The sequence below is a fragment of the Arachis hypogaea genome, chromosome 5 (genome assembly GCF_003086295.3).
Source record: "Arachis hypogaea cultivar Tifrunner chromosome 5, arahy.Tifrunner.gnm2.J5K5, whole genome shotgun sequence".
NCBI lineage: Eukaryota > Viridiplantae > Streptophyta > Magnoliopsida > Fabales > Fabaceae > Arachis > Arachis hypogaea.
The window spans coordinates 47,768,289-47,840,377 of NC_092040.1; the positions used below are offsets into that span (position 1 = coordinate 47,768,289).

General features: G+C 35.9%; 2 protein-coding genes and 2 long non-coding RNA genes across 4 annotated transcripts; 3 read left to right on the top strand and 1 right to left on the bottom strand.

The window, feature by feature from the left end:
- Positions 1–23,999: 23,999 nt before the first annotated feature.
- LOC112801561 (UDP-glycosyltransferase 708G1) lies at positions 24,000–25,654 on the top strand. The gene has a single exon (XM_025844372.3). The coding sequence runs from the start codon at positions 24,127–24,129 to the stop codon at positions 25,510–25,512; it is 1,386 nt and encodes a 461-aa protein (XP_025700157.1). The 5' UTR covers positions 24,000–24,126; the 3' UTR covers positions 25,513–25,654.
- Positions 25,655–25,808: 154 nt separating this feature from the next.
- LOC112801562 (protein MAIN-LIKE 2-like) lies at positions 25,809–28,246 on the top strand. Its single transcript, XM_025844373.3, has 4 exons — positions 25,809–26,266; positions 26,506–27,239; positions 27,356–27,444; positions 27,545–28,246. Exons 2-3 carry the CDS (start codon positions 26,800–26,802, stop codon positions 27,363–27,365), a joined length of 450 nt encoding a protein of 149 aa, XP_025700158.1. The 5' UTR covers positions 25,809–26,266; positions 26,506–26,799; the 3' UTR covers positions 27,366–27,444; positions 27,545–28,246.
- A 132-nt stretch (positions 28,247–28,378) lies between these two features.
- Positions 28,379–29,437, top strand: LOC140184699 (uncharacterized). Its single transcript, XR_011882110.1, has 2 exons — positions 28,379–28,666; positions 28,778–29,437. It is a non-coding gene; the product is annotated as an uncharacterized lncRNA (long non-coding RNA).
- A 3,984-nt stretch (positions 29,438–33,421) lies between these two features.
- On the bottom strand, positions 33,422–37,360 carry LOC112801563 (uncharacterized). Its single transcript, XR_003201941.3, has 2 exons — positions 36,402–37,360; positions 33,422–33,633 (listed from the first exon to the last, which is right to left on the bottom strand). It is a non-coding gene; the product is annotated as an uncharacterized lncRNA (long non-coding RNA).
- Between the last annotated feature and the right edge of the window lie 34,729 nt (positions 37,361–72,089).

The following is a 72,089-nucleotide window of genomic DNA, read 5'->3' on the forward strand; positions in this document are numbered from 1 at the left end:
ACACCTATTCTGAAAATATTTCGGATGGGCATTTCCTTAGCATCTCTCTGTACCTCTCCCAGGAGTTGTAAAGGGATTCATTATCCTCTTGTTTAAAGCCTTGGATGTCCAGCCTTAGCTGTGTCATCCTCTTAAGAGGGAAATATTGATTCAAGAATTTGTCTGACAACTGTTTTCATGTTCTTATGCTAGCTTTAGGTTGGTTATTTAACCACCTCTTAGCTTGGTCTTTTACAGCAAATGGAAATAGTAATAATTTGTAGACATCCTAATCTACTTTCTTATCATGTACTATGTCAGCAATTTTTAAGAACTGTGCCAGAAACTCAGTAGGTTCTTTCTGTGGAAGACCGGAATACTGGCAATTTTGCTGCACCATGATAATGAGCTGAGGATTCAACTCAAAACTACTGACTCCGATGGAGTGTATACAGATACTACTCCCATATGAAGCAGTAGTGGGGTTAGCATATGACCCCAGAGTCCTTCTGGATTGTTCATTTCCACTTAGGTCCATGATGGAGAAAGGGAGATGATGTAGATTTATTTTATTTAATTTATTATATTTATTTATTAATTTTTTTCCGAAATAATAAGATAAAATAAAAAAATTTGAAAACATTTTATGAGGATTTTTGAAAAAGAATGAGGAGAGAGAAAGTGGTTAGGAGTTTTTGAAAAAGATATGATTTTTAAAAATTTTGACCAAATCAAACTAATGAATTCGAAAATTATGAGCAATTAAAGGAAAATATATTTTTTATTTTTGAATTTTATTATGAAAGAGAAAAACATACAAAAGACACAAGATTTAAAATTTTTAGATCCAATGCTCCTTGTTTTCGAAAAATTTAGAGGGAAAACACCAAGGCACACCAAACTTAAAAATTTTAAGATCAAAACACAAAGAAGACTCAAGAACACTTTGAAGACTCACACGAACAACAAGAACAAAAAGAAAGAACACCAAACTTAAAATTTTTAGAAAACTAAAAATAAATTTTGAAAATTAAAGAAAAATAACAAGAGAACACCAAACTTCAAAGTTTGACACAAGATTTAATCAAAGAAAAATTAATTTTGAAAAAGTTTTAAAAGGAAGATACCCAATTACCAAGAACATAAGCACAACGCTCTAGCCAACTGAGCTATAAATTTAACGTGTTTTAAAAAGGTATTTAATATACATAATTTTTTTGAATACTGATAATTTGAAAATGCACAAGAAAAATAAGAAAAGACAAAAAACAAGAAAAACTAAAGATCAAACAAGAAAAATAGCAAGAACGACTTGAAGATCAAGCAAGAACATGAACACAAACTCGAAAATTTAAAGGAAAATAAAAACATGCAATTGACACCAAACTTAAATTATGAAACTAAACTCAAACAAAAGACTCAAAGAAAAATTAAAAACTAATGAAGAAAAATAATATTTTTGGAAGATTTTTAAAAGGAATAATAAAAGATGCAATCCTAGTGACTCTAAACCAAAAAGATAAATTTTTCCTAATCTAAGTAACAAGATAGACCGTCAGTTGTTCAAACTTGAACAATCCCTGGCAACAGCGCCAAAAACTTGGTGCACAAAAATTACACTCACACTATGTAATTCCGCACACTAACCAGCAAGTGCACTGGGTCGTCCAAGTAATACCTTACGTGAGTAAGGGTCGATCCCACGGAGATTGCCGGCTTGAAGCAAGCTATGGTTATCTTATTATTCTTAGTCAGGATATCAATAGTGGTTCTTAGTTTTAATTGTAAAAAGTGAAAGAGCAGGAAATGAATACTTGTTACGCAGTAATGGAGAATGGGTTGGAGTTTTGGAGATGCTATGTCCTTTGAATTTCTTCTTTCCAACTTTCTTCTTCTTCCGCACGTAGGTCTCCTTCCATGGCAAGCTGTATGTTGGTGGATCACCGTTGTCAATGGCTACCAGCCGTCCTCTTAGTGAAAAGGGTCCATGTACATGGCTAATCATCTGTTAGTTCTCACTAATGTTGGAATAGGATCCATTGATCCTTTTGCGTCTGTCACCACGCGTAGCATTCATGAGTTTGAAGCTCGTCACAGTCATCCCTTCCCGGATCCTACTCAAAATACCACAGACAAGGTTTAGGCTTTCCGGATCTCAGGAATGCTGCCAATTGATCGATTCTAGCTTATACCACGAAGACTCTGATCTCACGGATTTGAATGCTCTGTTGTTAGGAGAGGCAGTCAAACTCGTGAACCAGGAACCCAAGAGACATACATTCAATCTAAGGTAGAACAGGAGTGGTTGTCAGGTACGCGTTCATAAGTTGAGAAATGTGATGAGTGCGAATGAATATCTTAGAATAGAAACAAGCGTGATTGAATAGAAAACAGAAATAATTGCATTAATTCATCGAGACACAGCAGAGCTCCTCACCCCCAACCATGGGGTTTAGAGACTCATGCCGTCAAAGATACAAATTCATATGTAAAATGTCATGAGGTACAAAATAAATCTCTAAAAGTAGTTTTTATACTCAACTAGTAACCTAGGTTTACAAAAAACGAGTAAACTAAGATAGATCGATAGTGCAGAAATCCACTTCCGGGGCCCACTTTGTGTGTGTTGGGGCTGAGCATTAAAGCTTTCATGTGTAGAGGCCTTCCTTGAAGTTGAACGCTAGTTTGTAACTTGTTTCTGGCGTTTGACTCTAGCTTACAACTTGTTTCTGGCGTTAAAAAGCTGGCATTGAACGCCAGTTTGCGTCATCTAAACTCGAGTAAAGTATGGACTATTATATATTTCTGGAAAGCCCTAGATGTCTAATTTCCAACGCAATTAAGATTGTGCCATTTGAGTTTCTGTAGCTCCAAAAATTCTATTTCGAGTGCAGGGAGGTCAAAATCCAACAGCATCAGCAGTCCTTTATCAGCCTCTGAATCAGATTTTTGCTCAAGTCCCTCAATTTCAGCCAGAAAATACCTGAAATCACAGAAAAATACACAAACTCATAGCAAAGTCCAGAAATGTGACTTTTGCATAAAAACTAATAAAAATATACTAAAAAGTAGCTAGATCCTACTAAAAACTATATGAAAATACCCCCAAAAAGCGTATAAAATATCTGCTCATCATTGAGCAATGCATGCTGTATTATCTTCAAACAGGACAGTTGGAGCTATCTTATGGTCAATCAGTCCACATGATGATAGAATATATTAGATCAAACTCCTGAGCCAAAAACACTCGTGACTTGCTTTATGAATCATTGGTATTTCGGCATGATTAGAAGATGTTGCAGCAATCGTCTGTTTTGTGGACCTCCAAGATATAGCCGTTCCACCATATATGAACAGGTATCCTGTTTGAGATCTCCCTTTATGTGGATCAGACAAGTATCCAGCATCTACATAGCCAACTAGTTGTGACTTGGATCCATAGGGATAAAACAATCCCATATCAACCGTCCCATGAAGATATCGAAAAATTTGTTTGATTCCACTCCAATGTCTTCTGGTTGGAGAGGAACTATACCTTGCTAATAAATTCACAGCAAATGATATATCGAGTTGTGTATTATTAGTAAGATACATTAGCGCTCCAATGGCACTAAGATATGGTACTTCAGGACCAAGGATATATTCATTCTCTTCTTTAGGACAAAATTGATCCTTTTCCACATCTAAAGATCTTACAATCATTGGAGTACTTAATGGATGCGACTTATCCATATAAAATCTCTTTAAGATCTTTTCTGTGTATGTTGTTTGATTAATAAAGATCCCATTTTTTGTATGCTCGATCTGCAGGCCGAGATAAAATTTAGTCTTTCCGAAATCTTTCATCTCAAACTCTTTTTTTAGAGTTTTTATAATTGTTGGAATCTCTTCAGGAGTTCCAATGATATTTAAATCATCAACGTACACAGTAATTATAATGAATCCGGATGCAGGTTTTTTTATGAAAACACACGGACAGATATCATCATTCTTGAATCCATTTTTGGCTAGCTACTCAGTAAGATGATTATACCACATTCGTCCAGATTGTTTTAGACCATATAAAGATCTTTGCAATTTGACTGAGTATAACCCTTGTGAATATTCATTGAATGGTTTGGATATCTTTAGTCCTTCAGGGACTTTCATATAGATATCCCGATCTAATGAGCCGTATAAATAGGTTGTTACCACATCCATTAAACACATATGCAGTTTATGATATGCGGATAAACTGACCAAATAACGCAATGTTATCGCATCCACTACAGGGGAATACGTTTCTTCATAATCTATACCAGGCCTTTGTGAAGAACCTTCTGCCACAAGTCGGGCTTTGTAGCGCACAACTTCATTTTTCTCATTTCATTTTCTCACAAATACCCATCTGTATCCAACAGGTTTTACATCTTCTGGTGTACGGACTACAGGTCCGAAGACTTCACGTTTTGCAAGTGAGTCTAATTTAGCCTTCATGGCTTCTTTCCATTTTGGCCAATCATTTCTTTGTCAACATTCTTCGACTGCTCTTGGCTTAAGATCCTTACTTTAATGCATGATATTTAATGCCACATTATATGCAAATATTTCATTGACAATTGTTTTATTTCGGTCCCATTTCTCTCCTGTAAAGACATAATTTATCGAGATCTTGTCATTTTCACAATTTTCAGGTACCTGAACGTCTTCTATGTCTTTACTATGTCAGAATTTTGGACAACTGTAGGTGACTTTACTATGTCTTTTCAACCAGGATAGTATTTACCTCTTTTCTCTTTTGAGGATTTTTGTCTTTGGAACCGACACGCTTGCCACGCTTTTTGCGTGTATTTGCTTTGGTGGCAATTTGTCCAACTGGGACATCAATTTGAATTGGGGCATTTTCCACTGGTATATACGACTTGGTTATCCTCTTTGTATCGGAAAATGTATCAGACAATTCATTTGCTATTCTTTGCAAATGTATAATCTTTTGAACTTCTAGTTCACATTGTCTTGATCAAGGATCTAAATGCATCAACGATAATGCATTCCAATTTAGTTCCTTTTCAGGAATCTTATTCTCTCTCCCTAATGTTGGAAATTTTGATTCATCAAAATGACAATTCGCAAACCAGGCTTTAAATACATCTCTAGTTTGTATCTTGGTGCACGAAATTGTGATCTCAATGGTGCCAACAACTTGGTACGCACAATTGTAATTTCAATTCTTTTTCACAACTTCTCACAACTAACCAGCAAGTGCACTAGGTCGTCCAAGTAATAAACCTTACGTGAGTAAGGGTTGATCCCACGGAGATTGTCGGCTTGAAGCAAGCTATGGTCATCTTGTAAATCCTAGTCAGGCGGATTCAAATGGTTATAGAGTTTTGAAAATCAAAAGATAAATAACCATAAAATAAAGATAGAGATAATTATGTAATTCATTGGTGGGAATTTCTGATAAGCGTATGGAGATGTGTTATTCCTTCTGAATCTCTGCTTTCCTACTGTCTTCATTCAATCATTCATACTCCTTTCCATGGCAAGCTGTATGTATGGGGATCACCGTTGTCAATGGCTACCGTCCATCCTCTCAGTGAAAATGGTCCAGCTACGGGTTACGTAGGGCTAATCATCTGTTGGTTCTCACTTGTGTTGGAATAGGATCCAGTGATCCTTTTGCATTTGTCACTACGTCCAACAGTCATGAGTTTGAAGCTCGTCACAGTCATCCCATCCCAGATCCTACTTGGAATACCACAGACAATGTTTAGACTTTCCGGATCTCAAGAATGCTGCCAATTGATTCTAGCTTATACCACAAAGACTCTGATCTCACAGAATGGAAGGCTCTGTTGTCAGGAGAGGCAACCATGCGTCATGAATCAGGAATCCAAGAGATATACATTCAAGCTTGTTTTCAGGGAGAACGGAAGTGGTTGTCAGGCACGCATTCATAAGTTGAGAATGGTGATGAGTGTCACATAATCATCACATTCATCATGTTCTTGTGTGCGAATGAATATCTTAGAACAAGAATAAGCTTGAATTGAATAGAACAATAGTACGTTGCATTAATACTCGAGGAACAGCAGAGCTCCACACCTTAATCTATGAGGTATAAAAACTCCACCGTTGAAAATACATAAGTGATGAAGGTCCAGGCATGGCCGAATGGCCAGCCCCCCAAAAGTGATCAAAAGATCAAAAGATAATCCAAAGATTTTCCAAAAAGATCCCCTAGTACAACAGTAAAAAGTTCTATTTATACTAAACTAGTTACTAGGGTTACAGAAATAAGTAAATGATGCAGAAATCCACTTCCGGGCCCACTTCGTGTGTTCTTGGGCTGAGCATTGAAGCTTTCATGTGTAGAGACTTTTCTTGGAGTTAAACGCTAGTTTGCAGCATGTTTTTGGTGCTTAACTCTAGCTTGTAACCTGTTTCTTGCGTTTAACGCCAGAATATGGCAGGAGGCTGGCGTTTGAACGCCAGTTTTCATTGTCAAAACTCGAGAAAAGTATGGACTATTATATATTTTTGGAAAGCCCGGGATGTCTACTTTCCAACGCAATTGAGAGCGCACCATTTAGATTTCTGTAGCTCCAAAAAATTTATTTCGAGTGCAGGGAGGTCAGAATCCAACAGCATCAGCAGTCCTTTTTCAGCCTCTAAATCAGATTTTTGCTCAGGTCCCTCAATTTCAGCCAGAAAATACCTGAAATCACAGAAAAACACACAAACTCATAGTAAAGTCTAGAAATGTGAATTTTTCTTAAAAACTAATAAAAATATACTAAAAAGTAGCTAGATCCTACTAAAAACTACCTAAAAACAATGCCAAAAAGCGTATAAATTATCCGCTCATCATATCTCAAGATACCTCACTATAGAGGGAGAATCATATCCAACATATATCCCCAATTTTCTTTGGAGTCCCATTTTAGTGCGATTAGGTGGTGTGATAAAACCATTATTTTATGATTTATTTTTGTGCTAAATTGAGTGGAATTTATCAGATTATTCCTACACTTATTCATAAAATTCACATGTTCTACGTTACCTTCCTAATTTCATGTTATGATTGAAAACTCGCTTCCAGAGCTTTTAGATTGTCAAATTTTAACTCCTCTATATACCATTCGATGCCATGATCTGTGTGTTGAAGTGTTTCAGGCTTTATAGGGCAAGAATGGCTTGGAGAATGGAAAGGAAGCTTGTAAAAATGGAAGGAACACAAAGGAATAATGAAGCTAACCAGCGGGACGTGACGCGTACACGTAGATGACACGTACGCGTGACCAGCGCAAAAGAGAAGCGACGCGTACGCGTGACTGACGCATACGCGTGATAAGGGATTTCACCAAACGACGCGCACGTGTGACCCACGCGCAGTAGCGGAGCCACGTTATGAGCAAGGGGGGCAATGCCCCCCTCCCAAACTAATAAAATGTATGTATTAAGTTTTTTAATTTTTTAGTTTAACCCTTTTTTAATTTTTAATTTTTCTTTCTTCTTAACTTATATTTTTCATGTTAGCCCCTCCCAAAATAATTTCTAGCTCCGCCCCTGCCCACGCGTACGCGTGATGTGCGCCACGTGCAGAAGTTGCAGAATCTGGGCACTTTTTGGCCCAGTTCCAGGTCCAGAAAACACATATTAGAGGCTGGGAGTGAGGTAGAATGGGGAGAGACATTCATTCATCACATTCACACAATTTTAGGTTTAGATATAGTTTTGGAGAGAGAGGTTCTCTCCTCTCTCTTAGGTTTTAGGATTTAGGATTTCTTTAGGATTTACGATTATCTCTTCTCAATCCCAAGTTTAATGTTCCTCGACTTAATTCTCTCCTAATCTTATTGACTTTAATACTTTGATCTATACATCCCTTTTGTGATTGGATTCTCTGTTTAATATAATTTGAGGTATTTCATATTCAAGATTGCTCTCTTTTGATCTATGTTGCTGATATTTGAGATTGGTTATTTGGATGTTATTATCTCCTGTTGCTTCTATACTATTTTGTATTATGCCTTCCAAGTGTTTGATGAAATACTTGGGAGGATTTTAATTTAGATTTTCATCCTTTTGGCCTTGGTTGAGTAATTGGTGATGCTTAAGTTATCAAACTCCTTTGATTGATTACTTATTGAAAGTTGCTAATTAACTTGAATCCCACTAACTCTAGTCTTTCTTTGGGAGTTGACTAGGACTTGAGGATTCATATTGATTTATCCACTTGACTTACCTTCATAGTTAGAGGTTAACCAAGTGGGAGCAACGGACAATTCTCATCACAATTGATAAGGATAACTAAGATAGGATTTCCAATTCTCATACCTTGTCAAGAGTTTTTATTGTTATTTTTCTATTCTCTCTATAATTTACTCTTCTCATTTCTCATCTCCACAACCCCAATTTACACAACTCATAACCAATAATAAGAACACTTTCCTGCAATTCCTTGAGAGAAGACCCGAGGTTTAAATACTTCGGTTATTATTTATTAGGTGTTTGTTACTTGTGACAACCAAACGTTTGCATGAAAGGATTCCTTGTTTGTTTAGAAGCTATACTTTCAACGACAACACATTTGTGAATTTCTAGACCATGCGAGGAATCCGTTCGTCATGGTGCAATGGGAACATATATTGCACACCCAAATATTCTTAAATGGGAAATATTTGGCTGCTGGCCAAAAGTTAATTGCATAGGAGAGAACTGATGGTAACTCGTTGGCCTCAAATGAATAAGTGTTGCGGTAATAGCATGCCCCCAAAACAAGGTTGGGAGATTTGTTCTCATAAGTAAAGGTCTAGCAATTAATTGGAGGAGTTTAATAAGTGATTCTGCTAACCCATTTTGTGTGTGAACATAAGCTACTGGATGTTCAACACTTATTCCATTAGCCATACAAGCATCAAAAGCTTGGGAAGAAAATTCACCAGCATTATCAAGATGAATTTCTTTGATTCAATTTTCTGAAAATTATGCTTTTAATCGAATAATTTGAGCCAGTAATCTCGCAAACGCCAGGTTGTGAGAAGATAATAAGCACACATGTGACCATCTCGAAGATGCGTCTATTAGGATCATAAAATATCTAAAAGATCCACATGGTGGATGAATAGGTCCACATATATCACCTTGAATCCTTTCTAGGAATTTAGGGGACTCAAATCTAATCTTTACTAGTGAAGGAATTAAAATTAACCTCCCTTGAGAACATGCAGCACAACAAAATTCACGAGTTTTAAGAATCTTCTGGTTCTTTAGTGAATGTTCATGGGAGTTTTCAATAATTCTCCTCATCATGGTTGTTCCTGGATGACCCAATCTATCATGTCAAGTTATGAATTCATTTGGACTAGTAAACTTCTGGTTTACAATGGCATGTGATTCAATTGCACTAATTTTGGTATAATACAACCCAGATGAAAGTGAGAATAATTTTTCTAATATAACTTTCTTATTTGAATCATGAGTTGTGATACATAAATACTCATGATTTTCCTCATTCATTGTCTCAACATGATATCCATTTCGGCGAATATCTTTGAAATTCAACAAGTTCCTCAGGTACTTGGTAGATAATAGTGCATTATTTATTATAAATTTTGTTCCTCTAGGAAACAAAATTATAGCTCTTCTGGAGCCTTCAATCACATTGCCTGAGTCAATAATAGTATTAACATATTCTTCTTTTGGCACAAGATGGGTAAAATATATATCACTTTTGAGAATAGTGTGCGAACTTGCACTATTCGCAACGCAAATATCTTCACTATAAGTCCTTGCCATTCTCTTCAAAGACAACTAATAATAATAAAATGAGTAATATGCACAGGTAAATTGAATACTTGATCGGAATTATTTATATAATAAACACTGTACATAAAATAATGTCATATACTGAAATTTTATTTTTAAAACTTGACACATTTAATGATTTCAAAATTCATGAACATTAATATTTCATTATTTATATACATCATATTTGAAACTCAAATACATAGAAATAATACTTAACAATAAGTTCTTTACATTATTTATTTACATGGATACTCAATCTCACATATTAAACTATTCCATCATTGATCAAATGACCAATATTTCCTTTAGGGTCCTCAAAGAAATCAGATACATCATAATGAGTGGTGGAATTTTCAGCAACATCATTTGAAACGAAATTCGTCTCCTTTCCTTTGTCGTCTTTTTTCAAAGATGCTTGATAAAGATTGACTAGGTGCCTTGGTATACGACAGGTACGCGACCAATTGCCCTTTCCACCACAACGGAAATACTTATCCTCTGTTGATTTATTTTGCCCAATATTTTTTTCTTTATCCCACTTCTGGTGAGATCCTCTCTTTTGAATATAATTCCTTTTCCTTCCATAATTTTTCTTGTTATTAAAACCTTGCCATTTACCTCTTCTAGGGTAATTTGTCGCATTTACTTCAGGAAATGGAGCGGCGCCAGCTAGGCGCGCTTCATGATTTTTCAAGAGCAACTCATTGTTGCGTTCAGCAACAAGAAGGCAAGAAATTAACTCAGAATATTTTTTAAACCATTTTTCTCGATACTGTTGCTGTAGGAGCACATTCAAGGCATAGAAGGTTGAGAAAGTTTTCTCTAACATATCATGATCAGTTATCTTTTTTTCACATAATTTCATTCGTGAGGTGATTAGAAACATTGCAGAATTATATTCATTTATGGATTTAAAATCCTGTAAACGCAAGTGCATCCATTCATATCGGGTTTGAGGAAGTATCACCGTTTTTTTATGATTATATGTAAGACCCAAGACCTTTGAAAAAGGGCTATCATTAGCTAATTTCAAATTCAGTGTTTCTGTAGCTTTAATTTCAGAAATTTCTTTATTAAAGCAAGTTTTGATTTATTGAATTTGAAATAAATTGAGATTATTATCCAATTTTATAATTATTGGATTATTTTCTATATTCAAATTATAAAGTTGGTAGTTGTGAATTAATAAGGATTTTTATATGATTTGGATTAAATAATTAATATTTTAAATATTAATGTTGCTATTTTGGAAAATAGAGAAATTAATTATATTATTTCTAATTTTTAGATTTGGGCATTTTTATTGAAAATAATTTGTAAAATTGATGAGCAAATAGTATTTTTTCATATACAATTAGTATTGAATTTACATTGGATTTTAATTACTATATTATTCCCAATTTTATGTGAAATTACCATAATGCCCTTAACCTTAATTTTCAAAATAATGAAAGCCTTAATTCCCAACCCAGCCGCCACATCCTATTTATTTCCCTTCCTTCTCTCAGTAACGCAACACACACAGCAGCAACAGCTACAAAACGAAGCCAAGGAAAGAAAGGGTTAGGATGAAACCGGGAAGAGGGAGATGGGAAGAGGAAGGACGGCACCGGCGGGCAGCACTGCCGCCGCGCCGTCGTGTTACCGCCGAAGGAGAGGAAGCCACGGACTATGGTCACGGGTGGAAGAGAGAGCGCGAGCCAGGGCATGCAAGACGGAGCCGCCACTGCTTGGTCGCCGTCCAGCCTCGTCCCACCGCGTCTCGCGATCACCGCCGTCGCACCGGTCACCCTCCGAGCTCGCCATCAAAGATGTCGCGTCTCTGTCACGTGAGGGGAGTGCGACCCACCGCGTGGAGCTGCGCTACCGTGCATCACCACTGCCGTCACTGACTGACCAGCCCGTTGCGTCGCCGTCGTCAAATCCGTCCCTTGCCGCTGCCGTTGAAGCTGTGAACAGAGAAGAGGGAAAGGGATGAGTCACGTGGAAGCCACCTGCGTCACCACTGGAGGAAGGGAGATCCGCGCCGTTGCCGCGGTTTATGCTGCCAGAATTGCTTTGCCGCCACCAGAATTTCTGGTCGCTACGGTTCTGGTGAGTTTGCCCTATTTCTGGTTCCTCCTAGTTCTGCCAATTCAGTATTACTCTGAAACTGTCATTGAAACTGTTGTATTTAATGAAGTGGCTGTCATAAGTTACGTTGTCGCTACCGGAGAAGCTATTGTGGTCACCGGAACCATCACCGGAGCTTCTGCAATTTGATTCAGTCTTTAATCCTTTCTCACGGTAAGCATTTTCATTCTGGAGCTCTTGAAAATCAATATGTTGTTATGTTTGGCCAGAGATTCTGAGGTTTTGTATCATAGGGTCAAGCTCCGGTTATTGCGGGTCATGATTAAAGCTGCCAGCGAACCGGTTCGAAGACCGCCGCTGTTCGGTTCAGCCGTTCTTTATTCGTTCTGGTAAGCATGTTCGATTTTCGAAAGCCCTGCATTGGTGTTATGTTCCATGTAGTAAAGTGATTGCGATGTTAATGGTTTTAGGAGTTAGAATCCGGTTTGTTTATGCCGCTTGTAGCTGTTTCTGCTTTTGAAAAGGAGCAAGCAGGGCCGAAGTTCTAATTGTCGGTGATTTCGGGCTGAGCAAAAAGGAATCAGTTAACAAGTTTGGGTTATGGTTTACGTTTTGAGGTAGGGGCGCTTTCCGAAAACTATAGTTTATTATTGGAATTATTACATATAGATACTGATCTGAGACAATGTATTTGGTGATTGTATAAGCCTTATGTGATGTTGATTGTCCTAGACGAATGTAATTATTATTTGATTTTGATGAATGGATTGTTGTGTGGATTTGTGAAACGAAATGCTTTTGGAGTTGATTCTTTTAAAACTTTGATATCTGAGTTTAATCTGTTGAGGATTGATTTGAATTGAGTTAATTATTTTGATGATGTGAAAAGTCGAATGCACTTTCGAATTCAGCCTGGTTTACTTTAATTGACTTGGTTTGGACAAATGATTTGTTACTGAGCCGTTTCTTTAAAGCTTTGGAAATGAGTTGAGTTTTTAATGGTTTCCTTGAGATATGTCACTGAGGCAACTGTTGGTTTTAGCTTGCTTTTGAATTGATTTCTGGTTTTGAGCTGTTGTAAAGGAATGATAAACAGATTAGTTGGGACCCGAATCGGGTGGCAAAAGTCTAAGTTTTAGGGGAGGTGCTGCCGAAATTTCTACAAAATCCTAGTCTTGTTTGAAAAGTTATTTAAAAAGGGTTGGATTTGAGAAATTGTATTATTTGATTTATTAAGAGAATATTTATGTTTTCAAGCTTAATTTATTTAATGAACTTTATACGTTGATTTCGGCTTATTTAGAAATGAACTGTTTTTACCATTTGAATCACTGAAGGAATGAATGATGCTCTAATATTGATTTCAATATAAAAAGGAGATTTTAGTGATTTTTAAAGAAATCTAGACTTTTGATTGAGTAATTAAGTTTAAGGCATTTTGGAAGAGTTAGAAAAATGGGTTCCAAAAAGAAACCTGAAAGTGGTTTGATTCAAATGAACCGGTTCTGTTTCAAATGAGTTGATTTTTGGACCGGGTTGAAGCTTGTGATTTTGTATGGTCGGTTTCATAATAAATTCAATTTTATTTACTCGAACTGAGAATCTATGATTTTAAGAGTTTCAATGAATTTTTAAGGAATTGATATAGGTTGACCTTCCCTAAAGACTTGGGACGCTGCCGAGAAATTTTTGTTATAAAATCCCATTGTTGGATGGGTGATTTTGAATACTTTGAAATAAATCCTTAACTTGCCATGGTTTTGGAAGTTTTGGAAAGAAAATGCCGAGAGTGGCTTTGTTTTAAAAAGGGAACTCACTTTGAGTAAATTTGACTTATGAGCCTGAGATGATTTGAGAAATGAGATCTTTAAAGCCAAGGTTGAAAAGAGTTGAAATTTGATTTCAAAGTGAAATGGCTTGAGAAAAGTGGTTTATGGCTTAAATGCCGATTTTATGAACTTGATAATGTTGAATGGTGGAACTGTTGTTTTGTTATGAGCCGGAATGACTGTGTATGCTATTGAACTATGGCTGATTGCCAAATGAGTTGTGGGCCATATGGCTGATTATGAATTATGAGTTTGAGCCGAAGGGCTGTATTTATTGATAAATTGGCTGGTTCTGGATTGAACCGTGAGCCGGATGGCTGGGATGAATATTGATTTTGAATTGAATGAATATATGCTTGAGATACCTGGGCAGTAGCAAGGGTTGTGGTTCGTCCCACTTGCTCCAGGTCAGAGACTGTGATGCCTGGGTAGTAGCGGTAGTAGTGGTGATTCCACTCGCTCCAGGTTGAGCTTTTAAACACCCGCCTGGGTAGTAGCCGTAGTAGTGGTTATTTCACTGGCTCTGGGTTGAGCGGGTAGTAGCAATGGGGTTGTAGCTCAAACCTACTTGCTCCGCGATAGGTGTTTCTGTCCATGGTTAGCTACCAGGACGTGTCGGGTTGGCTATATAACCGACAGATGATATCATCAGTCACTAGGACAGGCATGCATCATATGCATCTATGTGACATTGTTTGGGTGTGCATATTGTACTTGGTTTGCCTATGTGATTACTTGTGATTACCTGCTACTTGTTCTACTTGCTGTAACTGTTTGTTTGTGCTTGAAATTCCTATCTGTGTTTGCATCTGGGACTCTGTTGGACTGTGGTGATTGGTTGATGGTTGGATTGTTTGGGCCTAGGGCCGTGGATGGAATGAGATGAACCGATTGTTGATTTCAGTTTTGTATTTCTGGTTTGGAATAAATATGAAAGACTATTTTGTTTCAGCATGGATAAACCATTTTGAAAGGCTTTTGAATTGTTGAGAATTATTGAATGGTTCCTCTTTCAAAAAAGATTTCTGACTTTACTTTTATTGAAAATTGTTGTTTTTGAAAAGAGGCGTAAGACGGTTATTAATCACTGGTACGATTTATCTTCACGTATCCTATTACAGTAATTCCCAAAAACCCTCTACTGAGAACCCTTTCGAGGATGATGTTCTCACCCCCTACATTTTTTCCCTTTCAGGATATAGGCGCAGAAGTCACGAAGAGTTATCTAGTTGTTGTTGAGATGCTCTATGTTGTTTTAGTTATGGTTTATTATACCCTCGCCTTTATCTTGAGATTTTCTGTAAGAGGGATAGGAATTGTATTGGATACTGCTTGTGATATTATTTATAAATATATGTATCTATATGGATGTATCCTTTATGAGTTTTTGCAAGTTATATGGTATCTATGGATGTACGTTGTCGAACGAAAGTATTTTTGGAGCGGTATTGCGGTTTAAAGTTTTAAACAGGCTCATATTTTAGTATTAAATAGTATAAGTGTCGTCGTAATGTCCGAGCTATCAGAGTTGCGCAGCCGGAAGCGTGAGCTTTGGTAGTTAGGGTGTTATATTATACCTTTCTTCAAGGTCTTTTCAAAGATCTGCAGGATCTTTTAATGTGAGATATTCATTTTTCAATCCTTCGTCAAGATGACGACAAAGAAAAATCATGGCTTTGGCTTTATCCTTCTACGATGCATTATTTTCATCTTTAATGGTATCTTCAAGATCCATTGAATCAAGATGGAATTCAGCATCTAATATCCATGATAAATAATTGTTTCCAGATATATCAAGAGCATTGAATTCAAGATGAGAGAGTTTCAACATAATGAAAATTTGTTACCTGAGTCTTCCTAAAATTTTGATCAGGATCTCGTGCTGATAACGTGTTGTAAAATAAATAATTAAAAAAGATATAATAAATATAAAATAAGAAAGTGTAAATAGAAAACTATAGTATCACTATTCACTACAATTACTATCACAATATATTTACTAATATTGTAGTAAAGAATATAATAGAGAATAGTATAAAAGAAAGAGTGAAGAATATTTTTATTACTATTAGTTGTTATTGATGTATGTTATCAGGAGCTTAAGTTTCTATTTATACACGTATGGAACTTTGTTTTTTCACATTTCGTTTATTGAATAACAAAAATTTCTTTCATTAAAAAACAGAGCCGTCCATATATTAATGGCATCCAACTCAATTTCTTATCACAATAGATACTATTTTTTTAAGGAAAAGTATAGGTGAACAATGAAAATATTAAACAATGTAAATAATAGATATATCAGATGTTCATTTTACTTGTGTATGGATAGTTATTTTAATATTAAAATTTAGAAGGTTAATTTGAAGGTGTAGTGTGTTTTTATTTGATTGGTGGTTGTTCATATTGTTCAATAAAGTCATTGTCCCCCTAGCATTCCCCTTTTTTTAATGAACCTTTATTTTTATTGGATCTGACTTTATTTTTTAATCAAGTACAAATAGAATTATATTTGATTTTATTTTCGTTCAGATCTAAATTGATAAATTATATTGACTTATTTATTTTAATTTATATATTAATTAAATGAGAGGTATAATTTAATGCAAGTAATAGTCTACTATTTTTTTTATTCTTTGTCTTCAATAATTTTTAGGGAGATATAATATGATAGAAAGTTTGATGATAAATTTTAGAGGAAGAAAAAACGAAGTGAGAACAACTAATATTTGAACAAAACAGATATAAATGAAAGAAAATATCAAAATAGTAACATTTCTCCCAAATCTCAATAATCCATGCCCCACCTAACTAGCTAGTAACACCTAACCTAACAAGCTAGTAACACCTAACCTAATAAAGAGGGATCCGTACCCCTACCTAACTAGTGACACCTAACCTGCGAAAGAGGAACGCATACAAAAAGTGGCCGAACCAAAAATTTTATATGGGTCAAAATAAACATAAAATAAAATAAAATAAAATAAAATAAATTAACAAATTATAATTTATAATATTTAAATCAAATTAATTATATTATATAAAAATTATATTTAATAATATACTTTAAGATTTTAATATTTTTAAATTTTTTAAATAATACTTTATATAATTAAGATAATTATTTATCATATTTAAATTGAATTTTAAAAAAGAATTTTCTTTTCAACATATAAAATAATATGATTTTGTTAAAATTTGTATTTCATCTTTGTTTAAAAATATTATTTTAATAATCTTAATACACTCAATTATTGTGTTGTCATATGAAGTAAAAAGTTTTAAATCTTTTTTTACATAGAATATATAAGAAAACATTGAAAGAATAAAATTTATTAAAAATAAATTATACCTTTAATTTGTTTGGATCATCTTAATTTTTAAATAGGTTAACTTTTTATTTTTATTCAGTCCATATTTATTATAAATTTATTATATATTTATACTTATTATGGTTATTATTATTATTATTACTATTATTATTATTATTTTAAACACTACTTACTATTGATATATTATAATACATATTATACATGAGTTATTTAAATATAATGTTTTATGTATAATATACTAATATATACTAATCAAATATCAAATATATATATATATATATATATATATATATATATATATATATATATATATATATTACTAAGAAATTATTTAAAAAAAAAGTTGGGGGGGGGGGGGGGGGGGGTCATAGCCACTGTAGATCCTCCAATAGATCCGCCACTGCATGCAAGATTGCATATCTTACATTCCTCGCTATCACACACTTGAAATTTGGAAGTGAATGGACATGTGCTCTTAGAAAAATTCTCTATTTGTTAGACCTCCAATTTCGTTTAGGTGATTGTTACGGTGTTACCATACCTAAAAAGTGGTTCCTAAATTACTATAAAAGATTAAAAATTAATTTAAAATATAAAAATTTAAAATTTATTATAAAAAAATAAATTATACAAAATTATTTAAATACTAAGTTACTAACTTATAAATATTTAAAATTATAATCTCAAATAGGTTAATAGTTTACTTTTCTATATTTTATTTTATTTTTTATTTTTTACTTTTCTATATTTTATTTTATTTTTTATTTTTTTATTGAATAGTTTATTTCATGAATTGGTTTGATATTGAGTTGAAAATAGCTATAAAATATTTAAAGATGAGTTTTTATTAATCCTAATTCATTAGCTTTTCACTACAATTTTATCTCCTATATCAAATTAGACTCAAAAAAATTTCTGCTGGCTATCCATAAATTGTGTGAAATTCTGAGGCTATGGTTTGATATAGATTAAAGAAATTGATTTTCAAATTCACTTCAGTAGCGTTATACTAAAAAATCTTTTATTACGAGTCGAATAAGGCTACAAAGTTTGGGGTTTAGATTCTTATCTATATATGGATAATGAAAATATCTGTGTTTCTTTTTTTTCCATTTGATGCTTTTTAGTTGCCTCTTCCTTGTATGTTGAACTGCAATTTTAGTTTTAATTAAATTAAATGTATTTGAATCGGATCCATATTGTTAAAATGATGCACTATATTGATGGTGAACGACAAAGTAGCAATTTAAGAAGCATACACAATGACAACGAAGTTGAGTAATATAACAAAACTATAATGATAGATAAACCAATTTTTTTCATTCATTTTTGTGTGTTTTTACTGTGATGAACGTGATGCAGTTAATCATTATGTTTGGCGTGTTCTTGACATGAGATAGACTAATCAACAAAATGCTTCTATTTGCTGATTTATCTCTGTAGGATAGAGTTGAGGAGATTGAGTAGCAGGATGAATCTTCTAGAGTGTTGTCTCAAAAAGATTCCATTGCTCAAGTTCTCGGATAAGAGAAACCGGGTAGAGTGCGTGGTGTGGGTTCCGGACCGACTCCTAGTCAACTCTTCGGTCCAAATTCGCATCCGTCGGGCAACGGAGTCCAAGTAGAGGAGATCCAGAGGAAGCTGCTTGAACTACAGGTAGAGTTGGAAGTCGAGAAGTTGAAAAGGAAAGCGATAGAGGATGAAGCAGCAGCAGAGAAGAAAAAGAGGAAGGTGATAGATAGTGCTCTGATTTATCTATTTCAACGGCAAGGTGAGGAGCTGCCACCAGACATCGTTGTAGGAATGAGTTCAGTGGAATGATAAAGTGAAAAATAGTATATTAGGATTGGAGTTATTTTGAATTGAAGCAAACATTTTTTTTGAATTAGACTATGCAACTCTTTGCAAGAGATTTGTTTTCTTGATATTTTCATAAATATATTATTTTATTTTGTAGATAATTTTTTGGTTTTTACCATAAGTTTAGATTCTAAGGTTGAAAATAATAACTCTTAAAATAATTAAAAATCCAAAAAATAAAAAAATTTATAATATTTTAAAAAATTATGCAATTTTTAAAGAAAAACCCAATTTTGTGGTTTTTTATTTTTCTTAATTTAATGGCGGTTTTAAACCGCAAAAAAGTGTCTCAAAATTTGAAAAGTCTGGCCAGGATTGCAGCAGTTTATAACCGCTGGCAACTTTGCTCGAAACCCAGTTCCTTATTGCGGCGGTTTTAAAAGTGCCACAAAACAGGCGCAAAATTGAAACTATTGAAGTAAATAGCGACAGTTCTAAAACCACCGGTAAACATACTGGAAATCGTGGCACTTGCATTTTGTGGCAAATTTCTAACTGATTGCCGTGAATTACTGATTTAGCAGCAGTTATTTCAACGGTTGGTAAAAACTGCCGCCAAACCTAATTTCCACGCCCATAACCAGGGTGGTCCAGTGAGCCGCCGCTCTTTGATTTTGTGGCGGTTTAAAACCGTGCCATACCTGTTATGCAATTCTTAATTATTATTATTCTTCTAATAAATTAAAGTACTACACTATTCATCTTTGAAACATTTAAGTTCTAGCCCATACGATAGAATTGAATGGCCTTTCCTGTTTAAAGTATTACATATTATGGGTTTTCCTCAAATTTGGGTAGAATTAATTCGAAGATATTTCACCATAGTATCCATCTCTGTTTTAATTAATAGTATACCATCTAGACCTTTTACATCTACAAGAAAAATTCGATAGAGTGATCTGTTCTCACCCTATTTGTTTATACTATGTGCTAAAATTTTCTCAGGGTTATTATTAATAGCACAGAAAACGAAAGTAATCCAAGGCATCCAATTTTTTAGATATGTACCAGAAATATCACATCTTTTTTTTTGCAAATGATAGTATTCTCTTTCTTAGAACTTCAGATCAGATTATTCACGAGGTTAAGGAGATTCGCCAACTCTATCAATTAGCATCTGGACAAAGAATCAATTTGGACAAGTCAAAAATTATGTTTAGTCAAAATGTGCCACCTCTTAGATAAATGATTATATAAGATTGGTTAGGAATTAAGGCAGTAGAACATCATGCAAAGTACCTGGGTCTACCCACTTTTGTGGACAGATCCAAGAGGCAGATTTTTTACTTCATCCAAGAACGTGTCTATAAAAAATTAAAGGGGTGGAAGAAGAAAAATCTTTCAAAGGTCGAAAAAGAAGTTCTAATTAGGATTGTGGCCCAAGCAATTCCATCATACATAATAGGGTGTTTTTAACTACCTAAGAGTCTCTGCCAACAGATTGAGAGCTTAATACATAGTTTCTATTGGGGCAGCAACAGAGGAGAAAGAAAATTTCATTGAGTCAGCTGAACAAAACTCTGTAAAGCTAAAAAGGAAGACGTCTTAAAATTTTGGCATTTTGAGACTTTTAATCAAGCTTTATTGGCTAAGCAGGGCTGGAGGCTTATCCAAACACTAGGATCACAAGCTACTAAAGTACTCAAGGCAAAATATTATAATCGGACAACCTTTCTGAGATCAGCTATTGGATACCATCCAAGTTATACATGACGTAGCATATGGTCTTCAAGATGGGTACTCAATTTAGGAGATTTTTGGAGGATAGGATCCAGTACAACTACTCGTATTGGGGATGAACTGTGACTTCCTAACCAGAACGGTTTTAAAATTTGGAGTCTGTGTTCTTATTTTGATCAGAAAGTAACAGTCAACAATCTTATTGACAAGGATACCTTGTTTTGGAAAGAGAGCCTAATCAGACACATATTCTATGACTTCGAAGCAATACAAATCCTAAGTCTACCCATTGAAATCAATCATTAACAAGATAGTTTTGTATGAAAAATCACAAACATCGGGCTATATGTAGTAAATAATGCTTACCATCTTATACGATCACAGCCATAACATGCTGCAGAATCTAGTGAACACCATTTCAAGCCTCAGTTCTAATGGAAAATGATATGAAAAATACAAACTTTAAGACATACACTTACTTTTGTTTGGGTTTAGGATTTAGGGTTTAGTGATGATTTTTTTAGTGATGATTTGCAATAATGACGGTAACATCATGATCGCAACAACATGATTTCTCTAAAAAGTGGCATCAGCAAAGAAGGCAAGGCTTTTGCGTGTTTTCTTATTATAGAGGGAGATAATCTTCAAGTAATGCAGGTTCTAAGGCATACTCACCTCCCAAACAATTATTTTGGACCCACTATTTTTAACTATAAAACTATTATGAAAAATTTCACATTTCATTATATTTTACACGTAAAAAGGAAAAGTAACTTAGTGGCCCGTTAGCATCATTAGCTTTTTCTATTCCCAATCGGATTTGGATACAAATGACCCCTCACAATATTCTTAATTTGGCATACTTAAATGTCTTGAGCTCTGAGTCGCTATTAATAATACATATAATTTCTTTAAAAAAGTTCCAACTCCTAAATTAAAGTACTACACTATTCATCTTTAATTTCTTCGCTCATAGATCTCCCATTCTGGATGGTGTAGCAGAAAGTATGAGAGTTAGAAGAAATGTTAAACTGAATAATTCACATTATTGAATTGAATTGCTTGATGGACCAAGAAGAGTAGCGTTATATATATACATACACTAAAGCAGGATGGCCTAATAGAAAATACCAGAACTACTACAAATCTGTTAAAAAAATTAGTTTGGCTAACTAACTAACAAAGTTAACCGTATAGAAAAAAAAATAATAATTATAAACTTTATTTTTATTCTTTTAAATAATTATAAACTATCTCATGACTTTTTAACGCAAAATCATGAAATTTAATTAATTTTTGATATGGTTATCAAACATTTCCACTTTTAATAATAGTCAGTTGTTATAGTTTAAATTTAATTAAATTTTCACTGATTATTAATTAAGCTATATTATCTACCTAAGTACCTAACGTTATTAATTACTAGCAGCTCAACAGGCACTATCAGCCGCTTTTCTATTGTTTTGAAGAATTTAATTTTTTTTTGTTAATATATTATTTACTTTTCAAATTTATTAAATAAATATTTTTTATTTTAATATTGACGTGATCTTATTTATATCATATTTTGTTGAAATTAAAATTACTATAAAACACTTTAAAATTTTGTTGAGAAGGTCACCGACTAACAGTCATAGGGTCACGTTCACCAAACTTCTTTGAATCAGAGTTTGGAGAAAAGTATCATGTGCCTGTGTGTGTGTATGGAGTAAACCAGTTCAATTTTTGGAACCACTCTGTCTTTGAGTTCTAATAAACCATCAGAGAAATACTACACATTAGAATTTATTATTTTTTATTATTATTTTTAGTTATTAATCTAATTTTTTAGTATAATAATCTAATAATATAATTTAATTCATACTTTTAAATATTAATGGTTAATTAATGACCAAAATTAATAAATTTTAATAACCTTTTAATATTTCTCAAACTAATAATTAAAGTGTAAATTCTAAACTCCAGACATGTTATGTTAATTTTTTTTAATTTTTTTCTTTTCAATTTTAGATTTAAGATAAACTACTAAAATTGCTCTCAAATTTTAAATACATATACACTAATATAAAAATATCTTCTACTTTTATTAATGACATGTAAAAATACCTAACATTAAATATATATTTTCAAAAAATATTTTAGATATTAAATTTCGATATAATTATTCGCAATTTATTTTTGTTAATAACAAAAAAAATAAAAAATTCTAAAGATCGAATATTCATTTGGTTTTTTATGTTTACTTTTTAAATTGTTATTTAAATATTTTTATAAAATTTTAGATGAAATACATAAATAATTTATCAAATACAAAAATTATTTATCACATTAAAAAAAAAGACTTTTTTTTGTCACATTTTATAATATTTTAAAGATATTTTTGTTCTCATACAAATAAGAGAGTATTGTTGTCGATATTTTCAAACATTTTCAATACAAGTCCTATGTTATATAATTAACCAATAGGCTGGATTTTTCATAGTGCAAACAAATCGATGTCAACTCCTGTTCTATGTTATATAATTGCTCCTATTTTAATTATTTTAGAAAAGTATTCCTCTAAAATATAGTAAGAATCTCATCATTGTATACAAATTCAATGTTTCAGATATAGATAATATTTTTGTACATAATACATGAAAGAGTTGTTTTTGTTTAACGTATAATTTAATCGGTTAAAATAATTCTTGTAAACAATAAATATGAATTGGTAACGAAGTAGAGTTTAAATAGTATAATTTTTTTATATTCACTTAAAAGTTAGTGTGGGTTTGAGTTTCATTCCTAATTTTAAAAAAAAATAACAAATATAAATTAAACTAGTATCTTTCATTTGTTTATTAAGATTGAATTTAAATATATCTCTGAATTATAAATATATATACACGAGATAAATAAACTCGTTTAGTTATAAAAAATAAAAAAAAAATCTGAAAAATAACAAAATTAATATATTCTTGTATTTCTTATAATATTAATAGTGAACAAAAAATATAAAAAAAATTATATGTGCATCAAATTTAGTTATTAAATCAACTGTATATATTTATATATAAATATATATTGCTTCATATATTTTCAATTTATATAGCGTATTATAATATATATTTTATATAATTATATTAGATGTATATTAAAATTATTAGTCACTAATATAAATATATATTAGGATATAAATACATCTTAAAAATAAATTAAATAATATATATATTTATATATAATATACGAATGATTAATTTTAGTATATAAATAGTATTATTTTGTATTTTATAAGATGATTAATTTTTTATATATACCTATGACGATAGACAAGTATAGTTTTGCATTCACTCTTGTTCTTTATTACTATCTTGCGGTGCCGGTGCGTTAAATATGATAAATAATAATAATAATAATAATAATGAATAATATTTTAGTAGTTAATGATTATAAGTAAGCAATGTCCATGGCCAAAAAATACCAAATTGGATGAGTTAGAAAAATGATATATCAGATTCAACGCAAAACATTTCTCTGAAACATTTTTCCTTTACATCCGATCCAACAAAAGTTCAAAACAAGGAAAGACCTTAGTAGCCATGTCTTCTTCTTCTTGTGTTGCTCATGTGGCTCTCTTGCCAAGTGCAGGCATGGGGCATCTAACCCCGTTTCTAAGGCTTGCAGCAATGCTCTGCCACCACCACTGCCACGTCACACTCATAACCCCAAAACCAACCGTTTCTAACGCTGAATCAAACCTTCTCTCAAAGTTCTTCTCTGCTTTCCCACAGGTCAACCAACTCAACCTTCACCTTCTCCCTTCTTCTCACACTGCAAATGCAGACCCTTTCTTCCTCCAATTCGACGCCATTCGCCGCTCCTGCCACCTTCTCCATCCTCTCTTGTCCTCCCTCTCTCCACCTTTATCGTCATTTGTCTATGACATGACACTGATCTCACCTGTTCTTCCAATTGCAACTGCCATTGGCGTTCCTCACTATATCTTGTTCACTTCCTCTGCTTCCATGTTCTGTTTCTTCTCCTGCTTCCCCAATGCAGCTGAATCCATATCTGACAGAGATGGTTTTGATATTCCAGGTTTTTCATATGTGTCCAAATCATGGATCCCTCCGCAGCTTCTTGACAAAAACGCCATCTTCCGCAAGCTTTTCTTGGAAGACAGTCCTAAGGTCACAAAACTACATGGTGTCTTCCTCAACACGTTTGAAGAGGTGGAGTCGAAGACTCTTGAGGCTCTTAACGCTGGGGAATTGGTGAAAGACTTGCCACCGGTTCATGCTCTTGGACCCTTTGTTCCCTGCTATGAGTTTGAGGGATTATGCGAAACGGGAGAGCCATTGAAGTGGCTTGATGAACAGCCTCATGGTTCTGTTCTATATGTTTGCTTTGGAAGCAGAACCGCTTTAGAAAGTAACCAAATTAGAGAGATCGGAGATGGGTTATTGAGAAGTGGATTCAGGTTTCTGTGGGTTATGAAGGGTAACAAGGTTGATAAGGAAGATGAAGAGAAAAGGTTAGAAGGGGTATTAGGAATTGAGCTTGTGGAGAGGATAATAAAGGAGAATAAGGGGATGGTAGTTAAAGAATGGGTTGACCAAAGACAGATTCTTGATCATAGTGCTGTTGGAGGGTTCTTTAGTCATTGTGGTTGGAACTCAGTTATGGAAGCAGCATTTTATGGTGTTCCCATATTGGGGTGGCCTTTGGCAGGAGATCAGAAGGTAAATGCAGAGTTTGTGGTGTCAAATGGAGGGTTTGGTATTTGGAAGAAGGATTGGGGTTGGGAAGGGGAAAGGTTGGTGAGAGGGGAGGAAATTGGAGACGCCATTAAAGAGTTCATGAGCGATGAGTCTTTCTTTGCCAAAGCTGAGCAAGTGAAAATGGCCGCAAGGAAGGCCGTAAGTGTTGGTGGAAGTTCTAAGATTAATCTTCATAAACTCATTGAGGAGTGGAAGAAGAGTTAATGATACCACTGTTAGAACTTATGAATATAAATTAGGCTTTCTTTATTTAAATAAATTGATAGGAGAACTAAATCACTTGATTCTCTAAATAGATTTTGAAAACGTAATTTTTCTAAATTATATAATATATAAATTGTTCTAATTTTTGTGTTTTAAATAATATATGAATCATGCTATTTTAGAACGATTTATGCATGAAATGCATTGCTCAAAAACACATAAATCATTCCAAGTCTTTGTGTGTTATAAAATGTATATAAATCGTGCCACCCTATGTTGAGTAACACTTTTTAACCCTAAAACCCACTACCCTAACACGATTTATGTGCAACTTCGTAATCTTCTACCCCCTAGTATGATTTATGTGCAAACCAACTCTCCCAATACTACCCTAGCACGATTTATGTGTTTACCTAACCCCAACAACCCAGCACGATTTACGTGCATAAATACAATGCTCAATAGCCTAGGACGAATCATGTTTAAACCCAACCCTACTTACCTTCCCAAGAATAATGCCTCATTTGTGATCCCCCATTAACGGCGAGTAACTTGCTTGAGAGGAGGAGACCCATAGTGAAAAATTGACCAATGGGTTGGGCGGAGGAAAGTTGGTGTTGGTGGAGGGTGGATACCGGTGGACGGTAGAAGATTGGAAGGCGGCGAAGGGGGGTGGTGCAAGATGACGAGGAACGAAGGCATCATGTACCGATTGAATGGTATTGCGCATGTTGTGGATTTTATCGACGAAGAGGTTAGTGGTTAAATTGATTTACAATTGATATAGTTGATGACGGTGATATGTTGAGTTATGTTAATGTGATTTTGTTAATCTATATAGCTTGTAGTTTTAGAAATTTGTAAATTTTAGGCTTAACATGCTTAGGATTGATGTGGTTGTTGTGTGGTTGAGGGGTAAATTTGATTTCTGGTATATGTTTTTGGTTATTATGCGTTGTTGAGTTGCGATTGTGTTTATTATTCTTTTATCAGCCAAACCGGTGTGTACGGAGCAACTGTAGGCAACAGAAGATGATATTGCATAACCATATTATGCCGTACCTAGATTGTGCCGGATTACTACATGTTGCTAGGCTGAATGATTATTGGTTTAAGCTAAATGAGCCACTGATTAGTGCCTTTGTTGAACGATGGTGTCTAGAGACCCACACGTTCCACATGTCATTTGGGGAGTGCACTGTTACTTTATAGGATGTGGCATATCAGTTCGGTCCTACTGTTGATGGATTTTCAGTTAGTGGTTGTCTTAGTAACTTTGAGCAGTTGATGGAGGGTCGAAAGCCTGCATGGGAGTGGTTTGAAGTGCTATTCGGTGAACTTCCTCTTGAGAATTCTATTGATGAGTACATCGTGTTGTACGACTGGCTTCAAAACAGGTTTAAAGTCATGCCGACTGACGCAACAGAGGCGACGGTACATGTCTATGTGCGTGGTTATATCATGATGTTGTTGTCCACGATGCTTTTTGGAGACAAGTCTGGTGCCAGAGTTTACATACGGTGGCTCCCGTACGTTGCGGATCTCGACAGACTCGGCTGGGGTTCGGCTATTTTGTCCTGGTTGTATAGGTGTCTCTACAGAGTTGCCAATCAAAATGTTAAGAACCTAGCTGGGCAACTAGCATTGCTGCAGTCTTGGATATTTTGGAGGTTTCCCACATTCAGGCCGAGAAGGTTTGATGCCAATCTCTGGCCGCTTGCATCGAGGTGAGTATAATTCTTATTATTATGCTTGATCTACTTTAACTGTAGACATAATGCTTATTATTATGCTTGATCCACTTTCACCGTAAGTATAATGGCTATGATGATGAATCTTGCAGGTGGGGGTAGATGCATGCTATCATCAAACGAGAAGGGTCATTGGGTCATTGCTACTCGACACAAACTAGACAGGTTGAGGGGAGATGATGTAAGTATAAGCTCACATTACTTGTGTTCAATTATAGTGCCTCCATGTTTGCGTTTATGGTTCACACACGACTTGACTCTGACGATCTTACATGTCGCAGTTTATTTGGATGCCATACAATACACTAGAGGTTATTCAAGTTGTCCATCCTGATATCCTCAGGCCTGAGCACACGCATTTATGGAAGTCGACTACTGCGTTGATTTACTTTTCATCAATCGAGTGGCATCAGGTTGACCGAGTCCTATCCCAGCTTGGGGGAGTTTAGCAAGTTCCTGAACCAGCCATCAACATTGATGTTCTATTATCGAAGGAAGGTCGAGGACCTACGTACTGGTTTTCTGAGGTATTCGCCACATGGCATGAGTATTGGGATCAGAGACATCAGAGCGTGCTTAACTTTCAGTTGGTACCAGATCCACGATCCTCGGTTGAGTATTTTGACTAGTGGTACAAGGTAGCCCGTAGATTTCTTTCACATGATCGGAATTTAGTTGATCCTCGCCAGGTTGGGATTCTTGCAGATGCTCTAGTTCGGGGTCATATCATTATGTCCACTAGACAATAGGGACCAAACTTTCCAGACAACTATCGTAGAGCTACTCGTGAGCGAGTAGGCACACGATATTGTCAGCCTATGGGTCAGGGGCGATGATGTATTGGGGTTGGGGGATTGGATGAGACACAGGATGTTGATGATGACCAGGGAGAGTCAGAGTCATCAAGCTAGCTGGGGACATAGTGGAGGTGGATCCGGGTGTGGTTAGGGTGGTGGTAATGGATAGTTAAGTCGGGGGAATGGTGCAGGTGGGTCTGGTTGGGGGTAGTGATGGAGGGTTTGGTTGGGGGTGGTTTTGGAGGGTCTGGTCGGGGAGGTGGAGGGGGGTCTGGTTGGGGGGCGGGGTTTGGTGGTGCTGGAGGGTTTGGTCGGGGAAGTGGTGCAGGTCGGTCCTGTTGGTGGAGTTGGGGGCTGGAGGGTCTGGTCAGGGGGTGGTGTTGGAGCTAGTGGCTTTGGAGGTGTAGCAGTTGGGGTTTTGGAGGGCATGGAAATGGAGGGGGGTTGAGACTTCAACTCTGTTCTCAGACTTCTGTAGTTCGAACCAGATGGAGTAGGTATTTGGGGCGGAAAGTGATTTTTTTCCTGAGATACGGGAGTTGCCAACACAAATGGTGATTATAGGCTGATGAGCGGATAATTTGTGGCTTTTTGGCATTATTTTTAGTATGTTTTTAGTATGATCTAGTTAGTTTTTAGTATATTTTTATTAGTTTTTAGTTAAAATTCACTTTTCTGGACTTTACTATGAGTTTGTGTGTTTTTCTGTGATTTCAGGTATTTTCTGGCTGAAATTGAGGGACCTGAGCAAAAATCTGATTTAGAGACTAAAAAGGACTGCAGATGCTGTTGGATTCTGACCTCCCTGCACTCTAAGTGGATTTTTCTGGAGCTACAGAAGCCCAATTGGCACGCTCTCAACGGCGTTGGAAAGTAGACATCCTGGGCTTTCCAGCAATATATGATAGTTCATACTTTGCCCAAGATTTGATGGCCCAAACTGGCGTTCAAAGTCACCCTCAGAATTCCCAGCGTTAAACGCCGGAACTGGCACAAGAATGGGAGTTAAACGCCCAAACTGGCACCAAAGCTGGCGTTTAACTCCAAGGGGAGTCTCTACACGAAAATGCTTCATTGCTCAGCCCAAGCACACACCAAGTGGGCCCGGAAGTGGATTTTTATATCATTTACTCATCTCTGTAAACCTTAGGCTACTAGTTCTCTATAAGTAGGACCTTTTACTATTGTATTGATATATCTGGGTAGTTATCTTTGTTCTGATGCTATCTTAGATCATTGGGAGGCTGGCCATTCGGCCATGCCTAGACCTTGTTCTTATGTATTTTCAACGGTGGAGTTTCTACACACCATAGATTAAGGTGTGGAGCTCTGCTGTACCTCGAGTATTAATGCAATTACTATTGTTCTTCTATTCAATTCCGCTTGTTCTTGTTCTAAGATATCACTTGTTCTTCAACTTGATGAATGTGATGATCCGTGACACTCATCATCATTCTCACCTATGAACGTGTGACTGACAACCACCTCCGTTCTACCTTCGATTGGGTGAATATCTCTTGGATTCCTGATACATGATGCATGGTTGATCGCCTGACAACCGAGTGCTCGCCTGACAACCGAGCCAGCCATTCCGTGAGATCAGAGTCTTCGTGGTATAGGCTAGAACTGATGGCGGCATTCAAGAGAATCCGGAAGGTCTAACCTTGTCTGTGGTATTCTGAGTAGGATTCAATGACTGAATGACTGTGACGTGCTTCAAACTCCTGAGGGCGGGGCGTTAGTGACAGACGCAAAAAAATCACTGGATTCTATTCCGGCCTGATCGAGAACCGACAGATGGATAGCCGTGCCGTGACAGGGTGCGTTGAACATTTCCACTGAGAGGATGGGAGGTAGCCACTGACAACGGTGAAACCCTTGCTTAAGCTTGCCATGGAAAGGAGTAAGAAGGATTGGATGAAGACAGTAGGAAAGCAGAGAGACGGAAGGGACCAGCATCTTCATACTCTTATCTGAAATTCCTACCAATGAATTACATAAGTATCTCTATCTTTATCTTTATGTTTTATTCGTATATCACCATACCCATTCGAGTTTGCCTGACTAAGATTTACAAGGTGACCATAGCTTGCTTCATACCAACAATCTCTGTGGGATCGACCCTTACTCGCGTAAGGTTTATTATTTGGACGACCCAATACACTTGCTGGTTAGTTGTGCGAAATTGTGTTTATGCCATGGTATTGAACACCAAGTTTTTGGATTCATTACCGGGGATTATTTGAGTTGTGAAAAGTATTGATCACAATTTCGCGCTATCATAGGCCACAGTTTAAGGTAGGTGCAGTGGTCCTTAACATTGATCTAAATGAATTTCCGACTGCTTATCAGGGAGGTCCATTTGCTCTAGGTGGTACTCTAGCATCTGCCTTTCATGGACAGACACAGAGACCGTCAGGTGACCAGCCCGATCATGTCTCCGCACTAGAGGTTCAGCCATCAGAGACATATATACCGGTCACTCAGAAGAGGAAGCGCGTCATCAGGCCGGCGAAGTGTGGCACCAGGTCACATATGTGTTAGATAGTGGGTTTGGGGTACTTATTAGTGGTATTTTGTTGTGGCCTTATTGCTATGTTATTGTAATGTTATTACTTATTATTATTGCTACGTTGTTGTTATGTTTTGTTGCTATGTTATTGTGATATTTATGGACTGTTTTGAACTATTTGTTGCTATTTTATTGTGATGTCATTGCTATGTTATTGTGTGATGTTATTATATGAGTTGGTCACAATTTGAAGTCATTGAATTAAGTGCATGAAAGTAAACAATAATGAAAACAAATGAAGTTACATGAATTCACTAGCAACAAATGAAGTGCACTATCTTATAAAAGGCATTGTCTTTAACTACCACAAAAAACTACATCAATTGAGAACTTGAGACATAATCGGACTCAAACACTTTATACTCAACACCACGACGAATATTATAACTCTTCATTGTCAACATTGCCACCTCCTTACTTTGGAACCGTTGTTGAATTCCAAACTCCTCTATGCCATGCATACCGTGCCCGTCTCCGTGAATAGCAAATAGTTGTTGACCTGGAAATGCTGGTTGATTCGTCGCCTCAAGATCCAATGCAATGAAGTGTGGAGGATACTGTTGTGTCTAAGAGCTTGATTGCCCTTGCGATCTCCCAGCTCATCTTGTGTCTTCCTCACCGTTAGTATCATCGCCAATAATGGGTGGTTCCGAATCTGACTCATCATCGCCCATGTCCTCAGCAAGTGGATCCTTATCTCTGACCTCTATGAATATTAATGTACCATCCAATACCAGTGTTGCTCTGATTGCAGCTGCAAGCTCCCCGAAGGTGCACACATCACCCAGGTCATCTGCATTATCGTCCTGAACAGGTAGATCGACTGCAAACGATGGAGACGAAACTTGGGCGGCGACATCGTGTAAAGTTGGAATGGCACTAGAAGCACCTTCTACCCCAACATAGACGGATTCGGAGAAGATCTACCAGAGCTACCCTCTACATCAACCATTCTCGGAAACAACTCCATAGCCCCCAAATCTAAAAATCTTGATTGACACTGAAATATAACACGAATGTCGTCATCGCCTAGCATCTCATACTTCCCAAACATAACATAACCTTGCCTGAGTGAAATAGGGATCCAAAAAAATAATAGCTTCACATGCTTTTTACTGCACTGTCCTAACTTCTGTGATATACTATTTCTTAAATCCTCTAAACCCATTGAAGGATTTACAAACACTCCGACTTGCTTTTTACTACGCTTTTTACTACTGAACGTTACACCTCACTTGTGTTTTCATCAATTTTTTTTCCGGTGATGAACCAGTAAAAACACACTCTCAGTTATCTTCCCAAAACTCTCAACTCAACTATGGCTCGATATACATTATTCTCATTTATTTATAGCCTTTTTAGCACATAAATCGTTCCATTGTCATGAGTTTTGTGTTTTTGAACGTAAATCGTCCCAGCTTAATGTGCCTTACCATAGTAACACATAAATCGTGCTTGGGTCTTGAGGGGTGGCTAGTTGCACATAAATTATGCTAGGACAATGAGCTTTAGGGTAAAAAACGTAACTCATAGTGGCCTAGGATGATTTATATACATTTCATAACACACAAAGGTCTGGGACGATTTATGTATTTTTGAGCAATGCATTTCATGCATAAATCATCCCAGGATAGCATGATTCATATATTATTTAAGACACAAAAGTCTAGGACGATTTATATATTATATGGTTTAGCGGAATCATGTTTTCGAAATCCATTTAGGAGAATTAGATAATTTGGTTCTCCTATCAATTTATTTAAATAAAAAAGCCTAGGAGAAACTATTCAGGCTAGCATTTTTTATTTAGTATTTTTAGTTATTATTTGATCAATAAAAATATTAAGTTATTTTAATAAGTAAATTTTATTAATTTATGTGTACAACTTCCATAAAATATGGATAAAAACTGTATTGATTCATACGTGTAAAATTATGATAAATATAGATATAAATTATATGTTTTTTATATGTAAATTTTTTATAAATATAAGTACAAATTATCGTTAGTTAAAAATAATAATATTTACTGATCATGTAGCATTATTTATTAAAAAGTACTGATTTAGGTAACTAATATTAACCAACTTTATTTAAGGATGCATAATTTAAAATTTAGAGTAAAGAGCATATGATTTAAGATTTAAAATTTAAAATAAATAAATAATTTTACAAAGTTGATTGATATTAATAAAAAAATAAATTAGTTTCCTAATATTACATATTAAGAATAAATTTGGTTTTTAAATACTGATATTGTGTTAGAATATACAATAAAAAATACTTATTATGCAAAAAATACAATATATTTATAATCATAAAATTAATATAATATCAAACTAAGTAAATATTTAGCGATACAAGATATAACTAGATATTATAAATATAAAATCAATACTATGGCCATTATGAAAAAACTATTATTGTTGTTTTTCTTGTTGTTTCTTTCTCTCAATTTAGTTTTTTTCTTACGTGCTAATTTGGCTTGTGAACTTTTTAACTTTTTTTTTTTATTTGGATACTTTCATGGAAAGCAAAATTATAAAAAAAAGTGTAAAAGTATTGTTATAATAATTCACATAATATAAAAATAACTATTTTAAACGGAGACTGTAACGACCCAACTTCCAGAACGTCATGATCGTACCGAAAGTAAGGCGTTACTGACCTGTTTTCCTTATTAACTATTTAATATTGAGCCTTTAGTCCGAAATCGTGTTTCAGTTTTAGTAGAAAATGCCAGAAAATTTTGTTTTTATTTATCAAATCATATATCAAGCATCACCAAATAATAATAATCACATAATTACTAATAATAATATCTGTCATACAAAAGATTTCAAATAAAACTTAGATACAAATCCTATCCCTCTGTGTAAAATAAAAACTAAAGTAACAAGGGCGAGGGAATTCTATGAAAACAACTCAATTCAAAAACTTAACTCATAAATAAGGTCTAACAATCGCCCCAGCTTCACACTGTGTCTTCGAACCTGTATCACTGAAAGGGTGAAAGATTTTGGAGTGAGAACAAACCACACGTTCTCAGTAGGGAATGGAAATGCCATAAAAGTAGTAAAATAAAATTCAGATAATTAACATACTCAAGGAAACTACATTTTATCAAAACTTTTTGAAAATACTACTCTTGGTTTTACTTTAGCTAATCATTTACCTCTTCCAAAGAAAATCTCTAAGCTCAAAACAAATCCCAAATTATAAAACTGGTCACATTAAGCATTTCTCAATCACACAATTAATTTTCAATCACAACGTCAATTCTTACTCATCGTCATACATTCACCATCTAATAGCACTAACAAAAGATTCAATTCAACACACCAACAAGTCACAGCAAAGCAAACAACATAATCACAGGGAAGTACAACGAGCAAACCCAATCAAATGCAAATGCACAAACAAGGATGATGCATGTCTAGCCCTAGTGCAGGTAATGAGCTCATTTGTCGGTTACATACCCGCTCCCGACGTTACCCGGAGTCCTCTGACCAGGTAAGGCTTCCCTGTTGGCAATGCCCCTCGCAAGAGTCCTTTGACTTGTGAGGCAAACCACTGCAAGAGTCCTTTGACTTGCAGGGCAGCACTAGCAACCCACTGCAAGAGTCCTTTGACTTGCATGGCGGAGCTAGTTAACTTATATCTGCCCAACACACTCACTGTAAAAGTCCTTTGACTTACAGGAGCAGACACACACTCTCACTGGAAGAGTCCTTTGACTTACAGGAGTATATGCTAGTTGTGTTTTCTCGATACCTCTGTAAGAGTCCTCTGACTTACAGAATAGCATTATAGCTAAGTAGCCCAGGGAAGCGCTCTTAGTGGTCGTACCACCATCTATCTGACTGCCTTCACGCAGCAGATCATCACATAAACATCTCAGGAGTTGCCATAATGCAACAAATGAATAAACACATCTCTTGGGTTGCCTCAAGCAACAAATGACCTTTCAACAGGTCCTCTGCTTTTTATTCTCTTTTATAATCATAAATACGCAAGCGGGACAAAACCCATGTTCTTGCCAACAATTTCATAAACTGAATACCTTTACTCAAAAGAATCAGGGAAATTATCATCATAAGTTATCATTTTCGTTATTCATCTCCAGTTACATATTCTTATACAATATCTCTCTCTTTCTTTATTCAATCATGTTGTACAAACTTTACGACTTCCACTTTTGCAACTTCTTAACTCGAACCAATTTTAAAACTATTTTCTAGTCTAATTTTCTTTCAAGAGACTCAAGAAAATCATTTGTTTTAAATTCGTTAAATACTTTTCAAAACATCACCCTCTTACTATAAGTAACCAAATAAAACTCTTTTTCAAGTTTACTAACTTCCTAAAGACTCAAAAGCCATCTCTCTTTATCATTCATATTCAAATATTATATAATCATTAAACTTCTAAAAAAGTAATCCTTTATTTCAAACCCCAAGCATAACTTTCTTCATATTGAATAAATCTCAAAACATAACTTCTTTTCATATTAAATCAATCTTGAAATATAGTTTCTTTCCTAAATAATTTAATTTTGAAACATAAACCTTTCTTTAGTAAATCGAAATTAAAATAGAATAATTCTTTTCTTTACTAAATAAAACTCAAATAATATCATTTTTCAAATTCAAAGCTTCTAAAATGACTTTTCAAATAAAACATCAGATTTTATAAAATTTCGGCAGCACCTCCCCTAAAACTCGGACTTAGCCACCCTTACGGGTTCCCTCTTTCTCAACAAGTTACCAGCCCTTTTTTTCATCAGTTATCACAGCAACAGAATCTAAATAATCATCTCATTATAAATCAATTTAAGATCAACATCCGAACATCAATTAAAATCAGAGTCTATAAACCATTCTTTAAAAGTAAACCAGCCCAGCTTCAAAAACTCATAACTAATATTTCAAACACCAACCTTTCATATTCCTAGTTATTTTTAAAGTTACTCAGTTATTAACAAAGTTACCATTTTATATTAAAGATCATACTTTAAGAAAATACTTCAATAATAAACCTTCAATCCTTTAACCATTCACAAAACCAACTATAGTTAACCTTAAATTAACAATAACAACCAACTTGACATAATTAAAATCTGAATTTCCAGCAACTCTAAAATAATCAGAAGGCAGTCACAATTAAACCATTATCACAATAATTCCAGACCGAGCGCAAGCTTAAATCAATTCAACACTCAACACAATAATATCCAGTGACCAATAGTTTCTCAAACAAGCTTGCAACAATATCCACCTTCATCAATTACATTTCAATTTCACAACTAAATCAAGAAATCAGCATAACTAGGAATTCGAGTAATTAGTCACTTTCAAACAATTCAATCATTATTCACAAATCACAATTCACAGCCTCAAATCAAAATCAGTTTAATACCACACCAATCACACTTCCACAACCTCAATCCAAGCTTAATTTCACCAACTAATTTCATAACAAAACCATACATTCACAGCAACAATTCAAACTCAATTCATCAATTATTCATTCACCAGCTTTTCAATAATCAGCTCAGCACATTTCAATTTAATAATCTGCACTAAATTAATCATTATTCACAACCGCATCTAATTTCAGTCACAGCTCAGAATAAACACAACAACCAGCTAATTTCAAATGCATTGCAAGTTATTCATACCAATTAAGAAATTCTTAACCATTGTCAACCATTTGCACTTATCCAATAACTTTGTAGGCATTCTAAATTAAAAACGTTAAATCCCTTACCTCAAAGTCGAAACTCGCGGAAATCACTAAACCCAGCAGCTCCATTGGCAGTTCTAACATCCGTTCTGCTCTCTTAGCAGCTACCATGATGATTCTGGGCAGCTCCAGTGATGGTGAAAGGTCTCAGCTTCAGCCAAACAGCAGCAGTAGTGGTTTTGGCATCTCTAATCGACAATAACGGCACTCTGTTAGGTTTTGGCACCCGCTCTGTTCCCATAGCAGCCACAGCGGTGGTCCTGGGCAGCTCCGGTGGCAGTGAAAAGCCTCAGTGTCAGCCAAACAGCGATGGTAACGCCTCAGAGTGGATCTAAAGCAAGGACAGAGCAACAAAACCAACGGTTCCAGCAGTGGCAGTGGCTTCTTCTCAGATTCCAGAAACTAGAAGCAGAGGCAGAATTGGCGGGCCTTCCTCCTCCAGCGGCGGCTTAGTGATACAACAGCGGCACTGCAGCTCAGTAACGGCGACGCGGTGGCAGCTCACGAGGATGGCGACGGCAACCCGCGGCACTGACGGCGACAAGGCTGGTCGCGGGCTTCTCTTCGTGCGTCTCTCTCTCTTCGCGATTATGTCCCCTCGACGAATGCTTGTGGACAGATCGGCAGTAACGCAAGCTTGTGGCTCCATGGCAGATCGACGGCGATGGTGAACAGGACGCGACGGCGGCCCCTCTCCCTCCCGGCGCTACTCCCTGCCTCGGCTCCGGTCTTCCCCCGCGACGGCGTTGGCGACAGGACGGCGGCTGCGTGGCGACGGCTCCCTCTTTTCTTCTCTCCTTTGTCTCTGTTGAGTGTGGGTGTGTGTGATATGAGTTGATGAGAGTGAGTATGCTGTCTGTGTGAGAGGGGGTGAAGGGGGTGGGGCTCGGCGGCTGAAGGGAGAAGAAAATGGGTAGGTTAGGATTTCTGATTAGGAACTTGGGGTTTTTAATTTGGGAAATTAGGGTTTCTGAATTTGATTTGGGAATTAGGGTTAGAAATTAGGATTTTATAAAAGAATATGGATAGGTATGAATAGATATTTTGATAAAATTAGAGGGTAGAATAATTTTAAAATCAAATATACTCTCTTAAAAATATTTAGAAACATTATTTATCAATATATTGCTAAGTTCAATCAATTATTTCTAATTTACATTATAAAATAAACATATTAATTATATATAATTATAAAATATAATCCAAACTCAGTATTAATCATTCAAATTAAATGATATAACTTCTCATTATTTTTCTATCACTAGACTTTAATTTCAATTTATAAAATAATTAATTATAATAAAAATTGTGTATAAATATTAATTGACTTAAACTTAAAGAATTTATAAAATTAATCTAATCATTTCTAGTAAATTAATTCCTAAGAGTTCAAATTAATAACATAACTCATTCAAAATAGAATTTATTTAAATTAAATTATACAATTCTTTCTTATTTTTCAATTACCAAAATTATAATTTCAATTATATCAAATATTCAATAAAAATTATATAAAAAATCTAATCAATTGAAACTTCAATTATCATAAAACTCTATTTAATTACCTTTAGCAAAATAATTTTCTTAAAATAAAATTATCAATAAATCACAAATATCTAATTATTTGATTTTCAAAAACTAAGATTGTTACAGAGACCGTAAGTTAAGATTTATCCGAAGAGCAGATTTGATCTGACTTTAATAATAATAAATAATAAACTACTAGTAATATATATATATATATATATATATATATATATATATATATATATATATATATATATATATATATATATAAAAGATAAATTACTATAATAATATCTGAAAGTTTATACTACTAGCAAAAATAATTTTTAAAGACACTGACAACAAATAAACTCGTAAATAATTTAAAAATGCGATAAAAGTAATTAATAAATGTTATATTTTTATAAGTGGTATAAAAATTTTTTGTATTTATCAAATAACTTATTTGTTTAATCCGAATTTTTGTGATGACATTTGATTAATCATTAAAAAGATTGTAACGTCTTAACCTTTAGCACGTCAAGACCAATGCTAACAATAAGGTATTACTCATTGGTCAACCTATTAGACTTTATACTCTTTGCTTAATTTATATGTTATTGAGCCTGTTGCACTAATCTATGTATAGGAAGGTTATTGAAAAGCAATATTCGTTAAGTTTTGCAAATATATAAAAGCAGATTTAGTACTAGAGCACATTCAATAATCATATATAGAAAGTAAAAATAGATATTTCACATACATCTAGACTTCATTTATACATCAAAAGAGAAAAAGTAACGACAACCATACAAACCATAATATATATTAACTTAGATACAAACTCTTTCAGTATATTACAATATAAATTATACAGAAAATGAAAAACACATGACAACCCAAAACTAGGTTCATTCAAAAAGTCCTTAGTATGATACCCAAGCTAATAAAGGATAGTAAAATCCTACTCCTTAAAAAAAATATTGACAGGTATAGGAGAAAACACTCTAGTCTTCACATCTTCACATGGTATTGGATGTCTTCCAAAATATTCAATGCACTTCGTAGTTTATGTTGTAAAAGAATGTAGCCTTAATGTTCAGCAAACGTCACCATCGACTTCATTTGTAAGAACAGTGAAGAGAAGGGGGAGAGAACATACGGTTCTAATATGGTACTAACAAAAAAGGATTGGTATGATTATCAGTCCTAGGGCAAAGCTCTAACATCTTAGACAGTCGTATATTTTTTAATGCTTTAACCCTAGACCTATCTTTTCATATCCCTTTCAGTCTAGTATAATCTCAGTCATTTTCTATTTAATAGATAATGTTATATTATAACAATAAGATAGATTTTACAAGCAACAAAGGCAATAACAAAATACAAACATAAAGAATATGCACATAGTGCAACCACAGAAAATATGCATAGAACACACCCATAAAGAAAATGAAAGAAATAATATGATGCATATTGTAACATCCTACTATTCATATTCTTATGCTCGAATCATAAGTCAATGATATTAAGGTGGTACGACTCAAGGTGGAGTTATAATACATGTATATTTAGAAGGAATTAACAAATGAGAAGTCTGAAAAGAGTAAAAGAAAATCGCGAGTATACACACACGTATCGAAGAATATAACGCATTCGAATAATCAGGATAAACTTTAAAAAAATTAAAGGAATAATAGAGTAAAGACAGAATATATACATATATCTACACACACACACACACACACACACACACACACATAAACATATGTATAATAGCCACTAGTCACGACCTGTAAAGTTTAGGTCGGCTAGGGTTACAGTAATAAAAACAGTTAATAACAGTCCTATCTCTCCCAAAATACATCAAAGTCTTTATAGGTAAGGTTTCAAAAGAAATATTTACATTAACATCATTAAAGTTTTCCAAAATAAAAGGGAGAGAAATATAAACAAAATACAAAGCAGAATTCAAAATAACTTCGCTGTCTTCCAGACGAACTCTAACTCACTACGAAGCACCAGGATCTGCATCTGAAAAATAAAAAATATATATGGAATGAGAACCCCAATCCATGGGTTCCCAGTATGATAAAAATGCCAAATAGATACAATATAAGGCAACGGAAAACTCATTAAGCAATCTTAAACTCCACACATAATTATTTCCATCCTAGGTTCTCACAATTTGTAATCAGACAACTACCATAAGGGATTTTAATCTAATTCATATGTCTCCAAGTTTCACAATCCTCCAAGCAGAATAGCCCTCAGCGTCAATCGATACCAGCATGAGGGACCTCTCAGATATACAAACACAAGCAAGGCAATCAAGTAATTCACAGGTAATTTCAAGTAAAGCAATTAGCATATAATCATTTAATGTGTGCAAATAAACAAGCCATGACAAGTAGCAAACCCAAACAAGTCAAACAAATGCAAATGATGTATGCCTGTCATATGGCCAATGATATCATATGTCGATTATACAGTCAAACCTGACATGTTCGGTAGCTAACCCTGAACAGTCCCTGCGTGCGCACATCTCTTAAGAGTGATTCACATCTCTTGGAGGATAAAATTTGAAAAGGTCTAAGTATCCAATCACATATTGCGACGGAGGGTAACATTTGGGAGCAAGTAGAATCACTCTACTGAGGCAAGCGGAATCACTCCACTACGTTGTAATCATATTCGGGAGCAAGTATAATCACTCTACTGCGGCAAGTGGAATCACTCCACTGCACTTTCCAGGCAGGTATATCTCAAATTAGAGTTAATTTCATTATTGACTTCCTTCTCAATTCTATTTCACTCCATTCATAATCATAATCATCCTTAGTCATTACTATAACTCATTTTTCTTGTTGTCCCCATCATATCTTGATCATACTCAATCATCATTCTCTCTCAATCTCATAATCATCATCATCATACTTCAATCAACAATCAATTATCACTCATCATCATCCCTCATCATGATATTCATCCTTGGCATACTTCACTTCACATTTAGCTCGTCTTTCTTCAATTCACCTTCTCGATTCATTCAATCTCATTCCTAGCTCCTATACCCTCTATTTCACCAGCTATAGACTTATAACAGAGTTTACGGAGGTTTAGAAGGCTCGAATAATGGTTAAAAACAAAAAATACATTTTCTACAAAACTAGGTAGTTGTGCGTACGCATGGTACTCGCATGGTATTTGCACAAAATCTTTTAAATTCTGGAATGCCCATCATGCGTATACGCGTGACCTCAAAATTCTGCAACTTCTGCAGAATTCAGTTTTGAAACAAGATTTTCAAATATTCATAACTTTTTCTACAAAATTATTTTTCAACCATTCTTGAACTATTGGAAATACTATTGAATAAATTTTCATAAAAATCCAATTGCGTTGATTTTTCAACTTCGAAGACCGAGTTACGACCCAACGAAGTTGGCTAAAAATTTGTTTTCACCAAAATTTAGACTTTTAACCAAATTTACAGTTTTTCACAACCAAACCATTTGAACTCAAACCAACACACCCAAAAATATTTTAAAAGACATATCTTACACAAAGTCAAACCTCTATCACACCTATACCACCAACACTCCCAAACTCCTAAAATCTTTCATCATCCAAAATCAAGTTTCAAGCCTATATTTAGAATCAAATATTTCATATCAATTCCAGTAACACACATGTTCGACCACTCATTTCTGTCCAAATCCAAGCCTAGTCAATCATTCCAAACCATTTAAATCAAAAACTCAAAAATTCAATAACTTTTCACATATTCAATACCAAATACAATAGTTACCAATCCAAATACAATCACATCAAATTCATACACTCCAATCCATCACACTGAGCTGGAATTACCCGGTCACAGTGTCAGGACCAAAATTCACAGTGTCTGACCCAATATTCATCAATTCAACTCATAAATATCAACAATATCAATATAATAAGTCAAACCACAATCTCAATCATTAACACCCATTCTATTATAGCATTCACACTAAACCAACAACAACCAACCAAGATCATATTCAATAATTTATCAATTACAACCTTCAATTCCATCCAATCACACAATTCAATCTTATTTCTAGGGGCCTTTAGCCTAGAATTTCATGTCATATTACATGGTATTTAAATAAAACTTAAATCATACCTATTAGGAAGCCAAAATCAAGCCCTAAATCTTGAATCCCACCAAATCCAATCTCCAAGTTCAACTCTGCTAAGCTCAAGCACTACTAATGATCAACGTAATGACTCTAATACTCAATCTACATTATTTTCACATAACATACACAATATTCAATTACTAGACTTTGTAAAATTTGATGAACACATAAAAAAAAGTAGTTCTTACCTTTACACACTGAGATTAATGATGAAACCTAGATAGAACTCAAGCTAGAGCCCGCCTAAACACAAGAATCACCAAGTTTCATGAACACACAAGCCAAAAATGTGATTCTCACCCCAAAATTGAAACTACAACTTGATAAGGGAAAGGCTTGCCAAAATATTTAGATAGATTTGAAGAGAAGGAGATGAGCTTCGCATGGCCGCAAATGGTACAACGATCAGAGCTCCGAAGAGAAAGTTACGGAAAATTGAAGTTTGTGGAGTTAGGATTTGAGTTAGTCTTCTTCTCTCTTCTCCCTTCAATCGCGTCTCTCTCTTCTAAGGGAGGAAAATTGTTTGTGTTGTGCTAAAATGGGGCTTATATAATGTGAGCTTGGGCCCACTTTGGCCCGGTTCACTTGTTTTAGTTCGTTGCCCAATTTTGGGCCAAAACCTTTAAGATTAATGTTTTAATTTGTATTCCAATTATTTCTACTTGCCAAACTATAAAGTTTAGTTTTTTAACCTTCCTTACTCATAATTAATTTTTTTCACTCGCAGTGTTAGGTAGACTTAAGCTGGTACTGGCAGTTAATTTACCTATATGCATTTTTACGCATTTTTTTCGCATAAAATTACATTCTCCCTAAAAAAATTATCATAGTTAAATTTTCAAATTCCGAAGTCTTGATTTTCAACCTCATCTGGACACGTTTTAATTATTTCAATTTAATGTTAATTATCCAATTAATTCTTTTTTTTTATAATTTTTTCGGATCTTACACATGTCTGTCCTACACATGCCATGAGCTCACGCGTTAGTTGAGTACCCGCAACCCAAAATTATCCTAGACTTGGCTTGTATATGACTTTTCAAATGCATGCAGTTAGCATACATATATCTAGGCACTTGGTAATTGTCGCTGAGTCTTACACCATAAGATGCTCACAATTGGCCTGGACAGGAAGGACGAAACCTCAACCCTACCAGGCAATAATTCGTTCGTAAGCTCTTTTAACCTTAGCTTGCTCATATAATATTTTGAAATTCTTAAATATTTAAGATTACCTTTTCGCCTTTAATCTTTTCACATAATGACCATTATGCATTTTAATATTTTAATTTACCCTCCTAGTCTTATCTTTCATATAAAGACTTTTATGCGCTTCTTTATTCAAAGTTACATTTTTACCCTCAAACTTTTGGACATGACTATTTTGTCCTTAAAGCTTCATTTTTACCCCCTTATGACTCCCAAATTACCACTTTATCTATAAAATCTTTTAAAATGACTATTTTGTCCTTAATTAGCATAATTACACCTTTACCCTCATCCTTTAACATATTTGCACTTTTACCTCTATATTTTATCATATTTATAAATTTATTCTTATACTTTACGAAAATTATAATTAAAAAATTATTTTATTTATATTTTTAATCTGAATCTTTTATAAAATTATGTTTTTGGCTCTAATTTTTCTATATTCGTATTTTTAACCTGAAACCTTTCTTAATTATATTTTAGTCCAATTTTTTTTATTAAATTACATTATGTTACCTATTTAATTGCTACTTCTCACTTTCTATTTCACATCTCTCTCTTTTTGGGTGCTTCATATATTATTCATATTTACCAAATTACTTTTATGATACTTTAGCTCCCTTTAAGCCCTTTTATGCAAATTTTTATTCTTCTCCTTACTTAACAAATATAAACATATTCTGACAAGTTTCTTCACTTGCTTTTAAACTTTTGTAAAATTATATTTTGATCCCAAAAGCATCTTACAATTTGGCCTTTATCAATAATCATTCAAAATTCATTCCAAACAATTATAATCAATTTCAAGTGCTCAATCATCATGAAGAATTCAATCAAACATCCAATTTCATAAAATTATCATTAAAATCATTATTAGGGTTTCATATGACACATGAGGTAAAACTTTACTAAACTAACATTTACTTTAACTTGTGAACTTTCTAATTTTAGTTATTAGAGTCTTTTGATTACCACTTCCTCCTAGATCAAAGTTAACATAAAGTGTAATCACTTAAAGGCCTTATGGCTGAAAGTTTGTTGAAGCAAAAGGAAAAGGTTTCTCATCCTTGGAGTTTAAAATTTCGATGTGTAAACTCCTTGAGGATCCTAGAACTTAATTCATAAACAAGACATCATCAAAAATAATTTCTTGTCTCTCAAGTCATTATGGCTGAATTCACAAGAGGAGAGAATGAGAGAAATTTTTTAGTTGGATTGGATTGTTGATATGAGGTCTTGATCTCTTGAAAATTAGAGGCAAACACTACTAGAAAAAACGTTTTTTTCGACGCTAATACGACAATTATTTCTGCCATCGATATTTATCGATGGCTTGCTGTCGATATTGCTAGAAAAAAAATAATTAAAAATAAAATATTAAAATCGACAGTTAGGTCGTCGATAATGTTATGATGCATACTATTATCATCACATTATCGACGAACTTGGGATTGAAAATAATTTTATTTTAAAATCGACAAAAATGGCGTCGATTTTATTAATTAAAATATTGGCAACAATTACCGTCGATAAATTTTAACGGTCTAGATCGTTTCTTAAAACCAAATAAACTGTATATATTTAATATATAAAATAGACGCATAGAGTGTCGATTGTTTTTAATTTAAAATCGACAAATGTGCCGTCGATTTTTATCACTAAAAACACTTACCCTCGTCCACTTCCTGCGTCCAGAGAATTCAGAAACACAATTCCCTTTTACCCCAAATTATCCATTTCAGCACCAACCCACGTCATTCTCTGCTGCCGTCGCCGCTCTGCCACGGTTGCTTCACCGGAGCTCCTCAACACACACTCTCTCTCAACCATAAACCCTACTCCGACGCCTTACTCAAACCAAGGGTTTTCAGCGAGGTAGAACTCCAGCGAGGGTCAGTTTCCCTTCTTTCTTCTTTGTTTAGGGTTTATTCAGAAGTTATTATGAAGTTTCCTTCACCATTGTCGCTAGTTTTACTTGCTGTCGCTGCTAGCTCGTGCTTATCCAACGGCCTGGTGAGGGTGAGTTACCTGCTCCCCTGCTTGTGTTTGGATTCTTCCCTACTCCCCTGCTTGTGTTTGGATTCTTCCCTACTCCCCTGCTCCCCTACTTAGTTAATTAATTTGTTGTTTCGGGGTTTTATATTTTAGATAATTAGTTTGTTGATTGGTTTTTAATGGATGATTTAGTAATTAGGTTTTAAATTTAGATTTTTAATTTAGTTTGTTTATTGATTGACAAAACATATGGAGGGAGGGAATTTGTAATGCTGAACTGAACACCGAATAATTGTTGCAGTTATCTCAGTTGTTGATATTTTGCTAAAAATGTGCTAGAGAGCATGAACTACAAATTCTGTGTGTAGATCTACATTTAGGATCTATATTTGTCTAATTATAATACAATTTTTTTAATTGAAGAAGATAAATAGGAACAACAAGAAATGTAACTTCTATGAACAGATCTGGAAAAAACCAGTATGCACAGTTAGATCCACTAGTAAATACTAAATAGTAGTAGGCTAATAGCTCTCTCTTTTGAGGGTTTCTAGTTATTTTCTATAGCAGTTGAACTTTAACCCCCCCGGCGGTTCTATTATCCATTTTGACATTAGTACTATTTGATTTACTAAATCATGTTTTGTTTTGGAAAATATATAAATCTGAACAACTCAAGTTGTTGAGCTTATTGCCATTAGAAATAGTTAATGATAGAAAATGAGGAACTGTTTTTATATAGTTTTTTTAGGTGTCTTGTTACTAGATCCTGCCATTTTATCATTAAATTATTTCTTCTTTATAAACCCTGTTTAGAGCCATAGTCCTTGCCATGAATCAACATTACTTATCATCGTTGTTATCCCTTTCTTTCCTATATTTCAATGTAAACGCCTCTGCAATGATGCCTTTGCCTATGCCTAAAGCGATCCATGCCTTCTTGATTCCAACAAGGCCTTGCATTGAAGGGCCCACAATTCATGAAACAAGGGTAACCTGATTTAATCAGGATTTCAGATTTGTTGATCACCGATGTAATTACGGTCTTTCTTTTCCTTTGGTTTCTTTCTTTCATCGTGTTTGCCAAAATTTATTATTTATTTCCTCTTTAACTTAGATCTATGTAACACCCTAATTAGTCTAAGCTTTACCTCGCATCGTAAAGCAAAGGTTAATCAGGGATTACGACAGTTATAAGGTCATACATATAACAAATTGAAGAATTAATATTATCTAGAAGCCTGATGAAAGGTATAGCTCAAAAATAGAATTTCAAAAGCAAAAAACGTACTAACGAAACTACTAACTTAAAGCACAAGGAATAGATATAGTATAACAAAATAACATAGTATAATATTATGAGAATCTAGTCACGGAATACGGAGTTTAAGTCGGCTAGGCATATATACAGACAAACAGAAAACTGACAGTAAAAATGGCTTATACAATTTTTGTTCTCTCAATACATGCCTTTAGGCCAAAAACAAAATACAAAAGTGAAAGACGTATACAAAATAAATCAAAGGACTAAAAAAGAAGTATCCGGATCCTCTGCTTCTGTCACCAACCAAATAACTCAACGAGGTGGGTTGTGACCTGCATTTGAAAAACAAATATGGTATGAGAACCGGAGGTTCTCAGTATGGTAAAAGTGCCCAGTGATGTAGGATATAAGACCCTGGGATGCCCAAGGCAATCCTAAGCCCCATATCCATCACAAGATTCCATCTTAAGGTATACTAAAACAATAAAACATATATATATATATATATATATATATATATATATATATATATATATATATATCGTAACATAAATAAACAGGGTACTCTATCTTAAGGAATTTCTATTCTAACTAAACACCGCTGTCCCATAGCCTTCACTAACCTATCCTCCACGCGATCACATCGCCACCGCCTTCTGAACCTCCTCAATCACAGTAGAAAACACAATTATATACAATGCAAGTAAAACACAAGTAGCAGCATATAAGGCAAGTAATTCAAGTAACAATTAAACATGTTATACAAATAGGCATACAATTACAAGTCGGCAAAGCAATCAAACAGATAGAAATACCTGTTCTACTGGCTGTGATATCACATTGTCGGTTCAACTGCCAACCCGACACATCTCCCGGAGATGTTGCCTTTCAAAAATCATAATGGGAACCCTCGAGATATCGTGCTCGGATCACTGACCCGGATATAATGCTGGCACACTATATTGATTTCGAAAGGATGCGAGCGAGATACTCTTGCCTTAGACCTCACATCTCAATGTAAGCGGGATCTAACCATCGTCCTTACGCTGCCGCCGCTACCTCAACAGGCGGGATCCAACCGCCGTTCCTGCCGGGCGCATAACGTCTCATAATTTAGATATACAAATGATACATCAGTGGTTTTTTGAAAACACTTTCAATATCACATGGATCCATCATCTCTTTTAGAGTCCTCGACTCATCTCAACCACTGTCAATTCAACATTTTCCTTCCTCCTTCCCACTCCATCGAACCCATCCTCAGTACACCAGAAACCTAAACCTCCGTTCGCTAATTTTTCATAATAAACATCAACTAAAACCCTTAGTCCATTTCCCATATTCCCACACTCAAAACTTAGCCCAAAAACCTTAAAATGGTGTTATAGAGGCTTACAATGTTATTGGGAAGGTGAAATAGTTGAAAACAGTTTAAAATTGTTAAACAGGGCGTGTGCGTCCGCACAGGGGTGTGCTTGTGCATGCCCAGGAAGATTTTGAAAGTGTGCGTACGCACGGGGATGTGCTTACGCACAGATACTAATGTTTACAAGCCTGTTCACTTGCACAAGCTGTGCGAGCACCCCCAACAGATGACCCTTCTCGACTTCTGTGTGTGCACAGGGATGTGCGTATGCATAGGTCGTAATTCTTCATTGATGTGAATGCGTACAAGCTGTGCTAACGCTGCAAGCAGAGAGCCTTTTCCTGCCTGTTATATCAGATTAAAGGGTTTTCAATGAAATTTAATTTCAAACAATTTTCAACTAATTTTGAAAACCGATGCATAAGTTATGATCAGACAAAGTTTATTAAAAATCAACTTTTACCCAAAGTTCCCAATTTACCAATTCTCCTAATTGTCATATCCCAAACCAATCAAAACCATACCAAACTCCCCTCTACAGCATAATCTACCCTCTTAGTTTACTCTTCACAATTAATACTAATCTTTCCATCTAATTTCATTATTTTCAACCTCAATAATAAAGTATGTATATAACACTCCAAACACATATCCACCAATCATCATTTTATCACTAACAACCTTCATCATCAACTCAACCAAGCTTCATATTATTAACCAACAATATTCATTCATCCAAAACCGTCATATCTCAACATCATCATTTAACATCAACAACAATATCAATTCATGGTACATCATAAACCAACCAATCATCAAAAACACATCAATTTTTAAACCTTTCATATGTGTCACTAGCCTAAGTGTCTTTGAATATTATATACTACATAGAGAAAACCGAAATCATACCTTGGCCGATTTCTAATATGCACCAAAACCCCAAATTGAGCCCAAGATAAGCTTTCAAGCACAATCTAAGCCACCAAGGATCTCAAACAAGCATCAACAATCATCAACGAGCTCCAAACATCACCATAAACAAGCTATATGTACATAAACATCACAAATCAACATAGGGCTCATTAAAAATTGAAATTTCACAAGAGTTTCAATGCCTCTTACCTTGCCCAACAGTTTTGGAAGCCAAAACCAACATCAATCAAAGGTTAGAGTGCACCTAAACACCCAAAAATCACAAAACCTCACTTTGCCAAAACCCTAAAAACTCGAAACTTTGAGGAGAAGAATAGAAATGATTTCGTGGTTACCTCTCCAGTTTCTTGTATGGGTTTTATAGAGCTCTTCACAAGAAACGCGTAGCCACAAACTGTGTGGCGATCGGAGCTCCGTAGCTCAAGATATGAGCTTGTGAAGATTGAAGTGAATAGTGCTCAAGGGTTTCTCTTCTTCCCCTTCTCTTTCAGCTGAATGTGTGTTATGAGTGTGTTGTGGGTGTTTGGGTTCATTAATGAACCCTTATATATGTTGGGCTTGGGTCCAACTCGGGCCCGGTCCAATCCGTTAGCATTTTTAGCCCGTTTGGCCCAACTTTGGGCCAAACCTTTAACACTAACGCCCGGTTTTCCATCTCTAATATTTTTCTAAGATTTCTGGCTGTTTTCACTGTTTCTCACACATCACCGAGCAGGCTTGAACCGGTTTAACCGGTTTGACTGCCGGTTTATGGTTTTTCAAGGTTTTTCGCAGAAAACACATTTTCTGACTCAGAAAGACCTACTGAGTCCAAAAATCATATTTAAATCCCCAAATTCTCAACCTAACTTTCCGGAATTTAATTTGGGCATTTAAATAATTTTATCCATGAGAAATCTAGTTCTTACATCCTCCCCACTTTAAAAAGATTTTCGCCCTCAAAAATCTGAATCACGCGATGTGATATATATATATATATATATATATATATGTGTGTGTGTGTGTGCATATTCTCCACGAAGCATCCTACCGTGTCAATGTTCTCTCTCGCTAACTCCTCCATAGAATAGTTCACTCGGATAGGCAAAAAATGAGCGAACTTGGTTAAGCGATCCACGATCACCCAAACCGCATCAAATCCCGACTTAGCCCTTGGTAAACCGGTCACAAAATCCATCACGATTCCTTTCCACTTCCACTAAGGAATATCAAGAGGCTGTAGCATTTCTGAAGGCTGCTGATGCTCTATCTTCACCTGCTGACACGTCAAACACTTGGATACCACTGTAGCTACATCATCTTTCATCCCAGGCCACCAGGACATCTTCTTTAAGTCACAATACATCTTCGTACTTCTGGGATGAATAGAAAATCCATTGTGATGAGCCTCCGAAATAAGCCTTGTCTCAAACTCCAGACATTCGGTATGCAAATTCTCCCCTTATATCTCCACAATCCTTCACCATCGATGGTGAATTCTCCAAGTCTCTTCTCACCAACTAGTTGGAACAATTGCTGAAACTTTTGCTCATCTTGCTGAGCCCTTTTGAATCTCCATCTTAAACGTACTTGAAATCTGCAACTGGTTCAAATAAGCTCTTCCGGTAACCTCATCAATGTCCAGCTTAAGATCCACAAACTTATCCACTAGCTCCTCTTCTTGATTCTCATCCTGGCAATTGTTAAAGATTTTCGACTCAATGCGTTTGCGACCGCTTTCGCCTCTCCAGGGTGATAACTCATTTCAAAATCGTAGTCCTTAAGCAACTCCATCCATCTTCTCTGACGTATATTAAGCTCTTTCTGATCAATGATGTACTTGAGACTCTTATGATAAGAAAAAGACGCTAAACCTTACTTCATACAAGTGGTGCCTCTAAACCTTCAGTGCAAACACAATCACTGCTAATTCCATGCCATGAGTTGGGTAGTTCTCCTCATGCGATCTTAGATGACGTAATGCGTAAGCCACCACATTCTAGTGTTACATCAACACGCAACCTAAACCCTTTAGAAAAGTATCACAACATAGTTTGAACGGTTCATGCAATCCCAACAAGATTAAAACAAGTGCTGAAGTTAACTTCTGCCTCAAACTTTGGAAACTCTCTTCACACTCTGACATCCACACAAAAGGCACTTCATTTCTTGTCAACTTAGTCATCTGTAGTGCAATCCGAGAAAAATATTTCAATGAATCTCCGGTAATATCCGGCTAAACCCAAGAAGCTTCTGACTTCTGTCACCATTGTCGGTCTTTTCCATTCAATCACCGTTTCCACCTTAGAAGGATCTACGATTATTCCTCCTTTGCTTACCACGTGACCTAAGAACTTCACTTCCTCCTTCCAAAACTCACACGTCAACAACTTAGCGTACAACTTCCGCTCCGTCACTCTGATTATCGTCCTTAAGAATCCGAAAAGTTTCCTTAAACCAAATATCGATTTTGTAATATTTGTCAAAACCTTTAAAACAACTTCAATCTAAATGAGTCCATTGTTAAAACCTTATCAAAGAGTCAAAAACCATTTATTTGTAATTTAAACATTTAAAGCATGATTTGCCTAAATTCATTGAAACCTTTTAAATCAAAACCTTTCCTTTTGAATCCCTTTTGTTAAATTAAAATTTACAAACCAAAATCACAAGTGAACAAAATCTTAGGACTCACTTTTCCATTTTAAATCATATCATTTGATCAAAAGTTCCAATCTTAGTTTCAAAACCAAATCATTCAAAATAGTTCATTCTAAACCTTAAAACCGCAAAATCATAGCTAAAAACCGCAAAGGCATCAATCGGTACTTCCATTGCCATTAGTGCTGAACCGCAACCATCACCCATGCAGGGAGCTGCCAAGACTTCTAGTCATATCTGTTATCCATTCCGGCACGTCCACTCTGATCGTTTGTCCTTACCAGTCCGAAATCCTCGGCTACCGCCACTAGAATCCTCCCTTCCTATAGTTTACTTCCAGTAAAACACTAAGCTCTCTTAACCCTAACGGCGACTTTGCGAAAGATAGCACCAAGCTATCCTTAGGTCCAGGCAACATAATACTAAAAGCATACGCTTACCTCTTGTTAGAGGATCCGACCCCGTCGCATCACGTGCATCCAAAGTACACACATGACCTGACTGTTGATTTTGACCCTCATCTTGGCTGTTACCACGATAGCAATTTCTGGCAATATGTCCAGGTATTCCACATGCATAACATTGACCATTTTCTTTCACCCGGTGAAGCTGGGAATTGTTGCTTCTTTTGAAGTTTTCTTGACCATGAGGATGTTGAGTGGCATGTCCATCCTTTTTGAAGATCTGGCCACTTGGTGGAAAATAACTCTCACGACCTCTGATACTTGTACCCTCGCGAGTATCTCTCATTAAAGTCTGCTTCTTAATGCAATCCTTCACCATTCTTACCTCGTTCACCAATTCTAAGAATCCCGTAACCTCCAATGGAGCCGCTACAGGCATGATATCTTCTCTCAACCCTACTTGGTACTTAATGCATTTCCAGCCTTCATAGGACTTAGGGGAACCCTGACTTATTCTCGAGAACTTACAAAGTTCCTCAAACTTACTAGTGTATTCAGCTATAGTCATGGACCCTTGCTTTAGCTGTAAGAACTCCAACTCTCTGGCCTTCTTTATTGACTCAAGAAGGTACTTCTTGTAGAAAGCTTCCTCGAATAACGCCCAGGTAATATTCACGTTCTGTTGGTGTATTAGTTGGCGCTTTCCTTGCTACCATTGTTGAGCTTCTCCCACTAGTTGATAAGCCGCATGTTCCACGAACTGGTCATACAGTACATGTTGAGTTAGCAATGCACGCTCCACATCTTGGAACCAGTTGTTGGCTTCAGTATGGTTTGTCGAACCATTGAAAACCGGTGGGTCAGCTTTCTAAAAAGCAGCTAGAGTTCTCAGAACACCTCTCAAGCTGTCTTCAGCACCCTCTCCATTTTCGCTTCCGTTTCCAGTCGGTTGGGCTAGCCTCTACACAACTTGCAGAGTCACAGCAACATTTGCTTCCATGGTGTTTACCAAATTTGCCATCGCTGCCATGAACTCAGCATGGTTATCATCCGGTTGCCCATTTCTACTCTCTCATGAATGTACTTGACCTCGTCTGCGAGTGGCCATTGGGTTTCTTGTCTATTCCAAACAATCGATATCGAGGTGATCAGTCCCAATATCAAAAGCCTAGTGTTTCCATTATCCCAAACAAGCACTCACAAACAAGCATGCTAGGAAATATCAAGTAGATAACCTAATAGCATCAAAGAAGAAACACACAGAGTATGCAATAAAGCACAATCGGTCCACCCTCAGGCTCACGAGGACAAACCGCTCTAATACCACTAAATGTAATGCCCTAATTAGCCTAAGCTTTACCTCGTATCATAAAGCAAAGGTTAATCAGAGATTATGATAGTTCTAAGCTCATATATATAATAGATTAAAGAATTAGTATTATCTAGAAGTCTGATGAAAGGTATAGCTCAAAAATAGAATTTCAAAAGAGCAAAACGTACTAACGAAACTACTAACTTAAAGCACAAAGAATAGATACAGTATAACAAAATAACATAGTATAATATTATGAGAATCTAGTCACGGATCACGGAGTTTAAGCTGGCTAGGCATATATACAGACAAATAGAAAACTGACAGTAAAAATAGCTTATACAATTTTTGTTCTCTCAATACATGCCTCTAGGCCAAAAACAAAATACAAAAGTGAGAGACGTATACAAAATAAATCAAAGGACTAAAAAAGAAGTATCCGGATCCTCCGCTTCTGTCACCAACCAAAAAAGTCACCGAGGTGGGTTGCAACTTGCATCTGAAAAACACAACAGAAATATGGTATGAGAACCGGAGGTTCTCAGTATGGTAACAGTGCCCAGTGATGTAGGATATAAGACCCCAGGATGCCAAAGGCAATCCTAAGCCCCATATCCATCACAAGATTCCATCTTAAGGTATACTAAAACAATAAAACATATATATATATATATATATATATATATATATATATATATATATATATATCTTAACATAAATAAACAGGGTACTCTATCTTAAGGAATTTCTATTCTAACCAAACACCACTATCCCACAGCCTTCACCAACCTATCCTCCACGCGATCCCATCGCCACCGCCTTCCGAACCTCCTCAATCCAAGTAGAAAACACAATTACATACAATGCAAGTAAAACACAAGTAGTAGCATATAAGGCAAGTAATTCAAGTAGCAATTAAACATGTTATACAAATAGAAATACAATTAAAAGTTGGCAAAGCAATCAAACAGATAGAAAATGTACATGATGAATGCATGTTCTACTGGCTGTGATATCACATTGTCGGTTCAACTGCCAACCTGACACATCTCCCAGAGATGTTGCCTTTCGGAAATCATAATGGGAACCCCCGAGATATCGTGCTCAGATCACCGACCCGGATATAGTGCCGGCACACTATAGTGATTCCGAAAGGATGCGAGCAGGATACTCTTGCCTCAGACCTCACATCTCAACGTAAGCGGGATCTAACCACTATCCTTACGCTACCGGCACTACCTCGACAGGCGGGATCCAACCGCCGTCCCTGCTGGGCGTATAGCGTCTCATAATTTCAATATACAAATGATACATCAGTGGTTTTCCAAAAACACTTTCAATATCACATGGATCCTTCATCTCTTTCAGAGTCCTCGACTCATCTCAACCACTGTCAATTCAACATTTTCCTTCCTCCTTCCCACTCCATCGATCCCATCCTCAGTACAATAGAAACCTAAACCTCCGTTCGCTAATTTTTTATAATAAACATCAACTAAAACCCTTAGTCCATTTCCGATATTCCCATACTCAAAATTTAGTCCAAAAACCTTAAAATGGTATTATAGAAGCTTACAACTTTGTTGGGAAGGTGAAATAGTTAAAAATAAAGTTTAAAATTGTGAAATAGGGCATGTGCGTTCACACAGGGGTGTGTGTGCGCACGCCCAGTAAGATTTTGAAAGTGTGCGTGGGCACGGGGATGTGCGTACACACAGATACTAAATTTTACAAGCCTGTTAACTCGCACATGCTGTGCGAGCGCCCCCAACAGATGACCCTTCCCGACTTGTGCGTGCGCACATGGTTGTGTGTACCCACAGGTCATAATTTTTCATTGATGTGCACGCGCACAAGCTGTGATAACGCTGTAAGCAGAGTGCCTTTTCCTGCCTGTGCATACTGATAAACCACTATTTTATGGTTTATATTGTGTTTAATTGAGTGGTTTTTATCAAATTCTTGCCCACTTATTCATATGATTTGCATGATTTTACAATTCCTTCCTAGTTTAGTTCTATGGTTGAAAACTTGCTTCCTAGAGATCTTTTAATTACGTATTTTAATTCTCCTTTATACCATTCGATGCCGTGATCCGTGTGTAAAAAAGGGACAAAATGCCCCAAAGTAAATGGCGATAGCAATGCATATGTACTGTACTCGAAATTAGGATGCATTAATTTGTGGAAAACATGGTTAATAGATAGTTAGATGTGGTATTATGATTACATGGATTGTCTAAATTTAGGTGGAAAATTTAAGTTAATTAAGGATTTAAATTTTAGTCCACTTGGCCAAATACAATCTTACCTTGACCCTAACCCCATTACAACCCTTAAAAGACATCTTGATATGTGTATCTGTGCATTAAATTTTTGTTGATTGTTAGAGGAAGAGCAAGCCTTAGAAAGTAAGATTAGTAGAGAATTGAGAGAATCGAACCTTAAACACCTGAGCGATTAGAGTGCATACACTTCTAGTGACAGTTCGATGCTCGATTCCTTGCTCCCTTCTTTCATGAGATATTTTCTTCTTGCAAGTTATTTGTACTTTATTTTATGATTTGAATTAGTGAAATCCAGTTCATATTTGTTCTTGAAATATTTATTTACTTTTTCACCAAGTAGGTAGAATCATTTTAGCATGTAGTTGCATTCACATTCATAGGTTGCATTGCATGAGTCTTGCTTTTCCCTACTCATTTATTTTATCTCCTTAAGCTAAGCATGAGGACATGCTAATGTTTAAGTGTGGGGAGGTTGATAAACCACTATTTTATGGTTTATATTGTGTTTAATTGAGTGGTTTTTATCAAATTCTTGCCCACTTGTTCATATGATTTGCATGATTTTATAATTCCTTCCTAGTTTAGTTCTATGGTTGAAAACTTGCTTCCTAGAGATCTTTTAATTACGTATTTTAATTCTCCTTTATACCATTCGATGCCGTGATCCATGTGTTAAGTGTTTCAGGCTTCATAGGGCAGGAATGGCTTAGAGAATGGAGAGGAAGCTTGAAAAAAGGGAAGGAGCACAAAAAATAAAGGAGGCAACTAGCGAACAGCGACGCGCATGCATGGATGATGCGTGCGTGCGATTTGGACAAAATCACAGCGACGCGTACGCATGCTTGACGCATATGCGTGAATTGGAGTTCACGCAAACGATGCGAGCGCGTGCCTGACACGCACGTGTGGAGAGGAAAATCGTCAAACGACGCGTACATGTGACCGACGCGTACGCGTGACATGCGCGATCTGCAGAAAAATCAGGAAATGCTGGGGACGATTTTGGGCCACGTTTTGATCCAATTTTTTACGCAGAAACATAGAATAAAGCCAGAGAACATGCAGAGACTCAATTCATACTGAGACAGCTTTAATATACATAATTTTAGGTTTTAGATGTAGTTTTTAGAGAGAGAGGTTCTCTCTTCTCTCTTAGGATTTAGGATTAGGATTTCTCTTAAAGGATTTAGGATTTCTTCTTCTCAATTTCCAGGTTTAATGTTCATTTTATTTATTTTCCCAAATTAATTTATGAACTTTTCCATGTTAGATTTGATTTCTTTTATTAATGCAATTTGAGGTATTTCAGATTTGATTTTTCTCCTTATTTTATTTATGAATGTTTTTAATTTAATTTAGATTTATTTTCCCCTTTTGGCTTTGGTTGAGTAATTAGTAACACTTGAGTTATCAAAGTTAGCTGTTGATTGAAATTGGAATTCTTTGCTGATTAATTTGTACTCCAATAACTCTAGTCTTTCTATAGGAGTTGACTAGGACTTGAGGATCAAATTAATTAGTCCACTTGACTTTCCTTTATCTTAACTAAAGTGGGAGCAGAGTCCGATTCTCATCACACCTGATAAGGATAACTAGGATAGGACTTCAATTTCTCATACCTTGCTAAGAGATTTTCGTAATTATTAATTTATTTTTCTCGCTATTTAAATTACTTGTTCCTTATTACAAAAACCCAAAATAAAATATATCTTTTTCCATAACCAATAATAAAACACACCTCCCTGCAATTCCTTGAGAAGACGACCCGAGGTTTGAATACTTCGGTTCATTATTTTTATTGGGTTTGCTTAAGTGACAAACAAAACTTTTGTACGAAAGGATTCTCTGTTGGTTTAGAAACTATACTTACAACGCGATTATATTTGTGAATTTCTTTACCGATAGAAAATCAATTCGTCAAAAATGGCGCCGTTGCCGGGGAATTGCAAACGTGTGCCTTATTATTGGTTATTGTAAATATTTGCTTTTTGATTATTTATTTGTTTTTATTTTTAATTTTTTTAGCTACTATGAATTCTCACCCCTTTGGCTATGAGTTTAGTTATAATCATGTTGCAGGAAGAGGAGATTATAACAGGAACATGCATCAAGGTCAAAACAATCAAATATGGAAGGAGCCACAAGGATCTGATCAACCCTTTAGGAAATAACACCTTCCAAGATACCATGGACCACGACCATTCCATAATGCATGTCAAGACAATAGATATGGTGGACCCCCTTGTAGTTACCAACAAGCCCCACCCTATGATTATGAACTACCTCCACAACATGCCTTTGAACCACCAAACTCACAAGCCCCTTTCCGCCATTCACCTCCATATGACCCTAACCCTCAACCACCATACCAACCACCTTATGAGCCATATGAACCATACATAGAACCACCCCCATTCTAATACAATTACTCTCATGAGCCACCACCTCAATATTCACCATCTCTGTGCCCTTACCAAGAAAAACCACCTTCCTACCATAAACCCTTTCTCCCAACAAATGAACCCTCCTATCCACCTCAACCTCCATTGGATACTAGCACTCTTAGAGTTATGCACCAAAAGCAAACATCCATGGAGAAAGCACTTACCGATTTAAACTCTGCTATACAAGCTCTCGTCGCCCAAATTGGACCACCGAATACCTTCAATAATCAACCCTCAAGCTCTAGTGCACTTTCTTTTCAACCACAAAATGATCTCTCCATCCCATCACCACCATCCATGGAAGAGCACCCACATCCATCAATCCAAGAGCAACATGATCCCAATGATGCTATTGACATGGAACAAGAGAGAAGGGATCATCTTCGCGAATCCATAGTTCATAAAGAGCTAGAGGAGGCACTAAAGGTGAATGTAGAAGCGACCTTTGCAGATGAAGGAGTAGTTGAAGGGAGTTGTCATATAAAAAAAATCATCAAGGAGGAGTACGATTTTATACTTAAACAACTAGACAAAGCAGCAATTATTAAAAAGGAAAATATGGTTGCAGACTTAGGAGATGTTGAACCTCCATGGGAAGGTCAAGTCATAGAGCCTCCTTCCAAGGTGTTTGATGTTGATGTTGAGGAAGGTGTACAACCTCCAAGGCATATCATAGTTGAAGACTTAGAAGAGGATAGTCAAGAGATGGAAATTCAAGAAGACGAAGCACAACCTCCCATGCCTTTGGTAAGCAATGAAGAAGAGATTGAATTGGAAGAAAGCTACCAAGAGGAAAAGGTTGATATTGAAGAAGCTTGCAAAGAGGTGAAAGATGTCAAAAAAGAGAACAAGGGAGTAGAGCTTGCAAGATCATTAGAAACACCTCTCCCAAAGCCATTACCATCCAATACAACATTCAAGTGGGTAAAATTCTTATCCTTAACCTTTACCTTCCCACTTGAATATGGGCTTCTAGAGACGGATGGTCAACTTAGAGCTCTTTGTGGCATTAAGAGCAAGAGGAAGATGGTTAGTGATTGGAGTTGTCAAGCAAGGTTCAACATGGTTGTATGCTCCATGTTGAAATGCAAGGTTTGGTGTAAAGCTCAATTGTATAGATCAAGGAAGCTGCTTGGATGCCTTAGTGAAAATTTCAATTGCGTGCCACAGGGATGGAATCATGATAATCAACAAGAAGACGGGTGTAAAAGTAAGATCTGGGACCCCGAAATTCATTCTGGCAATCAACACTCTTGGGGCCTAGTCATCTGCTTTAACTTGCTTGAAGGCTTTATGTGCCTAGTTTGGGATCCCGGAGGATATTAGAATTACAAACATTGGTGGAGATTCCTGGATGATTTCAAGCACAAGCCACCATAACAAAGGACTCCCCAAATATCCAACTTAAGGACTTTAACTAAAAGTGCTAGGTGGGAGACAACCCACCATGGTATAATCGTTCCTTTGTTTATTTTATTTTTATTTTATTAGTGTCATTCATAATGTTTGCATTAGCATCTGCATACTGCATTCTGCATTTTGCATATATACCAGAAAAAAAAAACGCGTCCCACACGGGCGCGTGAACCACGCGCATGCGTCACATGCGACGCTAAACCTTACAGAGAGTTGCGCGGGAGCGTGGCTGGAGGCGTGCCTCAGGCACAAACATGTCCACGCGAATGCGTTCCTGACGTGTCCACGTCAATGGCAAAATCAGCCTTCCACGCGTACGCGTCACCCACGCATACGCGTGACCCTAAAAATCGGCGTAAAGAGGTGTTAGGCCGAAAGTTGTGCTGGCCTGGTGCGGGCACTGTGCCCAAGGCACAAAATCACCCACGCGTATGCGTCACTGACGTGTGTGCGCCATTTTTAAATTTTGACCACCCACGCGTACGCGTGGGCGACGCTTACGCGTCACATGGTTAATGCGGTTTTCACGCGCATGCGTGCCCTGCGTGCGTGCGTCGCGCCCCGTTTTTAAATTCTTACTTCTTTCTTCTCTCCTTTCCTCCTCCTTTCTTACTTTCTTCTTCTTCATCCCTTAAACTCATCACTCTTCACTTCCATTCTATTTTATTTAATTTATTTGCATACTTTCATTCATTGCATTTTAATTTTGTGCATATTTTTATTTTTTTAAATTTATTATTTTTCCGTTGGTGTTAAATTTTCTTATTCAACTATTCTATCTTTTCTGGTATTATTTTGGTGCTTAGTGACTTGTTTGCCATTGTTGGGTAATATTATTTAAGTCAATGCTCATCTTTTATGATACTTGTATTACTTTTGCATTGACATGAGCTTATACTATCTTGCATTACCCACACTCTTAGCCCCTTTGTTGCAATTCTTGCACTATTGATATGCCATGTGCTTCTATTGTTTTCTCACTTGCATGTCGTAGCTACCATGTAATTGAGACCCTTATTATTTGGCATTAAACACCCATACTTTATTTGTTTTCTTATCTTTATTTTTGGATTACTTTTCTTTCCTTTCATCTTCTTTCAGGATGGCCACCGAAGAAAGGAAAGGAAGAACTTCTATATGGGACAATCGACAAGTCCATCTGCACAATCTTTGGAGAAAAGCATCAGTTGGAGCCACCCGTCCACTTGCACGTCTCAGCATGCACCGAGGACACTGCAATCTTTAAGTGTGGGGAGGTCGATACCGACTTCCGTGGGTTAGTTACTTCCTTCTCAACACCAATGTTTAATTTTCTTTGTTAAATTAGTTGTTGCATTTGCATGTTTGATTGCATGTTTGTTTGATTTTGTGCATATTTTACCACTTGGTTGCAGTAATATTTTATTTTTCAAGAAACTTTTTATAGCATTTCACTAATTTGAATTAAACTTTTTGAAAAACTTGTTTGAAGAAATTTTATTTTGGAACATGGTTTTAGAGCTCGAACACACAAAACCAGTGAGATTTTGAGCCTAATTGATTGGTTGCATCTTATCAACCAATATTTTATTTTTTTGGTGTGTGTTGTTCTCTCTAAAATTGTGATCTTTGTCTTGCTTGATTCTATATTTTCATTGTTTAATGTATGAATACACTTATAAGATTGATGCCTTATTTCACTGAGCTTACATACCCATATGGCCTTACCCTTCATTATCCCTTGCAACCCAATTTTGAGCCTATTTTACCCATTTGTCCTTTACTTTAGCTCATCACTAACTCTAAGCGGAAAACAATAATGTCCTTAATTTGAATCCTTGGTTAGCTTAGACTAGTGAGAGTGCTCATGAATTAAGTGTGGAAAAAAGTGGGTTTGGAAACGTCTGGTTTAAGAATTAGGTGTTGTATATCTTTATGAAAATGTAAAAGAAATGTTTAGGACATGTTCATGATTTCAATAATTTAATCATATGCATTGAGAAAATTAGAAAAAAATAAAAAAATAAAAAAATAAAAAAAGAGAAGAAAAAGAAAAAAAGAAAAGAAAAAAGAGTAAAGAATAAAAAGGGGACAAAATGCCCCAAAGTAAATGGCGATAGCAATGTATATGTACTGTACTCGAAATCAGGATGCATGAATATGTGGAAAACATGGTTAATGGATAGTTAGATGTGGTATTATGATTACATGGATTGTCTAAAGTTAGGTGGAAAGTTTAAGTTAATTAAGGATTCAAATTTTAGTCCACTTGGCCAAATACAATCCTACCTTGACCCTAACCCCCTTACAATCCTTAAAAGACCTCTTGATATGTGTATCTGTGCATTAAATTTTTGTTGATTGTTAGATAAAGAGCAAGCCTTAGAAAGCAAGATTAGTAGAGAATTGAGAGAATCGAACCTTAAACACCCGAGCGATTAGAGTGCATACACTTCTAGTCACGGTTCGATGCTCGATTCCTTGCTCCCTGCTTTCATGAGCTATTTTCTTCTTGCAAGTTATTTGTACTTTATTTTGTGATTTGAATTAGTGAAATCCAGTTCATATTTGTTCTTGAAAGATTTATTTACTTTTTCACCAAGTAGGTAGAATCATTTTAGCATGTAGTTGCATTCACATTCATAGGTTGCATTGCATGAGTCTTGCTTTTCCCTACTCATTTATTTTATCTCCTTAAGCTAAGCATAAGGACATGCTAATGTTTAAGTGTGATAAACCACTATTTTATGGTTTATATTGTGTTTAATTGAGTGGTTTTTTTTATCAAATTCTTGCCCACTTATTCATATGATTTTCATGATTTTACAATTCTTTCCTAGTTTAGTTCTATAGTTGAAAACTTGCTTTCTAGAGATCTTTTAATTACGCATTTTAATTCTCCTTTATACCATTCAATGCCGTGATCCGTGTGTTAAGTGTTTCAGGCTTCATAGGGCAGGAATGGCTTTGAGAATGGAGAGGAAGCTTGCAAAAAGGGAAGGAGCACAAGAAATAAAGGAGACAACCAGCGAACAGCGACGCGCATGCATGGCTAACGCGTGCGCGCGATTTGGACAAAATCACAGTGACGCGTACGCATGCTTGACGCGTACGTGTATATTGGAGTTCGCATAAACGACACGAGCGCGTGCCTGACGCGCATGCGTGGAGAGGAAAATCGTCAAACGACGCGTACGCGTAACCGACGCGTACGCGTGACATGTGCGATCTGCAAAAAATTCAGGAAATACTTGGGACGATTTTGGGTCGCGTTTTGACCCAGTTTTCGGCCCATAAACACAGAATAAAGCCAGGGAACATGTAGAGACTCAATTCATACTAAGACAGCTTTAATGTTCCTTTTATTTATTTTTCCAAATTAATTTATGAACTTTGCCATGTTGGATTTGATTTCTTTTATTAATGCAATTTGAGGTATTTCAGATTTGATTTTTCTCCTTATTTTATTTATGAATTCTTTTAATTTAATTTAGATTTATTTTTCCCTTTTGGCTTTGGTTGAGTAATTAGTAACACTTGAGTTATCAAACTGAGCTGTTGATTGAAATTGGAATTCTTTGCTGATTAATTTGTACTCCAATAACTCTAGTCTTTCCATAGGAGTTGACTAGGACTTGAGGATCAAATTAATTAGTCCGCTTGACTTTCCTTTATTTAGTAAGGGCTAACTAAAGTGGGAGCAGAGTCCAATTCTCATCACACCTGATAAGGATAACTAGGATAGGACTTTAATTTCTCATACCTTGCTAAAAGATTTTCGTAATTATTAATTTATTTTTCTCGCTATTTAATTACTTGTTCCTTATTTCAAAAATCCAAAATAAAATATATCTTTTTCCATAACCAATAATAAAATACACCTCCCTGAAATTCCTTGAAAAGACACCAGAGGTTTGAATACTTAGGTTAATTAATTTTATTGGGTTTGCTTAAGTGACAAACAAAACTTTTGTACGAAAGGATTCTCTGTTGGTTTAGAAACTATACTTACAACGCGATTATATTTGTGAATTTCTTTACCGATAGAAAATCAGTTTGTCACATATGCACCGGTCTGTGCATCCGCCAGAATAAGATTTTCGCAGGGTTGTGCATTCGCACAAGGCTATGCGTTCGCACATATCAGAAATCCTGAAATTCTGCAACTTTGCAGAATTTCAGATTTTTAACACCAACTTTGAATGATCATAACTTCCTCTACAAAATTCCAAATTTTACAAACTTTATATTGAATTAAAACATTTTCAATGACCTTTAATTTCAAAAAATTTTCAACCAATTTTGAAAAACGAGGCATAAGTTATAATCAGACAAATTTCATTAAAAATCAACTTTTACCCAAAGTTCTCAATTTACCAATGCTCCCAATTCTCATACCCCAAACCAATCAAAACCATACCAAACTCCCCTCTACAGCACAATCTATCCTCTTAGTTTACTCTTCACAATTAATACCAATCTTTCCATCCAATTTCATCATTTTCATCCTCAATAATCAAGTATATATATAACACTCCAAACACATATCCACCAATCATCATTTTATCACTAACTACCTTCATCATCAACTCAACCAAGCTTCATATTATTAACCAACAATATTCATTCATCCAAAACCGTCATATCTCAACATCATCATTTAACATCAACAACAATATCAATTCATGGTACATCATAAACCAACCAATCATCAATAACATATCAATTTTCAAACCTATCCTATGGGTCACAAGCCTAAGTGTCCATGAATATTATATACTACATAGAGAAAACCGAAACCATACCTTGGCTGATCTCCAATATGCACCAAAACCCTGCCCAAGATAAGCTTTCAAGCACAAACTAAGCCACCAAGGATCTCCAACAAGCATCAACAATCATCAACAAGCTCCAAACATCACCATAAACAAGCTATATGTACATAAACCATCACAAATCAACCTAGGGCTCATTATAAATTGAAATTTCACAAGAGTTTCAATGCCTCTTACCTTGCCCAACAGTTTTAGAAGCCAAAACCAACATCAATCAAAGGCTAGAGTGCACCTAAACACCCAAAAATCACGAAACCTCACTTTGCCAAAACCTTAAAAACTCAAAACTTTGAGGAGAAGAATAGAAACAATTTCGTGGTTACCTCTCCAGTTTCTTGTATGGCTTTTGTAGAGCTCTTCACAAGAAATGCTTGGCTGTAAACGGTGCAGCGATCGGAGCTCTGTAGCTCAAGATATGAGCTTGTGAAGATTGAAGTGAATAGTGCTCAAGGGTTTCTCCTCTTCCCCTTCTCTTTCAGCTGAGTGTGTGTGTTATGAGTGTGTTGTGGGTGTTTGGGTTCATTAATGAACCCTTATATATGTTGGGCATGGGTCCAACTCGGGCTCGATCCAACCCGTTAGCGTTTTTAGTCCGTTTGGCCCAACTTTGGGCCAAACCTTTAACACTGACGCCCAGTTTTCCATCTCTAATATTTTTCTAAGATTTCCGGCTATTTTCACCGTTTCTCGCACAGCACCGAGAAGACTTGAACCGGTTCAACTGGTTCGACTGTCGGTTTGCGGTTTTCACGGTTTTTCGTAGAAAACATATTTTCTGACTCAGAAAGACCTACTGAGTCCAAAAATCATATTTAAATCCCCAAATTCTCATCCTAACTTTCTGGAATTTAATTTGGGCAGTTAAATGATTTTATCCATGAAAAACCCGGTTCTTACAATCTATCTTACAATATTAAAAGCAAAGGCAATCATTCTTTATGTAATAATTTGTTAAAGGAACTTACTTGCAAAGTGAGATGTCTCTGTAGATGGCATTTAATTTACAAGAAATATACCAACCACTAATTATGTGATTCTAGTAAGTATATCTACATTCTCTTTTACCCAACCAACTGTTTATTGTTAAATATACTTTTTAGAATGCAAGTTTTGGAGTTGAATTAGGCTAATGCAGCAATGTAGGTGTGTAATATAGGGTGTTGCAATCCACCTTCTAGTTAGAGTACACTTTGTTTAATTTATAAATATGACATTAACCTCTCATAACTCATATGTTTCTAACTAATTGCCTAGAGGATGTTATCAGTATAATGATCTATAAAATGATTATATCTATTATTTTTCTGAATGGTTCCAAGTTGTCACATTGTTCAATAGACAAGTTGTTCAGTACTGGAAATTTTATTTCTTTAGTTCAAGGATAGAAACTCTTGAATTTTCGATAGTCTAAAAAATTTGATGGTTGCCAGTTTTGAAAAGTAAAAAATTTGTTCACCACTGTTGTTGGAATTTTCTTCCTTGATGGCTACAATTTCCATCAATCGAGAGCAATTCAAGACCACAAGCTCTTTAAGATTTTTTTCAAGTGTTTTGGCGACAGGAATAGAAAATATGTTTTCCAACCTTTTTATAATCTTGAACCCATATCTTATGCAAATTGTTTAACATAAGAACCCACTTTACTCCCACACAATGTAGATTATTGATAAACCACTATTTTATGGTTTATCTTGTGTTTAATTGAGTGGTTTTATCAAGTCTTTTACCCACTTATTCATATGAACTGCATGATTTTACAATCCCCTCCTAAGTTTATTCTATGGTTGAAAACTTGTTTCCTAGAGATCTTTAATTTGTGTATTTCAATTCTCCTTTATACCATTCGATGCTATGATCTGTGTGTTAAGTATTTCAGGCTTCACAGGGCAGGAATGGCATAGAGAATGGAGAGGAAGCTTGCAAAAATAGAAGGAACACAAGAAACTAAGGAGATAACCAGCAAGCATGACGCGCGCGCGTGGCTCACGCGAGCGCGTGGAATGGAGAAAATCGCAGCGACGCGTGCGCGTGCCTGACGCGTACGTGTGACTTGCGCGATCTGCAGAAATAATAGAAAATACTGGGGGTGATTTTGGGCCGAGCTTTGACCCAATTTTCGGCCCAGAAATACAGAATAAAGCCAGGAAACGTGCAGAGACTCAAGACACATCAGCACACATTCTCATTAGGATAGTTTTAGGATTTTAGATCTGAATCTAGAGGGAACTACTCTTCCTCTAGGTTCTCTTTACATTTATAGTTTATTAGTTCTATGCTTTTTGCCTCAGATATTGAAGAGTCATCACCTCCGTTGAAGATACTATTCTAGTTTGTTTCCTTACTTGCTCTTTTATTTATTGCATATTCTTAATTCTTGTTTAAAGTGGTAAATGGATTATTTTCCTGGATTGTTGACACAGAGGATTACTTTTATTTTTAATTAACTTTCAAGTCTCTATTTTATTTAATTTATTATGTCTTCTTCTTATATTTTTCTGAGTATTATATTCATGTCAATGGAGTAGATTTCCTACTTGACATGGGGGTTGATTAAAAGGAGACACTTGAGTTGGAAGGCTTAAGTGAAGATTAAACTGGAAGTTGTTGGCGAGTTCTGCATTTACTAACGCTTGACCTTCCCAAGGGAGAAGACTAGCATTTGCGAATAAGAGTTAGCTCAATCACTTGACTTTCCTTTATCTAGTAAGGGTTAACTAAGTGAAAACAACAACCTTTTTGATACTACACCTAAGAGATCCCAACAAGGATAGAACTTCCAATTGATTATTCCCGCAGTCAAGGCCTTTTTATTTAGAATATTAATAATCATTCTTAGTTTTTATTTCTTTAATTTACAACTATTTAATTGCTCATTATCCAACTCAACTCTCTTGAAATCCCCTAATTAATAAATTAGCATTCTCTCTGCAACTCGTTGGGAGACGACCTGGGACTTATACTCCAGTATTTTATTTCTAAAATTTTGTGACAACTCTTTTAAATTGATACGCAGAATCTTCATTGGTTAAGAGCTATACTTGCAACGCTGTTTTTTCTATAAACTCTTGATCGGTGATTTTCTGCCACGTCAATTTTTGGTGCCATTGCTGGCGAGTTGCAACAGTGTGCTAATCTGTTGGTTGGATTTTTATTTTATTTGCATTTTATTTTATTTTATTTTTTTACCATGAGCTGTATGTCTCTTTCATTGAATGACGCGTTTAGTACCTGATCCGAGTCTACCCGTATTTGATCCTGAAATTGAAAGAATTATCTCATATATAAGACGGGCTCAGCGTTGGTTAGTCCTTTCTAAGGACTAATTTGAAACGTCATTTAAGGAAGAAACAGGCTCTCTTTCTACTGATTCGGTTGATTTGAGCGCAGAGGACATGGCAGCTCCCAGGAGGATTACTTTTCAAGAGGCAGGAGCTCCAAATTTTACATTACCACCTTTCCAAGCACATAATCCAAATCTGGGTGTAGATATTGAAATAAAAATTGCACTAATTAATCTATTGCCGAAGTTTCACGGCTTACCTGCTCAAGAGCCTCTCAAGCACCTCAGAGATTTTCAAACAGCCTGTTCTACTGTTAGGCGTAATGGTGCGACTGAGACTTCTATTTTGCTAGCCGCTTTTCCGTTTTCTCTTGAGAAAAAAGCGAGGGAGTGGTACTACACTCAACCGAAAGCAGTTGTTACTAACTGGGATATGCTCAGAAGAGAATTCCTAGAAAAATACTTTCCAGCTGAAGTTACTGATAGACTAAGGAAAGAGATTTCAATGATCATCCAGGGCAAATCCGAGACTCTCTACGAGTACTCGGAGCGCTTCACTAATCTCCTAGACCCATGCCCCCACCACATAATTGACAAGTTGGTGTTGATCAGCTACTTCACACAAGGCATGAAGCCTCAGGATAAGACTACATTAGATTGTGCAAGCAATGGTTCTCTGAAAAAGTACAAGACCACAGATGAAGCATGGCAACTGATCGACGACTTGGCTGAGTATGCTCGAACTCACAAGTGCAACAGGAATAACCACCCCATGGCCGTGGCAGAGGTTTCCTCTTGCAACGAGAATACTGCTCTCACACAATCACTATGTGAGATGACCAACCTATTGAAGCAGATACATCTGGGCCAACAACAGTCTCAACTTCCTTCACCACAACCTAGTCAACAACTGGTTCCTCAGAGAGTATGCGGAATATGTGCTGATTATAGTCATTACATTGATGAATGTCCACAGCTCCAACATGAGGACAAAACCTTGGCAGCTACTCATAATTTTTATGACTGCCCGAATCAAGGATACTATCAACAAGGCAGCAACTATAACCAGGGTGGAAACTTTAACCAAGGTTGGCAGGACAACTCCAACCAGGGTTGGAGAGATAATTCCAACCAGGAATGGAGGGACAACTATAATAGAGGAGGCAGAGACAACAATAAAAATCAGAGGTGGAATAATAACAACAGACAGCAGAATTAGAACCATCCTTACAGAGCACCTCACCAAAGGCAGTCCCAAGCACCACAGAACAACCAACAGCAGACCCCTCAGATTACTTACCCCCATTCCTCTTCCAATGACGAGTTGCTACACTCTATTGATCAAAGGTAGAAGACAATGGAGAACAACTTCACTTCTACCTTGAACGTTCTGAACTCTACCTTGCAAGCAATTATATCACAGATTGGATCACTAAATAACTCCAACAACTAGCCTTCAAACTCCAGTGGAATTCCCTCTCAACCTTTACCCAACCCCAAGTGGGATATCAATGCCATCACTTTGAGATCCGGAACTACACTGCAAGAGAGGAATTCGGAGGAGCCAAGCTCACTAGAACACACCCCAATAAAGGACATGGTTGAAGTGGAGGAAGTTGAAGAAGAAGATGAAGTGCAAAACTTGGTCGAAGAAGAAATACTTTACCCCGGAAATGAAACACCAAAGGAAGCAGAAGCTGAAAATGGTGCCATTCCTATCCCATTTCCACACCTTACACGGAAATCCAAAAAGCAGATGGAACTTGATCCCAAAATGGTAGAAATTTTCAAAAAGGTTGAGGTAACTGTTCCCCCTTTTTTATGTTATTCAACAAGTACCTAAATATGCAAAGTTTCTGAAAGATTTATGCATACACAAAGATAAAATTTATGAATTAGAAACTATTCCTTTAGGTAGTTCTATATCTACTTTAATGGGAGGTATACCTGAAAAATGTAGTGATCTAGGTCCATGCATGGTTAACTGTACCATTGGAGGTGTATTATTTTCTGACTGCATGTGTGATTTAGGAGCGTGTGTTAGTATAATGCCATTGTCTATATATGATGCTTTGAGGCTCTCTCCCTTAAAAAGGTTGGCAGCTTGTTTTGTGTTAGCAAATAAAGCATTATTACAATAGTTGGAATTGCTGAAGATGTATTAGTGAGCATTAAGGGGCTCACATTTCCCATCGACTTCTATATCCTAAAAATGCCCCCTAATGACTCAGGAAGACTGTCATCAATCCTGCTTGGAAGACCATTCCTGAAGACTTCAAAGTTCAAGCTGGATGCATTCTCAAGAACTTACTCCTTTGAGATAGATGGCAGAACAGTGAGTTTCAGTTTGAATGATAAGCACCCTCCGGAAGACCATTCTATCTTCCAGTGCGATGTCATTGATAAAACTGTAGTTGAAGTTCACCAAGAAGAAGTAGAAGAGAAGCACTTGGAGCAAGGTCCAAGTGTGGGGACACCCTCTGAACATAATGAGGATGCTTTGCCATTCTAAATAACCCCGGATAATCTAGACCTAGCCATGAGCAGAGATCAGAATTGAAGCCCCTCCCTCCACACCTCAAGTATGCTTACCTTGAGGATAATCAGAAGTTCCTAGTTATCATTACAAGGGAACTCACTTCCCAACAAGAGGAGCAGTTGCTCAGTGTGCTGAGACAAAACAAGAAAGCAATTGGGTGGAGCTTGGCGGATATAGTAGGGATCAGCCCTCAAGTTTGTGAGCAAAAAATATTCTTAGAAGAGGGATCAAACCTTGTCCGTCAACCCCAAAGAAGACTGAATCCCATCATCTTAGAGTTTGTCAAGAAAGAAGTAACCAGGCTACTTGAAGCAGACATCATCTACCCCATTTCATATAGCGAATGGGTCAGTCCAGTACAAGTGGTGCCCAAGAAGTCTGGGGTCACAACAATAAAGAATGAGTATGGAGAGCTCCTGACAACTAGAGTGCAAAATTCATGGAGAGTTTGTATTGATTACAAGCGTCTCAACCAAGCCACTTGTAAGGATCACTATCCCCTGCCATTTATTGATCAAATGCTTGATCGCTTGTCAGGTAAATCCAATTACTGCTTTTTAGATGGTTATACAGGCTATTTTCAAATTCATATAGCTCTTGAGGATCAGGAAAAGACTACTTTTACATGTCCATTTGGGACTCATGCTTACAAGGGAATGCTTTTTGGCTTGTGCAATACACCAGCTACTTTCCAAAGGTGCATGATGAGTCTTTTCTCTGATCTTTTTGAGAATTGTGTGGAGGTTTTTATGGATGATTTTAGCGGATATGGTGATTCTTTTAGCCTTTGCTTGGATAGTTTATCTAGAGTATTAGACAGGTGTGTTAGTTCAAACCTTATATTGAATTTTGAAAAGTGTCATTTTATGGTGAAACAAGGGATTGTTCTAGGACATGTTGTCTCTCATCTGGTATTTCTGTAGACCCAACAAAGGTAGATGTCATTTCTAGTTTGCTTTATCCCTCCTCTGTGAGGGAAGTCCGTTCGTTCCTTGGCCATGCAGGTTTCTATAGGAGATTTATTAAGGACTTCAGTAAGGTAGCTTTACCTTTATCCAGACTACTGCAGAAAGATATTGAGTTTGAGTTCAGCGAGGATTACATGCAAGCATTTGATAAACTGAAGATCATCCTGACTTAAGCTCCAATTGTGAGAGGACCAGACTGGAGCCAGCATTTTGAGATTATGTGTGATGCCTCTAACCATGCAGTAGGAGCGGCACTGGCTCAGCGCGAAGGTAAGGATCCTTTCGTAATAGCTTATGTGTCTAAGACCTTAGACGCTGCTCAGTCTAATTACACTACTACTGAAAAGGAGCTTCTTGCTATTGTTTTTGCTTTGAATAAATTCCGAGCCTATTTACTTGGTACTAAGGTAGTAGTGTACTCAGACCATGCAGCTCTAAAATATTTATTAGCTAAAAAAGACTTCAAACCAAGGTTGATACAATGGATACTGTTGTTGCAAGAATTTGACTTAGAAATTAAGGATAGGAGTGGTAACCAGAATTTAGTGGCAGACCACTTGAGTCGCCTTGAGCACATTAAGGATGACTCCACTCCTATTAATGATGCTTTTCTATTTGATAGCTTGCATGCAGTATCTGAAGTAGCTCCTTGGTATGTACCTGTAGCTAATTATCTAGTTAGCCATACTTTCCTTCTCAATTTTACTAAGCATCAAAGAGACAAGCTAAAAAGCGAGTCAAAATATTATATATGGGATGATCCATATTTATGGAGGTGTGGCGCTGACCAGGTAATTAGAAGGTGTGTACCTCAATCAGAATTCCAATCCATTTTAGAGGCCTGCCACTCTTCTGAGAGTGGAGGACATTTTGGCCCTCAAAGGACAGCTAGAAAAATTTTAGACTATGGATTCTGGTGGCCTACTCTTTTTAAAGATGCTACTATCTTTTGTAAATCTTGTTCCCCATGCCAAAGGTTTGGTAATATATCCAAGAGGGATGAGTACCTCAACAGATTATGCTTTTCTGTGAAATTTTTGATGTTTGGGGTATTGACTTCATGGGTCCATTTCCAAACCCTAATGGTTACCTTTACATACTGTTAGCTGTAGATTATGTTTCTAAATGGGTAGAAGCAATTCCTACCC

Coding starts and splice junctions, on each gene's coding strand:
- LOC112801561 (XM_025844372.3), top strand. CDS start 24,127: ATGTCTTCTTCTTCTTGTGTTGCTCATGTGGCTCTCTTGCCAAGTGCA.
- LOC112801562 (XM_025844373.3), top strand. CDS start 26,800: ATGGAGGGTCGAAAGCCTGCATGGGAGTGGTTTGAAGTGCTATTCGGT.